The 72,089-nt window shown below is 36.5% G+C and overlaps 1 protein-coding gene across 1 annotated transcript; it reads left to right on the top strand.

Annotated features, from left to right (window-relative positions):
• The first annotated feature begins 52,048 nt into the window (after nt 1-52,048).
• LOC129239420 (uncharacterized) lies at nt 52,049-68,000 on the top strand. The gene is made up of 11 exons (XM_054874892.1): nt 52,049-53,116; nt 58,324-58,502; nt 60,408-60,679; nt 60,774-61,327; nt 61,396-61,475; nt 64,399-64,497; nt 64,867-65,123; nt 66,751-66,942; nt 67,012-67,181; nt 67,309-67,485; nt 67,561-68,000. Exons 1-11 carry the CDS (start codon nt 52,054-52,056, stop codon nt 67,866-67,868), a joined length of 3,351 nt encoding a protein of 1,116 aa, XP_054730867.1. The 5' UTR covers nt 52,049-52,053; the 3' UTR covers nt 67,869-68,000.
• The last annotated feature ends 4,089 nt before the right edge of the window (nt 68,001-72,089 follow it).

The raw sequence follows: 72,089 nt of genomic DNA, 5'->3' as shown, positions 1-72,089 counted from the left end.
CTGAGACAGTACGATAGGCTAAAGAAATTCTGAGTGCCGCTGTTCGTTACACAGCCTCCAGTGCTCTGCGCTTGGCTTTCCAGTTTAGCGCATCTCCTCATACTTCGCTGCCATACAGGAGAATTGAGTTTGTAGCCGCTATGATTAGCCTTCTTTTGCTCTGTGTAGGGGAATTAATGCTCCCTATTTTCATTTAATTATTCCACTTCTGAAAATTCACGCACCATAATTTTCTCGCACATGGAGAAATACTTTTAATAAATCTTCAATCTGCCTGCCAAATAGTTGTTGCTAACCTTTCAAGTCCCTCCATATTTCGAGCAATCATTTCTTGAGTTACAGCAGGCCTTCATGTGCCGAAGAGAACTCCTCGCCGCAGAAAAAAATGCCTGCAAAAAAGTAGTAAAGCAAAATATAAATAGAAATTTCAAAATTGAGTTGCCTAATACTCGTTTCACTCACCCGCCAACCGCGAGTACGTTGCGCTGTGACACATGTGTTGATAAGAGGCGTGCCACCATACGCCCATTTTTCTACACGAAAATAATTAATCGCAAACCTGTCAAACGCAATTCGTTAATGACTCAAGGATCGATCAAAGCCTCATACAATGCGCCGTCTCCAGTTGCTTTTGTTGCCTAACTAGCGCCACCATGCCTGTGCCACTTACTCAAGCACCACTAGTTACTTGTATATGTATGTGTGTATGTTTATATGTGTGCATGTATGTATGTATTTCTATACAATAGACTTTTCGCATATCAACGTCGCTTCTTAAATTCTTCAACCTCGATTGCTGTGCCTCGGGTCAATTTACCGATAACTGACTAACTAAGTAACATAAATATGTATGTATGTATGCGGCAACAAAGTCGGACAACAGCCAAGCAAGCAGGTAGCACCAGCCATATGAGCTTACCGCTTGGCAACTTGCAACATGAACTTGACTGGCAACAGTAACAGAAGCAGCAGAGGTGGTAGCAAGTGATATTTACATAATCCAATACATGCAACAGCAACAACAACAACACTATTAATATTTGTGTGGTGTGAACGCGCATGATGCCTTGGAGAATTTCAATTAAAATTTTAAATTTTTGCGCTGATTGTTTTATTATTTTTTCATTGCATATTTTCTCCAGCCAGCGCGCCCTGCTGGTGTAATGAATCCCTGCGGTGGCACCCTTTAGGGTATTCATGTAAACAAGCGCAATCATACACGAGTGCACCATCATCATACAAACAAAAATACATGCACATGTGTGTGTGCATGTGCCTGTTTATGCGTGGCATTGCGTGGCTGCCTGATATAAATGTAGTGTGGCGCTAGCGGCAGGCCAACCAAGCGGGAGTCGGTCGTTTGTGTCGTGCATGCAATTTATTGCGTCATTTGCCATGCGTAGCCATGTTCGCGTGGTAATTGCGAACAAGTTGAGGTGGGCTCGGTTGTAGAACAGCTGCAGGCGACGATTTACAATCAAAAATCTCGCAAATATCCGCAATAAAAAAATGAAATATTTTTCTAGAAGATCACGCCAGTTAGTTCATTAAGGATCTTAATGCCCAGAAGCTAAGCTTTTAGAAGCAATTACAGTTAAATTCGTTCAGGTAGTCGGGTTGGAAAATGGGTGGAACTGAGAGAAATGGAGGTAAAGAGAGCCAATTTCTAATGAAACTAGTATTTCTCAGTAATTTTCTTGTGCGTCTTCTTCTTTTTTGGCGCAATAACCGTTTACGCGATTTTGGCCGAGTTTAACAAAGTGCGCCAGTCGTTTCTCGTGGGCTAGGTAATATCGTCCGAATGGATACAAACGCTCCGGCTCTGAAAGTTATCGATGCGGTACCAACTGGTGGATGTAAAGAAAGAGGAAATCCTCCTTTGTGTTGGAAAGATCAGGTGGAGATGGATTTGGCTACACTTGGCACCGATTAGCACCGATTTTAAACCTGAAGAACAGGAACCAAGAATTTCCTTCTAATCCTACTACCTCAGGGGCTCAACCAACATCTTAAGCCTGTTGTGCTGGCTTGAACTGGAACCTCACTCACCTTAAAATGTCATCCACATTAAATTCGCTGAAAATTCTTTAAATTCCCCAAGAATCGTTTATCGATGTCGCTCTCAAATAAACAGCTAAAAAATAATTGCTTTTCACTCGCATCGTACGGAAATTTAGCTCGCTTTCGGTTGGCTTTCATGATTTTAGCCAACAATAAAAACCCGTCAGCGCAGTGCCACGCTATCCAACGCGCCCGGCAACTATGCAATGTGACGAAGTGTTGCAAGTAGTGTTACGGTATTTGAAATTAATAAATCGTAGGTGTTACCAACGACCTTGTTGAAATGCCTGCTTACCTGCTAACAGCAAGTTGACGTTGATTCTTATCAGCCCATGGCATGAACGCCATCAGTCACACGCAACATAGCGGCGCATCTGCAGATGGTTTGTTCGCCCGCTCATTCGCTTGTTCGTTCGTTCGTTTTGTTGTTTGGTGGTCGGCAGATTGTCATTTACGGTGACGAGCGGAACTCTGTAAAAAACAAAGGCAAAAGTACTTGGAGTAGGAGCTGTAAGTTGAAATAAAATCACTAATAAAATCTGTAGTGGTTAAAACAAAAATGTATACCTTTCATGAGCAGTTCATTTGAACCCAAGACGGTAGGTATGCACGGAAAAATGCACGGTATTTTACGGAAAGCAAGTCAGAAGAGAGAGCAAGTCGAATCGAAATTTACCATTTAACTAATCAAAATATTTTGCTCTATTTTTTGTTCCTAAAAGTGGCTTGAAATACTTCGAGCTTCGTGAAAGCCCAAGAGAACCTTGTTTCATCGAGTATACGTTTCATTGCCTACACCTAACTCTGTTCATCATAACCAAGCAAATTAGGGCACGAGAGACAAGAACTGAGACTCATTATTTCCTCTTAGAGGACAATGGATCCAAAATATCTTCCGAAATTCACAAACTTTTTTATGTTTGTAAAGCTAAGCTTTGTTAGGGCAAGTAAAATCCCACTTTCTTAGTTACTAAATATTCTATTATGGGGGTTCGAAGGGATGAATAATTTTTATCCACTTCTTAGCTCGCAAGGAGCTCATAGACTAAGTCGCTGTAGGAGGCTTACTCTAAGAGTTCACGTGGGAATTGAGCAAGATGAGCGGCCGGACAGAACCTCTCCACGAAGCTATAGTATCAAACGAAGGTAGGTGGTGTTAACAACGACAAATGGACTTCAAATTGGGTGTGGGACTCCAGTGATGGTATAGGAACTAAGAGTTAGGATGAGGCCTTTAGAAACAGTGCGCTCAGTTTTCATAAGGTCGCAACTTTTTTCAATTTGCCTTTCACTTATCCGTGTCACAGCTAGGTAGGTAGGTGAAATGGTTGAAATACCAGAATCTGGTACTCCCCAAGTATCACTAAAATGCCGTTTTAAGGCTGTTGATTTAATGGCGAAAGTGGGATTTAGGTTGGAGCAGTACCTCGGTCTATCGGAGAGAGGTGCATCCAGTGGCCTTAATCGTCTAGCCGCCAAACCTTGACATTTACTGAGAAAGTGCTCAACCTTCTTCTTCTCTGAAAGGTCCACACAGTTTCTGCAATGGGGGTTAAATGGTAAAGCCAGCTTTTCTGCGTGTGTGGCAATCGTCCAATGACCGGTAAACAAAGCTACTGGTTTGGAAATTGAATGACGTGGCGTCCCCAGGAATTTCTGCGTTGGTTGGTTGGTTGGTTAGAGTGGTGATTCATCCAGAATCCAACTAGCGCTTCCGCACCATTTTGTTGCCACATCCTTGTTACCAAATTGTTTAACAGTTATTTACAGCAGGACTATATCCAGTCTGTGCGGTTTAGGAACCTTATTAGGTTGTTGACGTCTAAGCCAGACAGCTGCTCGAGACTCTCGAACAGCGGTTTGCCCAGGGTTGACATTCTGTCCTTCCATAGAGCAGGGCATTCACAGAGAAAATGGAAGATTGTTTCTTTTTTCTCCGGATGTTTACAACTATGACAGTATGTGTTGTGAGGGATGCCCATTTTGGCGGCTTGTTCTCCGATAGACCAGAAGCCAGTTATGACTGCCGTAAGTCTGCAGGTGTCTCGTCGTTTCATGTTTATTAATGTCGACGATTGCTTGAGGTTGTAGGTGGGCCATAACGTTCTGCTGATTTTGCATTTCGTCTGGTCTCTCCATCTACACTCTGCAATTCGAAGGTATTTTAGGGAAATTGCATTCTTGACCGCACCTAGTGGAGTGAGTACTGGTACTGCAAGAGCGCTATTCGTGGCAGATCCCCCTCATGCCAGTTCATCAGCTTTTTCGTTACCTTCTATGTTCCGGTGTCCCGGGACCCAAATTAAGGTTACGCTATGGTTTTCACTCAAGTTGGTGAGGCTATTCCTACTTTGCTCCACCACTTTAGAGGTTGTTATAGTCGCATCCAGCGCCTGGATTGCAGCTTGGCTATCCGAAAGAATAGCGATATTGCCCTTAAAAGAGTAATCTGCGATTAGTAACCTACAGGCTTCTCCAATTGCTAGTACTTCCGCTTGGAAGACGCTACTGGTATTAGGGAGACGCACAGATTTTTCAATTCCAAGTCTCTGAGAATATATACCAGCTCCGACACCACAATCCATTTTAGAACCATCTGTATAGACTGTGGTATCGAAGTTGTTTAGAGAGAATCCCTTATTCCATTCTTTTTTAGATGGGAATAGTGTGGCAAAATTCCTATTGAACGTTACCATCGGGACGATGTAGTCAGTCCTCACCGAGGTTAACTGAGTTTGTCGCAATAATAGACTAGCGTGACCATAAGTTTTTTCTTTCCAGCGACCCGCTTCATTTAACCTAAATGCACTCATGGTTGCCGTCTTCTTTATATGTAGGTCTGTTGGAATAACGTGTGTCAGTGCATTGAGAGCCTCTCTAGGACATGATCTGATTGCATCGACCGTTATTGCACAGGCTGATCTTTGTATTCTGCCGAGTAATTTGATGTTGTAATCTCTCCCTAGAGCTTTCCACCAAACTACCGAACCATACGATAAAATTGGTCGTATAACCGCCGAATTTCTGCGTACTGTATCTATATATTATGCTGGGGCCAAAGGGCTATCGAAATAGCAAATGAAGGAATGGAGCTCCATCTGTTTTGCGCTTTCCTGAGAAATAAGTTGTGCGATTCCCCTCTAAGAACAATCAAGAGGCACCAGGTAGGAGACCTCTGAGACCGATTTCGTCGACGTCTTCCAAGCAACTCATAAGCAATTTAATTTGCCCGTATATTCCTAAGTCCTTAAACCCAGGTTAGAGAAATGTTACCTGCACACCCAAGACATTACAGCTGGTTAAGTGGCAGGAGCATCAGCAGATCCGGACTAAGATTAACAGCTTAAACTCTGCAAAAATTAGTAAATTTATTATATTATCATTGGGCCATAGTGTACTGCGATCTCTAATGTGATCTACGGTTCTTAATGTCGAGCTTATAATTGGCGACTTCTAACGAATTAAAGACTTTTTTCCCTAACACCAACGGATTTAGAGTTACATACTCAATTGATGTGCGAGCCTTCGACTTGGGAGAGCTACACATTCGGAGAGGATGTGCTCTAACTTGCCTTCATCCAACTCGAAAAACCGGTAAGCGCTTGTTTCTACTAGTTCTACATAGTTTCCTGAAATGATAACGACGACTAAAATGTCCCACACAGTACCCAGTGAGAGTATCTAAATACTCTTCATGCAGGCTTAGGAGTCCACTTGATGATCTTCCAGTATGAAGGATAACCTTTTTTGCCCACCTCTGTACTGGGCTGTTCATCTAGTGTGGCATGAATTCCGTATCTTTCTAATCTTCTTTTTTTTGGGCTTTGGTAGTGCCGCAAAAGTTTTCTGATGCATCGAATGTAACGTTTAATTTTGCTAGGTAGTTCGTTAGGCAGAGGTAAGTTCGCCGATCCGTTGCTGTCATAATCTTCGTCTTCTAGTACTCGTCTTCTGAACCCAGCAAGGCGGTGCTCCTTACACTCAGGAAATTGGGAAGGGTGAAACATTCCTCATTGACTTTGGATGTTATTTTGTGAGACTACAATGCACATAAGATTACTCTTCGATTTTATTCTCCGTCACAAATTGTTATGCCGCGAATCTTCCATGAAGCTTTAAAGACTGTGCCATTGATATCGATCTTTTAACGTTTCGCACATAGACATCCGCACCAGTCCTACTATCCGCAGGCTTTGATCCATCTTCATACCAGATTTTTAAGACAAATTCAATGCATGCATTACTTGTCTCCCAGAGCTCCCGATCTAAAGTAGGTAAGAAATTAACTTCAGAACTGCGGCTAATTCGAGCCCCTAGTTATATTCTACCTTAAAGGGTATAAATTTTAGCCCATTGGCACAACATAACGGTACGCTGTATGTGCTTTGCACGTAAAGTGTTGCATGCAACATTCACAGCGTAGGCAGTGTGACTGTTGACTGTGGACTGTGATGAAATGACGATGGCAATGCCAACATAGCGAGCTTTGGTACATTATCGCGCGAAACACTTTAACGGTGTCTAAGTAACGGCTGTTACTCTAATGATCCACATAACACGCTTCTCAGTCCAAACTAAACTAAACTAAAGTTCAAACCACACAGCTCCTCCCACTAACCACACTACCGTGCTGGAGTCCCTTTTTATGGCTTATTTTTTATTGTTTTTTTTTTTATTTTTTATTTTATTTCTTTAGAATGCCAGAGCAACTGTGCTGCGTGATCATTACTCCAGTTTGTTTCAGTGAAAGATGCAAATCGGCTATGCGACACCCACCCACTCTGCGGTTGAGTATGAAAAATTTTGTAGACAACACAAGGCATTACGGACATTAGGACAAATACAGAGGTAAGTGCAGATTTGCGAATATTTGCAACTGAAGATACACTCCCATGTTCTAATTTTTCATTATTATGTAAGCTGCGCTTTTCGAGTGGATATATGCTGCTCTGCGGGTGCTGTTTTGTAAACTATTTTCTTTTGCATGGCATACTGATTATCTAAGCCTTTGCCTTCACACCAAATTTATGCCGTTAAAGGGGAAGCAAGAATTTCGAAACCATATAAAAGCTTAGACCAGCACTGATGTCTGCAGATGCGATGCAAACTAATATTTTGTGGACTTGTGGCTCCTGTTTACGCCCCTGGGCATAGCTCAGCGAATAAAGATCCAGCGACTTCGTTAACTGGGTCATGCCATCCGAATGAATACAAACGCTTCAGCTCTGAAAGTATTCATTGCGGTACCAGCTGCTGACAAAAGAGGAAGAAGATGGCCTGTTGGAGAAGGACTTGGTTCCACTTGATGTGTCGAACTGGCGCTGGGAAACAAGAGCTCTTCTTTGGTTTTATTTGGATTTTTAGAAGTGGATAAGTTGGACAAAGAAACCGGTCTGTCTAAGAGGCTTAATGTGCGCATCGGAATGGGACGAGTCAAACCTACGCCATCATACGGATCTTAACTAGTTCCCTATCATACAAACCTCACGTTTCATATCTCCAGTTGTGTAGCGTGTTCGATACATTCAGGCATTATATGGTATGATACTCATATCCCGAAGAAATCAAATTTATAAAGAAGATTTCGTATAAGAGGCTTACATCCTTTGTTGGTTATTTGGCCGAGCTTCTCCTCCAATTTGTGGTGTGCGTCTTGATGTTTTTCCACAAATAGAGAGACCTACAGTTTTATGCCGTCTCCTAACGACAGATGGTTTATTATAAGAAGATTTTTCATGGCAGAAATACACGCGGAGATTTGACATCGCATGCCGAGCCGTGACCGTTATTAGAAAAAGATTTTTCTATCATTTGGTGTTTCATGAATTTGACCAGAATGGGACGTCGTGCGCTCAAAGGCGCTACTCAGTCCGTCAAAAAAAAACGTCTCTGTTGTTAGGTCTCTCTCGGCCGTCAGGCTCAAATATTGAACGTAACTCATTTCAATTATTGCAGAAGCTGCAGGAATGAGGAGGAGGAAGGTTCAGATATCTTCTTTGTCACTGTTTTGCGTGGCATACCACTAGATACTTTGGCTCATCGGTATTGCATGATACTGATGACCTTAGGGATATAAGTGCCAGACAGATCAATAGGTTTTCACTTATAACAAAATGTTTTAACGAAGAGTAGCGGGTAAAGTTTTACTGTAGTATAACAACAGCCAAGTCTACCTACCTGCCAATCAAACCTGGTGTTATCATCTCATCATTTTTTACTTTATTTCATTCGATCATAATTTGGAATTTTGAAAAAAAAAACTGAGAACCTGTTAAGAGTGGAGATTTGAGGATGTTCCCGACGAGTTGGTGGAGAAATCGTTGAGTCAATATTTGAATAAAGCTAGATGTCAAATTTGCGATAGAATAATACTATAGGACTGACTGATGACTGTATCGCTGCAACCTGGGCATCCCGAAGGAAAAAAAGAAAGCCAAGCCTTTGCCAAAGATCGCTTTTATCAAAGTTATGGTACGTGAGTAGAAGACAGAGTGATCGAGAACAGCTGGGAAATTCAGTATTTACGCCGAGCTAATACTAATAATCTGAGGCTGATCGCCTGCGACGGAACTTGAAGCGTCAGTTTCGCCTTTCGGCTCTCACTCATGCTCTACAAATCTATTAGGTTGGGGAGTAAGTTCATAGCGTTTGTATATATTCTTTTTTTTTACGATTTGTTTGCTGTTTGAGTTCGATAGAACTCTTTCTGCTCTACAACACTACGTTAATTGTACTTCTGAGTTATTTAATTTTTTATTAGCTTTGAGCCTTAGAAATGGAATAGCCAGGAGCCCGGGACATTTGCGACGCGCATGGAGAAGGTGTCGCAGGCGAGTCTACAGCACGGAAATCGTTCACAAAGTTCAAAAATGGCTTTGTTTAGGCTCAAGTTCAGGCCCTCTGAATTCGATAAAGAAAGTGTCAAATCTGTTTTGAAGGAGAACGGTCGCCAAACCAGGCGAGAATTGGCCGAAAAAAATGAGCTGCAATCATAAAACGATTCTCAATCACCTTCATTCAATGGGATTTACCGAAAAATGGGGAGCCTGGATGCTTCACGAGCTCAACGAAATAAACAAAGAAAGTCGCCTTCAAACTGCTTCTCAGCATCTCGCCCGCCATCGAGCAACACGCGGTCATAAATAACGCTTTTTGTACCCAATCGTCTCGGAAGATGAGAAATGGTAGAGTGGGTAGCTCCAGGAGATACGCCAAAGCCGAGAGTCGAACCGGAACTTCGTCTAAAAAAAAAAGATCAGGATATGTGTTTGATGGGACTGGGAGGGCAATTGCACTCTGGGAAATGCAATTAGAGCACATATGCGCCACTGTTAACAATAACTTCCAGCTGCAATGAGTTTAGAAAATACCCTGAATTTTCGGAACTTACTGGGCATTTTTCCAGCCACATATGGCGTGTGGTATGCGTTTATTTATAAAGCAAGTAGCAGTTCACTACCAATATTAACAAAGCCGCAGCCACCAAGGTAAATTGATATTTTAATTGAAGTGCATACATACATAGGACACCCCTTATATATTATATTTTGCTCAAAATTATTCAGAACCAACTCAGTAAGTTTACCTTTATTTATTCAAACAATTCATATAATGAAAAGTAATTAAAGCACCACTGTGCCCATAACAGTACCGTCACTGTTTAAGCATAAAAAGCGTCGCTAAAAGCGTTCACGAAAAAGCTTTCAGCGGGCTGAACTATTCGCCGCTAGATGGCGCACAGCGGTAACACCAGTGGAAAAATATTAAGAAGGTATTAATAAATAATTGAAAAGTATTTCCATGGATTAAATTTATTATAACAAAATATTCTTCTTCAGTGGTAAATTTTATTCAGCAATTAATAATGGAAATTGGTTTAATTTAACTTGACTTATGGTGGAAGCGCTACAATCGTGAACTCGAAAGAACTGTACCCACACCCGTCTGTAATAACCACAATTATGTGTTATGTTGTGCTATGCTGTGTTCTGTTTTGCTGTGCGACATTATGTTTTTATGCTATCTAATATTTTTTACAGTTTTACGTACGAATGCATATAATTTTGTTATGCAATGTTATGTTGTGTTATACTATGTTATGTAGTGTTATGCGTCTTATATTATTATTATTAATTTCATTCTCCTTCACATTTATTTGATTTTAATTTACTTTGTTTTCCTTGGTTTTCTGTAACTTAATTTTATTTTATACAAATTTTTTTCAGTATTGTTAAGATATAATTTTGTTACGTTATGTTTGTTATAATATACTTTGCTTTTTTGTGCTATGTTATGATTTCTTATGCTATTTTATTCTTTATTTCTATTCTATATGTTTTTGTCTGCTATCTTGTTATTGTATAATTTATTTTTCTTTTATAATACCACATAACTTTGTTATGCTGTGCTATGTTATGCTATATTCTGTTTTGCTGTGCGACGTTACGTTTTTTGTATGCTATCTCATTCTAAATTATTTTACTTTTATAATATCAAAAAAGTTTATAATTATGTTATGCTATGTTCTGTTTTGCTATGCAACGTTATGTTTTTTGCATGTTATCTTATTTTAATTTATTTTATTTTTATAATGTCACACAAGTAAATAATTTTGTTATACTATGTTGTGTTGTGTTATGTTGTGTTTTGCTATGCAATGTTATGTCTTTTTTATGCTATCTTATTTTAATGTATTTTACTTTTGTAATATCAAATAAGTTTATAATTTTGTTATGCTATGCTGTGTTATGTTATGTTTTCTGTTTTGCTATGCAACGTTATGTTTTTTGCATGTTATCTTATTTTAATATATTTAATTTTTATAATGTCACACAAGTAAATAATTTTGTTATACTAGGTTGTGTTGTGTTATGTTGTGTTTTGCTATGCAACGTTATGTTTTTTGTATGCTATCTTATTTCAATGTATTTCATTTCTAAAATGTCACACAAGTAAATAATTTTGTTATGCTATGCTGTGTTATGTTATGTTGTGTTTTGCTATGCAATGTTATGTCTTTTTTATGCTATCTTATTTTAATGTACAATATTTATTTATAAAATGAGAAACAACAATACAATTGTTATTGCACAGCAAAAAACGGAGCACTGGCTGCCAGGGCCTTCGGCTCACCGGTATGAATAAAGTATTTGTGAATATGAAACATTATAGTATATAAAAAAGTATAGGAAATTACAGAGTTGAGATAGCAGTTAAATTGCTAACAATACGTTACTTAGAGCTATAGCTACAGGGAGTTAAATTACTTTACGAAGATCCGTTAGGATTAGATATTTGGCAATTTTCTCAATGTCTTCGGGTGTAGTGGTTTTTAAGAGATCAATGGCGTTGTCGCAGTTGAATATGTTGCTTCTAAATGACGTGAACTGTGGACATTCGTTGAGCAGGTGTGTGATGGAGAGTGTTGACGCAGGACAATACTGACATGATGGGGGGCTGATACCAGATAGCCTATAGAATGTGTGGCTATGGTATGCCCTAAGCGTAGTCGAACGAAAGCTTTGATGTCGTTGTATCGGCATGCTGATGAGTACTTGGGTGCATTTCTATCACCATTAATTTGCGTGTAGTGGTGTCGGATGGATTTCCATTCAATCATTTGTTTTATTAAATTATGCAAGTCCCTCTTGTCGAGGAACTGAAAAGAGATTAAAGGTTCTTTTCCGGCGAGCTTGGCACGCAGATCTGCTAGTTCATTTCCTGCGATTCCTTTATGCCCTGGTACCCACATTATTTTAATTTTGTTATGGGTTGCAATTAACTTGTCACGGATACGCGATATGATGTGTTTTTATTGTTTATGTTTAGAATGGATGCTATAGACGACATACTTTCAGTGCAAATTAAGGTTTTTGATGAAGAGCTAAGTGCACAGTCAATTGCTTTCAATATCGCGATTGCTTCTGCTGTATAGACAGACGAAAATGGCAGTAAGTGTCCCGTTGACATGGTTTCACCATTAGATTTTACAACCGCGAATGATATGTAATCTTCTGATTTTGATCCGTCAGTGAAAATAAGGCTCCATTCTGGAGGTAAAGGTGCCAAGCATTCGCGGAATAGTTGTTGGTAAATTCTAGGGCAGGTGTTTTCCTTCGGATATTTACTGAGATCTAGAATAAAGGACGACTGTCGTAAAAACCACGGTGGGTGATTATCATTATGCCTGAGTGACGAACCATTAATTCCTAGTTCTTTAGCATATTCGATGCAAGACGCGATTACAGATTTTCGTCGCAGTGGTCGTTTTAGATTAATGGGGTCAATCACAGGAACAACTTTGGTATCAGCTTCTTGGTGTTTAGCTCAATTCTCTCCTCAATAGTAGGTAATCCAGCTTCCGCAAGTATAAATTTAGTTGGATATTTAGGAAACGCTCTGATGCTACGGCAGACAGCGGTGTGATAGGGAGCGTAGAGAAGTTTTATATGGCTCTTAGAACAATTACCATATACCGGAAGACCATAATCTATCTTTGACAATATAAACGATTTCGTTACATTAACTAAGGTTGAGATGTTAATTAAACAGTTTTTGAACTTAAGTATTTACAATAATAACATTAAGCCTGGCAGCCAATTGATTTCTAACATACAAACAGTGTTCCTTAAAAGTTAATCTTTTATCAAAGATAATACCCAAAAACTTAAGACTATTTGTATTTACAATACCAACATTATTATAGTCCAATTTTATGCCACCACATTTGTGTTTACGACAGATGTGAAGCAATTTGCATTTTATTGTGTTTATGTTAGCGCCAGAGCAATTAGACCAGCTCGAAATGGCAGAAATTACATGAAGGAAGTCTTTTTTAACAACGTTTAAATAATTTACTTTAGTGAAAATGAGAACATCGTCGGCGTAACAAATATGGGAGACATTTTTATAATTGGATATTATGTTGCTTATTTCGTTAAATACTATGACAAACAAAATTACTGAGAGCGGAGAACCTTGAGGTATACCGTTGTACAGATCGTAAATGTTAGAAAAGGTTGAATTTACTTTAGTTTTAAATTTGCGGATTGATAAAAAAATTTTTACAAAGTTGTACATGTTGCAACCTATATTACATTTTTCAATTTGATGTAGAACCACGTGTATACCAACACGGTCAAAGGCTTTTTCGAAGTACAGGCTTAAGGTTGAAACATGTCTTCCGTTTGATAGTGCGGAGGATACATAATTACCAAACACGAGCAAAGCATCCATGGTATCTTGACCTTGTTTATATGCGACTTGCTATGAATTTATTAAATTATGTTTCAGCGCATACCAAGATATACGTTTAGAAACAATTTTCTCGAGGAGTTTTCCTAGACAACAAAGCAGTGAAATCGGTCTGTAACCCAGTACTTCCGGTGATATACTATTCGTATTTGGTATAGGTAGAACAATAGCATTTTTCCAACAATGTATATATACTCCCTGCATCAAGATATTATTGTATAACCTTATTATTCTGAGTTTTAAAATAGAAGGCAGTTTTTTTTTTACCTGACATCGACGCAAGGGCTGATTCAAACTCAATGAGGTCAATTTCATTTTCAAAGACGACAGTGGAGGAGGTATGAATGCCGTTGGACTTCGCTAAAAATTCTTTTTTTGTAGAAATTAAAGTTGAGTGGAAGTTCGAGTCTTGCGAGTATTTAGACCAAACCATGGAAAAATGATCAGCTATTTCTTTAGGGCTAAGTATAGGACCATTCGGACCGTTCACCAGGGTTATATTTGTTTGTTTATAAGAGCTTGAGATCATTTTTATATCAGCCCAGGCCTTTTTTGTACTTGTTTTGTGATTAATTTTCTCGGAAAATTTATTTAAGCATTCTCTTTTCGCTTGCTTTGATTTCTTCCTAAACATATACATATTAGCATTGGCTTTTTTGTACGTACTAGGTTATCGTTTGACCTATTTGACCAGAAAAATGGTTTTACATTCCTTAGCTTGGAGAGTTCATTGTTCCAATAAGGCACACAGTTTTTATGCATTTTGCTGGACGTTTGAGGAATAGAGTGATGAGCTGCGTTGTGAATAATTTTCGTGATTAATGATGCCTCACGGTTAATGTTATTGGAGGTATCTAATTCATTGGAAAGTTGGGTAGCCTTACATCTAAAATTTTCCCAGTCCGCTTTGTCTATCAAGAATTTGGGGCATGCGGTAATGTTTTGAATAGTCCTTGCGTGCACAGTTGTTGCAATGGGGTAGTGATCGCTACCGCATAGCACATCTAAGGTATTGGTATTGTAAAATTTTCGGAAAAAATCCAATCTTCTACGATTTCACCTCTCTTATTGCAAATTTGGGATCCCCAAAGAGGACTCCAAGCATTAAAGTCACCAACAATTATTACTGGAGTTCGTATAGATCGGACTACATTGTTTAAATCTCTAAGAGTGAAGTTCTGTTGAGGTGGTAAATATAAATTTACAATTGTGAACTTAAAACTGAGTGTTATTTCTACTGCAAGAACACAAATATTAGACTGTATGTGGACGTATTTATGTGGGATATTTTTCTTAATCAACACGGCAATGCCTTGCTTACTTTGAGTGTTATGGGGGAGATTTAGGAAATAGCTTTGAAATTGCTTCGGAACGTATGTTGTTTTGTCGACAGCTAAATGAGTCTCTTGGAGAGCGATAACGCTTGGAGAGTGCTCTTTTATTAGAAGCTCTAGTTCAGTGTAGTTATTGTAAAAACCTTTCAGATTCCACTGTAAAACCTTAAACATTGAGAATGCTTTGTAGTTAAATTGATTAAAATGATTACATATGTATATTGAGGATCGCTGTGTGACATTGTCTGATCGTTGTCTGACATCGGTTGATCGTGGATGTTATTAGCGTCGAATTGAGTTTGCCTTAGTATTTTATTGATTGCTGAAGAGTTGGATGGCTGTGATGTGTGTGATTGTGGAACGTATGCAGTTGGTATACTTTGAGCTTGTGTGAGAATATGGGAGAGAGTGGAGTCTAAGAGAAGTGGTGTATGTGGTGAAAATTGAGGGTGAGAGTTGAAATTGAGTTCATTTGGTACAAACGACGGCATTGATTTGCTTACATGGTCGTTATTGTTTTCTGAGACAAGATTGCTTAAATCTGAGTTTATTTGGAATGAAGTACCAGAAGGAATACTGAGTGAATCAATAGACGATTGAGAGTTGCTTATTTGCAGGTTCTTGTTATTTTCTGTTGTGGTGTTGGATGAAGTTGAGTTCGGTTGTATTAAGGTGTCGGAGTGAGCATTGAGCGAAGCTGTGCTCGGTGATTTGCTTGATGGGCTAGGTGTTAAAGCATCAGGGGGTTTAGTTTTGCTTTGTTCGATCTTGATCAGATTTTGGGACTCGCTTACAACAGCAGCAAATGAGGCACTGAGTGTGGTCGGTGTCTGTTCCTTATAGAGTTTAAGTGCTTCGCGCATTGAGCATTTGTTTTGACATTTGATTTTCAATATTTCTTTAGATTGCATATATTTTGGGCATGATTTAGAAGAGGATGGATGATCGCCTGCACAATTTGCACAGTATATACGTGAACATAGTGGTGGGTATGGTGGGAAATTGCATGATTGACAGGAGGATGCATTATTGCAGCGTTTAGCTGTGTGCCCTAAAAGCTGACAGGTTTTACACCTCATGGGATTTGGGTAATAAGGTTTGACTTTTGCAATACGCCACGATACTTCGACTTTTTCTGGGAGCTTGAAGAGGTTGAATGTGAGAAATACGGTTCCTGTATATTGTGATACATTATTTTCCAGTTTTGAAAATTTATAAACGTCTGTGACACCTTGTGCGCTCATATTTTCAATAATCTCTTTTTCGTCCACATTGTTTAAGCATGGAGCGAAAATTGTACCTTTTGAGCTGTTCAGGTTTTCATAGTAGTTCACTACAATATCACATACACCAATTGGTTTTTAGTGGAAATGAATTTTTGTGCTATTTGGGAGTTTTTAACCAAAAGCAATAGGTTACCGTCACGTAGCTCAGATATTGAGATTATTTCCTTACTTATGGATTCTAGCGCTTTATGCACAGCAAAACACGAGTATTTGGAAATCGGTTTGTTTGCATCAGCAGCACGAATTGTGAGAAATTTAGGGTTTTCTTTTTTCAACTGCGGCAAGTCAGGGAAGTTTATTGGGGTATATGTTGGTTTTTTCCTTTTTGTCTGGGGGCCCGAGGCAAGCAACGCAAACCTGTTGTCCCCGAGATTTGGTGGCCCGGGGGCCATTCTTAATATTACTACACAATAACAATTGTATTGATATACTTTGATAAAAGTTAAGTTAATCCGTAAAGCGATGTGAAGAGGAACACGTGCGCGTTTGACACACCGAAAGAATAGTCACAACAAAAAATCGAGAGTAAGCAAATACGTCTGCTCAGAGCGAGAACCTGCCGAGAACTGTGTTAATGTATTTTACTTTTGTAATATCAAATAAGTATATAATTTTGTTATGCTATGCTGTGTTATGTTATGTTTTCTGTTTTGCTATGCAACGTTATGTTTTTTGTATGCTATCTTATTTCAATGTATTTTACTTTTAAAATGTCACAGAAGTAAATAATTTTGTTATGCTATGCTGTGTTATGTTATGTTGTGTTTTGCTATACAATGTTATGTCTTTTGTATGCTATCTTATTTTAATGTTTTTTACTTTTGTAATATCAAATAAGTATATAATTTTGTTATGCTATGTTATGCTATGCTGAGTTATGTTATGTTTTCTGTTTTGCTATGCAACGTTATGTTTTCTGTATGCTATCGCATTTTAATTTATTTTACTTTTATAATGTCACACAAGTAAATAATTTTGTTATGCTATGCTGTGTTATGTTATGTTGTGTTTTGCTATGCAACGTTATGTCGTTTGTATGCTATCTTATTTCAATGTATTTCATTTCTAAAATGTCACACAAGTAAATAATTTTGTTATGCTATGCTGTATTATGTTATGCTGTGTTTTGCTATGCTGAGTTATGGTATGTTCTATTTTACTCCTATATGTTATGTTTTGCAATGCTGCTTTATTTGATTTTATTTTATTTTATTTTCTTATATTTTTTCTTGTATTTATTTGTTTATATTTGACTTTATTTCCTTATTATTGCATAAGCTGTATTATGTTATGTTTTCTGTCTTGCTGTTATTTTATTTTCTCTGTTTCCATTTTCACCCTTCTCTGCCTCCTATTTTCGTGACCCCCCTAATTAATCGCGTTTCCTTTTCAATTTCCCTTTGTCAATGAGCAAACGTGTTAAGCTCCTCGCCGGCTGAGCGTCAGGTCTTGCTACCATTCAAGCCCTCATCTCTTATGCATGGAAAATCGAGATCCTTTGTGTAAATGTGTGTGTGCGTTTCTGTGCGGGCACAACATGCCTTTTAATACGTATTCCAATCTACTTTTTAAATTAAAATTTAATTATCCATTTGTACATTTCCCAAGCTTCGATGACTACCTGCTGCCGAGCTGGCACAGCATTGCTGGCAGGGAGCCTCGTCTGCATAAATTAAGGCGCACATCTACAAACATACGACAAGCGTTGCGATGAGGACAGCACTACCAAAAACAAATAAATAAAAAAAAAACAAATGTAAACGTGAATGCAAATACAACTGGGCTATCAGCCAGCGGCTGTGGTAAATCAAGTTTAGCAACACAATTGTGGTTGATACAGGGATTTGTTTGTCGGCCCAAGGAATCGAATTTGAATTTTAATGCGTAGAAAATGTAAAATCACAGCAAAGAGTGGACTCATAAATGTATAAGTAAGTGTGCTTGTGACGTTAGTTGCGGCATGTAGGCGTGCACCAGATTGAAATGTGCAAAGGAATGCAAATTAGCCACAGGCTTAAAGATCTTAACAGCATGACATCATGTTTTGTTTTTGTTTTTGTGATTTGCAAAACTTCATTCAATTAAACAACATGCGAATGTCACAAATTTATATGAAACCAACTGAAAATTTATTATTTCCCATAAATCACTTAAAATCGAAGCCTATGCGTAGGAGCTACTGGTTTTTTGTGGGCTCCAATCTGCTAAGTTAAAGAATTAGTAAAAACTAAAATTAGTGGTTCTTAGCGTATAATTTATAGAGCAAAATTTCCTCAATTACTTTGATTTCAAGAATATATGAAATGCTTGAGTTCAGCGAAGACGTGAAGTACTAAGTTTCAATTTTCATTATTTTTAGCAGTAAAATAACCTCTGATATCTTCGCATACCGCATGGTTTACTATTGCGTCACTTAGTTTTGGCTAAAAATATTTCCCAATATCTTTCTTTCCTCTTGCAGCCAACATTTTTGCACATTTCCATTGCGATTTGCAATCAACAATTCAATTAAGTCGTCAGCAAAATTTTCATAATTCAAAGCACGCGCAAGCACTGGACAAGCGCAATTCGCCGTTGCAGCCATTCAAAGGTACTCACCCATTCACACATACATAAAGACCACATGCGCTCGGGTATGTACCAACGCAAAGTATGCAGTGAGTGTCTGTCAGCCAAACTACCTTTCTGCGCATGCGCAACCGCTTTTAGCGCCAACCGAGCAATTGCGGCACTGCATTCACAGCAGTTAACGTCATCTATTGCCGCTTAATGCAATTTTCTTTCCATTTCCAAATAGTTTTTATTGTTCAAACAATTTTATTGTTTCACTTAAGTGCGTCTTATTTATTGCACGCAATGCTTTACTCAATATTAATTTCGGGCAGCGATTTATGTATGTCTGCGGATAATTTGTGGGAACATTTCGCTGACGTAATCAGAAAAAAAATTCTTTTATTTCAAGTGCTCCCAACGAGAGTTGAAATTTGACAGCGACCAAAGAAATAAACAAACTCTGTGGACCTACACTGAAGCTTTCAACATTTTTGTAAGGAAGCCCACCTTGTGATGAGTCTCTGTACGAAAATTCTGATAAAATAATCTCGCACTCACAAAACGAAATAATCAAATTAGGGAATCAAGGGAAATAAAGGAACCAAGTCCAATAAATATTAGCTTCGCGTGCTCGTAAAAAGAACCCACTGTGCTACATTGTCCACTCCAACCCATTTCGCTTTCCTATTCCTTTAAGCGTTTCTTCTCCTTCTTCTTAATTGAGGCGATTTTGGGCGCCAGTCGTATCTTCTCGTGCTAACCGGCACCAGTTGGACACACCAAGTGAAGCCAAGTCCTTCTCCACTTGATCTTTCCAACGCAAAAGAGGTATTCCTCTTCCTCTGCTATCACCAGCTGATACCGCATCGAATGCTCTCAGAACCGGAGCATTTGTATCGATTCGGAAAATATGACCCAGCCGCGGAGCCGCTGGATATTTACCCGCCGAACTATGTCTATGTCGTCGTAAGACTCATGCTGCTCATTCCATCCCCTGCGATACTCAACATCGCTAACATGCAAAGTTCCAAAAATCTTCCGCAGAGTCTTTCTTTCACACACTTCAAGAGACACCTCATCGGATGTTGTCATCATCCAAGCTTCTGCGCCATACGTTAGGGCGGGGCAATGATATCCTTATAGAGTGTCACTACTCAATTGCCTGCTTAGTCCAAAGTACCACTTGTGGGAAAGAGAGATTCTCCTTTGGACTTCAAGGCTGACATTGTTATCGGTGAAATCATATCTGGTGCTTAAAACAAACACAATCCCAATGCGCTTTTAGTGAGTGGTTAGTGGTTGGACTGTGCCTAAACTGTGCAAACTGTGTAAATTGATGGTCCAGAGGTCTGAAGCTCTAGAGCGCATTGTTCCAAATATCTGACATTTGCACAGGAAATATTGCAAAGATTCGGCATGTTCCCTATCTCTACAGCTCCTACTGTAACTATTATGTGTGATTCCGCGCTGGGACTTGTTGCCAATACTCTAGAGCCCACGCCACTACTCGTTTTCCACGTTTTTTTAGTGGAAATTGCTCTTGAGCAGTCAGGGCTAGGAACTAGGGGATATAAATGCCCTTTGAGTCTAATGTTCTTTGATTTCTGTGACACCAACCAACGCAACTCGATCCCAATTACATATATCTATAGTTGGGTCATTTCACAGCTAATTCTTTTTCTTATCTATTACCTTTTAACATCGCTATACTCATTTCGTAGAGGAAAATAATTCTTGTCAGCAGTTGTTCCTTTGGGCTCAATAGGCAATTGTGAAGTAGAGCTCTCGCTCGAAGGACCAAACTGACACTCTACAAAACAGAATCGTGGACGATGCCAACAGCAGATGAGAAAGTTTTGCGAGCTTTTGAGAGAAAAATTATTCGTAGGATTTTTAGTCGCCTCTGCGTTGATGAGGATTTTCGTGAAGGGTGGATCAGCGAGCTATATGAAATTTATTAGGGGATGGGTATAGTTAGGCGTGTAAACAAAATACAACGGCTACGCTGGCTTGACCATGTCACCCATATGAACGAAGACGCTCCAGCAAGGCAAAAGAAAGACGAAGGGGAAGACCACATCTTCGTTAGAAGGACCAAATGCTGCAGCACCTGTCAGTGCTTAGGGTTTCTAACTGGCACCAGCGAACAAAAAACCAACAAACGGTCATAGCGATACTTAAGTAAGTAAGTAAATAAGTATACTAATTTCCGTTTCTGGCTTTATAAAAGAAAATGTTCAGGAAGGCTTTGTTGATAAATCAAAAAAATATTTTCATGGAATCGTGCAGGCTATAAAAACTATTCCGAAACTCAGCGTCATTAGCTATAGGTAGATGCAGTGGAGCCCCAAAGTAATCAATAGGAAGTATAGCAACGCCTTTTTAACTCAACTCGTATAACTATCATACACATTTTTAAGAATAGTTTTAAAATTTCATGATGAACTAAAATTTTAAATTGTATATAATCGCATAAAATTCGATGATCAAAATTATTCATGCAAAATTTTACCAAAATAACGTATTTAGCCATACCAAACAGCCAATGAAGTATCGCAACTACTTCTTTTTTTCAAAGGCTACCCATTTGATTTTCAGCCAACTACTTTTATTGTTATTGTTATTGTGCACTGCTACTGTAAATTTATCTTTCTATTAACCTAATCTAAACCCGGATGAAAAGCAAGCTCCAATTGAAAATGAAAAACAAAGTAAAACTACAGCTGCGATACGAATTGAAGCATTCGCTGACCCAGTGCCCATACACTTCTACTAGCTTACATTACTATTGTTGTTGTTATTACTTTATTACACTTGTTTCATTACACTAGCCGTTATGAGCCATTGCACAACATTGTTCATGCAGCCGTCAGCAGGGCCACGAGAGGTCAGTTGTGCACCGGTCACTGTGGCGTATGAGCGATGCTGGCAGCGCTTTCGATTTTTTAGCGTTTTTTGTTGTTGTTGGTTTTTTTCTATACATTGTACATTACCTTTATGCTCTTTAGCGTATACTGCATTTCCTGCAATAAAGAAAGGCTCTTGAATGGTGCAAGTGCGTGGAAAAAATGGCAAAATTGTAGCATAGCTACAGGGGCTCAACCCGCAACGATGTTTATAACTTTGTCAATTTGATTGATATTTTGATGAAATTTACAGTGTAGTGGGTTTATGCTATGATGCATGCAATGAAGTAGTGGGCTTGTGGTGTGATGGCTTGAGAAAAAGATATTTGTGGGTTTTCTATGTAGGCAAATGGGGAAAAGTAGGTGAGGCAGTATATTTAAATATTTTTTATTTTTCTATTTTTTTTGTGTGTGTTTTTTTTTTAATTTTCCATATTTTTTCATGCATATATTGTACCTCACTTTTTTCTGTTTTTACTTTCAAAAGCTGCACACTACATATCCTGCTCGAAGTATCAATTGCGCTCAAACAACAAATAGCTGAAAGGCAAATGCCAAGAGAAAAGCGTTTAATTTTTTTCTCTTCTTTTGTAATCCAACCAATATCTGCATTTCTTTGCCATCACAGTGGCTTTAACATTCCCGCAGTCCTCCTATGCTCATATGCGCTCGTATGAATGGCCACTTAACTGTGCACACATACATACATACAAACATATCCTGCTGGTGACACGCAATCGAACGCTCGCGGCCACTCTGTGGTCATTCTGCCAGCCACTTAAAAGCACGCTTACATACATATTTATGTGCATACTGCATAAACCCACATTTCGACCATTCCGCGCATTTGCTCGATTTCTATAAGCCTTTGCATATGTATGCGTGTTTGCGTGTTTGCGTTGACATGCAAATACCGCCATTCATTCGTGTGCTTTGTAACCAAACCAATGAAAGGAAAAATATAAGCTCATGCACATACAAACACATGCATACAGCGGCGTGTGTTGCAATTGTCCATATTGCAGGAGGCTCTGCTTCCTCTGTGGAAGTGGCTGCGAATGTGTGTGCGATCCCTTGTCGTATGCTCTTTTGCCTCTTTGCTATTCCTTGCTTGGTTGGGGTCTTCATTCGAATCTCTACAATAGTATGTCCTTTCCTGTCACTTACCACTATTTGCACTATCTCCTCACTCCTCTCTATTCCCTTTCATTATATGCTGCTCTGTCCTGACTCAGTTGCTTCTTACTCGCTTCTTTTTTTGTACTTCCTAGACACATGTTTTCGTTTTTCCTTCTGCCTCCTGCTGTCAGCAGTTTTTGTTGTTTTTTTTCTTGTTTTTTCCTTTACACCCTATATTATGCGCTTTATTGCGTGTTGAAAGCATAATAAAATTGGATTATATCGATATATTGCATGAGTATTGTCGGCACTTGCTTGCCATCCTGCCTGCCAATCAGCTTGACTGCCAGCTCAGTGCCATTTGTAGTCAGCTTCCTTTTTACGAATCCCTCTTTACTTATGTATGCACATTTTTTTATGTCTGCATTTTACAGTTATTGCTTGCATCGATTTTTTGCAATGCAAATTCTTACTCGTACCGCTTCGATTGGCATAGTTTATTATTTAAAAAGGGAATGCATTAAAGTTCAAAGTTCATGCAGGCGTGAATGGGTATAACTGTAAATTCAGTTCATTGAATATGAGTTAATATCAAGAAAGAGCCTTTAGTCTTTGACACATAAAATCTTCTCAATTCACTATTGTGGAATATTTTTTGAAGTCTGTTATGTTTCGACTTTTCTAATAGTCGCCAATGCTTCACTTTTTCCGCGGACTAAATGGCACCTTCTCCTTGAACTAAGTTGAACTGTACTTTTCAAATTGTAAAAATCAGACTATGACGTGGAAAATTTCGAAATAAAGTTCGATACTTTATTATTGTATTTTAAATTATATATTTTATTTAAGTTTTTAATTCATTTCTAAATTTGCCTTAAAATAAGGTGTCAACCCACTAGAGTTAAATCTTCATTACATATCTGTCGTTTCGAACCAATTTTTTGCTTGGGGTTTCAAAGATTAAATTAAAAAGAAAATTAATATATATTAATAAATTTTATAAAAAAAGGTGGCAACTCTGCCCAAATATTTTTCTGGACTAAAGTACCAAGTGAATCCAAATGCAATTCGCTTGAAGTTCGCATTAAAATCTCTTACTTATTGAAAATTTATTTATATGCATGTGGCAACTCTATACCAAAAAAAGGTTTGAAAATAAAGCTTTCTTATCATATTATTATTTTTCTTTCTTATTCTTTCATATTGTAATATTTTAATTATCTGACAAGCGTATTAAATGCATTTCAAATTTTCTCATAAATGGCAACCCTATTTAAAATATTTGTAATGAATTAAAGTGTAAATATGTGTCATTAGTTTGATAACAAAATTGTTATTTAAAATATTAATATAAAAATATTTTAATTACTTTAGTTTCATTTTTAAATAACTGGCATCACTGTTCAAAAATGTATGCAGATTAAAAATTCCTTAAACAAGTATTGTTTCATACGCATATTGTAATATTTGAATTTTATTCGTAAAATAATAATTTTTTTAAGAAGGTGGCAACTCTACGCAAATATTTGTCAGTATAAAAATACCAATACATCCAAATGCAATTCGTTTGTAGTTCTCTTTAAAATATCTGACTTATTGAATAATTATTTGTATAAATGTGGCAACCGTATACGAAACAAGTTTTCAAAATAAAGCTTGCATTATGTAATATACTATTATTTGTGTTTGTTATTCTCTCATTTTGTAATATTTTAATTATCTTACATACGCATTTAATTTATTTGCATTTTCGCAAAGAGGTGGCAACCCAATTTAAAATATGTTTCATGAATTAAAGTGTTAATATGTACCCTTAGTTTTATAACCACATTGTTAATTTAAATATCAATATTAATCAATTTATATCAATATTAAAATATATTAATTACTTCAGTCTCGTTTATAGATAACTGACATCACTGTTCAAAAATTTATGTAGGTTAAAGATTCCTCGAACAAGTGTTGTTTTTATGCCTATATATGATATTTGAATTATATTCATATATACATACATATATTTCTCATTCCCTTTCGATAGGTGGCAGCCCTATTTAAAAAAATTTTCGACAAATCGTTCTAAAATATCTCTCGTTTGAAACCCCAAATAATGGATTTTTTGCTCCCAAAGCAAATATGTTGGTGAACTTACTTTTTTAATTTACTTTATTAAGCTAGACAGGTGGCAATCCTATTAAAAATATATCACTATCAAATTTTTAATTCATCCTTTCTCTTGATACTCATATTATAATTTCCTACTTCGTCGGAAAGTGTAAAATTTGGCATGAGTTCGATTTTCGAAATAATTCGCTTATTAAAATGCAACCTTGCGTCAAATTTGAACGTCAATTGGGTTTTGCGGCCACAGAACAGGCAGAATTTTCATATATAATATAAAATTTGCATCGGTAAATTCTTTCCATGAATATAAAGCCATTCAACTAATTTAAGCACTTGCTCCGGTTCCATATTTTAGACGGAACTATGAAGAAGTCCACCAACAAGTGCAGGTGGATGTGCCTTCATTCAGCGAGATCAGCATTTTGTTAACTCAAGTTATCCCAGTGTTCCATCAGCTAGTACTTAAAAACTTTAGAGGCAGTCCTGAGAACATAAAGGAAATAGAAAAGCCTGATGCAGTTCCCTGTAAGAGTTCGTAGATCTTTTCTCTCTAAATTCGGAGACTGTTCCATTTCCAATCCAGAGAGTGGGCCCACTTGGACGAAGAAATCAAGTTGACCCTTTGTGATACCGTTGCAAGGGAAATAAGGTGAAGGCAACCGATAGGACGAAAGTATATCAGCATGCGTAGAAAAGGAGTGAGAACCAAGATACCAATCTTAGTACCGCAAGAGTAAGGCAACTAAGGAAAGGGTGCTGAGATGATTCGAGCTCATCCTCCATACAGCTGACGCAAACAGGATTCGAAGTCATTCTAAGTCTCACGGTACCTCTTGGATAGTGACAACATCCACGAAGTTGAGATTATGTCAACCACAGAAGATCCCTCGAAAGCCCCCGATCCACTCATGACGCTGAGTTGGCGCGAAGCTCATCGTTCCAGGAGTAGAGCGCAGGTTCTCAAGGTGATTCCAATCCTCTCCTTTTACGGGTAAACTACCTCACAGGTCCCCTTCTATGACCAGGTACCCAGATAAGCCTTATGTCAGAGAATTTCTTCAGAAAAGGAAATATTAACTTGTGTGACCGCACCATCTCCAATACATTATTTGTCGAAGAGACCCTCACGGAAATGTCTTGTATAATTCGCAGTAAGAGGTCGTAGGTCCTTAATTAAGATAATTTTCTTGATGTGTAGATAAACAGTTTTGCCTTGCCTTTTCTCTGAGCGTTCTGCCCAATGAGGGGCTTTTGTGATACCCAACCTAAAGTAACCACGTTCTAGGCTATGTTTACTATCTCTTAATTTATTTTTCTATCTCCAAAACCTATTTACTCCATAAACATTAGGGAAGTCTTGTGAAGGATGGATGAGAGGATCGAGAGGATTTACTTTTTTCCTCTATGCTTCGGCTCGAATTTTAAAAGAAAAGAAGTGATGAATAGAATGAGAATGAGAGAGGACGTGACGTATTGGAATGCGATATCAAGCCTAATTTTGATGCGAAGTGATGGTATGGGTACATTAAGAAAAGTTTTGGCAGTTACATGTCATATTAGCACGAACTATGAGTCAACATGAAAAAGCACCACAAGGGGCTTGAAGAAGCGCAATTCATAGCGAAGTAGCTTAACTCGGCTTACAATAGAAAAGGTTAGTTTTGATGTATAACAATCAGAATAATAGTGGCTGATGCTCATTGTAGTTCATCAGAATATAAATCCGATATTTTAGTGTTCCTGAAGTCCCTTAAATATGCAATCACACTGCTCAGTCGGTACGATCTAAGATTATATACCAAAATCTCATCTCCTTCTCACTTATGGTACGACCTAAGATTATACAAAAAATCTCATCTCCTTCTTACTCATAGTCGTGACAACCGAATTTTTTGATGTTCACGAACTAGCCCTGACCATCAAAGAAGGTCGCAACAAAATGATTAGCCCAAAAAAGAGTAAAACCTAACTTTGAAAATTCGACAGCTCAAAGTCAAAGCGTCAAGGGTGCGCGTGAGAAGAACAAAAACAAAAAGTACAATCCCAAGCAACAGAGAAGATGCCATAGAGATGCCGAAGATCTCAAAATCAGTAGTCAAGCGACTAGCAATACAAAACTTGGCGCGAACGCCTACACCGCCAAACCACCAAATGCTAAAGAAACCGAACTGTCTAGAACCGCAGCGTGCAATAGAATTCATTCGCGCACACCATTCGTACAAAGGTTGCAATCAGCCGCCTGGTAATTACAACTGCAGTTGAGTATTGCAGTTTGTGCGCGTACTTTGTACAACGGCCACATGACTCCGTGGTAATCAACCTTCATTCGCCTGCTATGCGAGTTCAACAACCGTGACGGTTTCTTGAAATGGTTTTCTTGTTGCAACTTTTGTACTTTGGTACTTGGACACTGATTCGCAGCTAATACTGGTTTTCAAGTATTTATTATTTCAGATTTTCAGCTTCTTGTCGTTCTCTTGTTGGTGCAATCCATTTGCTAGCGATTGGAAAACAGAATGCAAGCGAGTACATACCAATGTAACCTTAAATATTCGTGTTATATATGTAAGTATGGGCAGGTATAAGCACACAGTCGCTTGGCTTTCGCTTTTTATTTATGCCAGCTCTGTGCGCTTTTTTGCAGTTATTTTTTAAGCCACTCACCAAATACGATTTATGAGTTGAAAATAGATATCAACAATTACAAATAAATGCTAAGGAACCAAGACCAAAAACTGCTAGAAAGAGTGGTCTTAGAAGGTCCCGCATGAATATGAAAATTCTTATCAAATAGGGCCAAATTTTAACTCAAGTCTAGGATGAGTTTGCGTTCGATCGGTATTGGCTTAGTACTCAACCTTTTGGAACAAATGAAGGTATGGAAATAAGACTCTTGCAGCATCCGCTTTCATAGAAATGGCACAATTGGTTGCTTAGTGGTAGCCTAAGCTGAGTAACTACGCCACAACATAAACAGAGCGTGAAGCACCAGTTTTATATACTTTCAACTGGAACCGCTGGTATCCTCTCTGCCACAATTCACTGCTGGAACCACTTTGACATGTCAATGAAGCTATTAATGTTAGTAAAGAGGCGCTAGGAAATCTGCATAAACTTCGCACAGTAGCCGCCTAACCGAGGCAGCAATGCGCGCCAGTCGTTTCTACTTCTTTGTGCTAACCGACGTCAATGAGAAAGACAAAATAAAGCTAGGCCTTATCCACTTGATCTTTCCAACACAGAGGGAAATTCATCTTTCGTTGGCCTCACCAGTAGCAACCGCTCCAGTATCGGATCCTTTCCATACTAGAGCTTTTATATGCGTTCGTACCGTTATGAGCTCAAACAGCTCAATATTCTTTTATTTGCGAAATTCACTATCACCAATGCGCAGAGATTCATAAATTTCCGCAGAATCTTTCTGTTGAACACTCCATGAGTTGCCTCATTGCATTTTGTTTCATCCAAACTTCTCGACAACACAAGAGTACGGGCATAGAGAGGAATTTCTAAAGAGTGATTTTGGTTCATAAAGAGTCGAGAAAGAACTTTATTCCTCAGTTTGTTAGCCAAAGTAGTACAGCTACAGACATTTTTCTCGGAACTTTTTCACAGTTCATATTCTGAATCAGTTTTTTCCAACTCTCATCAGAGTACTTTCAGAAGTAATCGTCTAATCTGCTGTGGCAGATAATGACGTGGCGTAACGTGAGGACGTGCATAGTGAGGCTCTTCATAAGTGTGGTTTTGATGCATGATGGAAAGAATAATAAGATGGCGCCTATCGTGGTCCCGTTACTTTGCGCTCAGCGAATTTGACAACTAGTTACGTGATTTTAGCTCCAGTATGGCCAGATTACCATTTTCGTAACTTGATTTAGCATTTTTTTTTTGTTATTTTTATTATTTTTTGTCTCGGAGTTTTAGTTCTTTCTTCATGATATTTTTCTAGTTGTTCTAATTAAAATGTCATGTTTATAATTATGTAAAATATACATTTTTTAATAATTATTTAAATAATTCACTCAGTTTTATTTAGCTTTACTTTTTTTTAACATCTGGTGGCATTGCCCGCGATTGCAGGTGTTGTTGGTGTTCTTCTGCTTTCGGCAGTCAAATCTCTCTCTCGCTACTGCAGAGTTGCCTAGCTTTGGATACAAAAACGCACTAAATGCCCATTTAAAGAAAATAAAACACGAAATTTTTATTGTGTTACTTAAAGAACTTTGTATGCGTGACAAATTGTCTGTAGAATGTGCGTCTTTTTTAAATAAATGTGTTATGCTTATGTACAATTTAATTTATGAGGGTTTTTTGTTAAGCGAGACTCTTTTTTGCTATATTTAAAGTTATGTAACTAGATAAGGTACTCTTTTTGTAAAAATGTCAGTTTGGTTTCTTTAGTATTTTCTGGTATTTTCTTGTTTATTTTATTTATTTGATGACCGGAAGAAACGATTACACCTCTATGGTTTTAATTCGCATTCAATAAATTCAAAGGCTTTTTAAAATGTCTAAAAAGGGTTTCAATCTTAAGAAGAGTTGTGAGAGGGGCATTTAATATTTTTGCATAACCTTAAATGGAGCCAAAAATTAAATTTGCACTTTCAAATTATCAAATTTTATAAGAGTAAAAACATTTTCATTAGCACTAAAATCTTCTCAGAGTGACCTTTTTTAACCTTTTTTTGTTTAATAATATAGTTTGTTTTTTAACTTAAAGTTTCGGTAGCTTTAAATTAAAAAAAAAGAAACAAACACGAAACTTTAAAATTTTCGCATTTTCGGTATAAAAAAGCACTAAATTTATTGCGAAGAGCAAATGGTTGGCAATACTGCACAACTCAGCAAACGTGACGTCACGTACGCTCTGATGGGCGCAATCTTCTTTCTATCATTCTTGGTTTTGATGGACTGCTCTGCTTGAATTTGTTACTCAATTGCTTCTTAGCAGGTCAGAAATTTCAGAGAGTCTCCGGCGGTCTCTGTCATAGTTCATGCACTGAGTCAGTTCAATGTCTTATTGATTTCTCAATCCCCATCTCTCGGTGGACTACTTCCAGATATAAAGACAATGGTCAAGGTCTTCTTGATTTCTCGGTCCCCCATCTCTCGGTAAACTACTTCCAGAGATAAGAACGAAAATTTTCATGTACAGAAACAAACCCGAACAGTCTTGACAGCAAACAGTAGAACGATATGTTTCCAGAGATGAAAATTTTCGTTCTATTGTTTACTGTCAAGTCGGTTCGGCAATATATCTATGAATTTGAAGGTATGAGGTCATGGCTTCTATACATTCGGCTTCGGAGCTGGCTTAGAAACGACTGCGCGTTAAATTGGTCCTTGTGATAGCTTTTCTACTACACTAGGAAAATTTTCTCGATTCTTAAATCGTGTTTTCCTCCTCAGAGTGTTACCAGACAAAACATCGGGCTCTATACCACCGTACAGCCTAGTTTACTGCCTTCAATCAGATTTATTCAGCAGTAAGATTTACCCTTTCTGTCCATTCCCTTCCCGCCTATCTGAGCCATCACATTTTAATGTTGGGTTTATTCAGGCGGCAGCCGTAGCCGAAGGAGTTGGCGCGTGACAACCATTCGATAGTGCGTAAGTTCGAATCTCCGCGCATGAAACAGCAAAATGATAGGAAAAGTTTTTTCGAATAGCGGTCGTCCCTCGGCAAGCAATGACAAACCGCCGAGTGTATTTGTGCCGTGAAAAAACTCCTCATTAAAACACCGTTCGGAGTCGGCTTAAAACTGTAGGAAACTGGAACAACATCGAGATGCACGCCACAGAAAGGAGGAGGAGCTGGGCCAAATACCTCACAAAAGTGTGCGCGCCAATTTTTTTTATTCAGCAATAGAATCTTCATTTTCTATTCAGTCTCAGTTTCTGTGCTCTTCTGAAGCCTCGAACTCTCTTTTTGGTTGACTTCAGCCTCTTCTGTTCTCATAATTTTTAACTTCTTCCAACCAGTACTATCCAATCTGTTGCTGCAAATAACTTCATTTCAGCCATTCTGCTCCACTTTAAGCATCCACCCAATTGCCCAAACTCTCTTCTCGTCTTACAAAATTTTGTGCCAACGCCTTCTTTGTTATTTCTCATAATAAACAAGTTCGTCTTTAATTTAATTTGTTTCTAATTTCAATGCAGATTTGTTTTTTGTCGCTTTTCCACTTGATGCTTGTTGTTGGCTTCGACTAATCCAGCCCGTTGGTAGCCAGACAATTGTGGCCAAAACGTATTGTTGCATGCGGTTGCAACACATGTCAACTGAGACAGCAAAAGCAAAGCCAACAAAAAAAGCTTTTTAACAGTTGTTGTGCGCTGTCATTTGTTGTTGGCAGCCAATTGTTATAATTGTGCCATATATTGTACGTGCGCTGAAATTGCATCCATTCGCTGGTACCCAAGGCAACTGCACAAAGTAATGAAAAGACGGTAATTTTTGAAAGGTTGGTGAATGGAGTACATGGACAAGTTTGGAACAGTTAAAATTGAGAACAATGGAGCGCATGAGGCTGCGTATTACATATCCATAAATAACATAGAGATAGAAAATAAAGGAATACGAGGAGGTGGTCATGTAACGGAAGATGAAACTGGAAGATAAAAAGCGATGCAACAGGAAGAATAAATAGATGATATGAAACAACGGCCTGAGAGATATTTAACTAGTCAGACGATGAAAGGCTTAACTAGAGAACGAAAAGGAAATATAGATGAGAAAATTGATGGACTAAAGTGAAGACATAGCATTCTCGCCTTCGGTTTTGACAGTGAAACGAATCGAAACCATCGAAGGTCTGAGAACCAAGTACCACAACCAATTACGAGTAAACATTTATCTTGACAGTTTTCGTGAACTGAAATTTTCTGGCAAATATTTTTGTAGAGTGTTTTAGCACTCAAATATACCATTTAAAAAGACTGCTTGACTTTTCTTAAAAACTTGGTCAAATTGACCCGTAAAAAGGGCTGTTAGAGGGTTAAAATGCTCCATAAAAATTATCCTTATGAAATTCTACTACAGAATAATAGCAATTATAATTCAATCGGAAATCAACTTCTCACCCTTTTTACACGTAATAAAAAGAGGTCTATGAACGAAAATTAGAAACACTGACGCACAGCAGCGCACTGTAGAAAAAAATTCAGAGAAAGTCGGAAACTTTTAGATGATTATGGATGATGAAATGGAAAATGCATCCAACCATAAATAGAGCAGATGTAGGATTTGTGGATGAGAACACAGTCTTGCTCAAGGCGCATTCATTAAAGGTGGTGGCACTAGACCAACAACAATATTTTGTACGTTTGATTATCTAAGCAAAGAATTGACAAAGAATGAATTTGACTCGTTTCATTCAGTGCTGACAGCCGCATGATCGCGGTTTTCTTTCGCCGCTGCTGATTTACCGATACCAGCTTTAATAGATTCGCCTTGGTCTTGCTATAAAAAAAAAAAGCTGAAACGGAAGAATGGCAGGAGAACCAATGAAACTTTTAAGCGATTTGAGAAAGGCAGATAATATTAGACAAATCGTGTGGAACAAAATAGACGTAACATAAATATATAGAGCAGATGGATCGGCCGCCGTAGCCGAATGGGTTGGTGCGTGACTACCATTCGGAATTCACAGAGAGAACGTAGGTTCGAATCTCGGTGAAACACCAAAATTAAGAAAAACATTTTTCTAATAGCGATCGCCCCTCGGCAGGCAATGGCAAACCTCCGAGTGTATTTCTGCCATGAAAAAGCTCCTCATAAAAATATCTGCCGTTCGGAGTCGGTTTGAAACTGTGGGTCCCTCCATTTGTGGAACAACATCAAGACGCACACCACAAATAGGAGGAGGTGCTCGGCCAAACACCCAAAAAGGGTGTACGCACCAACTATATATATATATAGATGGATTATTTGAGTGCAGAGAATTGAGCCTTGAACTTACGAAAGAAGAGTCTTACGAAAAGTGTATAGTCCCCAGTCCGGGTAGAGGATGATTGTTATACAGGGCCCGCCATCTATCGATACGGATTTGAACTAGGTATTATTTGAAGAATGGTAACATTTAGCTGTCATCTGATTTGACAGAAAATTAGTTTTATGCTTCCGCTGAACGAAAATGGTTGTGTATACGCTCAAAGAACGCTGGGAAATATTGCGACATTACTTTGAAAATCATGGTAATGTTGCAGAAAGTGCACGAAAATTACGTACGGCAATGGGAAGAAGAAAAGCACCGAATGAAGCGTATGTGCGTTACTTTGCGAAAAAGTAAGAGAACTGGGTTGCTTATTGACAAACCAACGCGTGACCGACCAAAAACCGTGCGAACACCCGAAAATATTGCTGCTGTGGCCGAGAGTGTTCGTGAATCACCAGGAACATCAGTTCACCGTCGTTCTCAACAATTGGACATTTCAGAGACATCATTGAAACGAATTTTGCGTAAAGACCTTGGTATGGTAGCCGAGGCAGCCATATGAATGAAGTTGTGTTCCATCATTAACCGGAAGGATTGTACTTCAAAATAAAAAAAAAACAGTTTGGAAAAATATTGAGTAGTTTCTTTTTTATAGCATTTTTAATTCCGTAAAGTTATATGGCGGACCCTATAGAATCAGGTACAACGAGGAACTGCTGCGAATTTGGAAAATGTCGTTTAGTTCGTGAAATCGCAACGACTGCAATGATTAGTTCATGTCATGCGTATGAGTAAGGAATGTCCCCAAAAATCTTTCTTAAATTACAACGCACCGGCCACCAGATGTAAAGGAAGGAGGGAAGAAACGCTGGTTCGATAAAGTCCGCGAAGATCTAAGAAGAACCTGAAAATACATAACTGGAGGTCTGCTGCCTTGAATCGTGTAACTTGAAGAAGGCTAGTTGATAAAGCTTGATGGTAATATTAAATGATAGAATGGAAGGAGGAAAGAAATCTAAAGCTTCGAACCATAAACAGAGTAAATGAAATTGAGCTCAGCCTTGGTGAAAAGAATTAAACCAGAGAGATGATCTATGAGGAATTAAGGATTTACAGGCTAAGAATTTAATTGAGGAAATAACCGATGGACTATACTGTAAATGCAGAACTAGATTCAAAATGTGTCCACAATAGTCGGATCTATATTGCTGGAACCAACTGGATTAATGTACGGACAAAGGCTGTCACACTACTTACCAGAGTCTAGTGGCTCCATGGCTCAAACCACCTCCCGATGAAATACTTAACGACAGTATCGGGAGGATCAGTACTTTGACGGTAGGAAGTTTCATATTCTTTATGAAGTTTGCATTTCGACCGCATGGTCTTTTGTAGGAGGTTTAGTCAGGGTTAAAGAGCCACACTCACAGGGTGAGGCTTTTGATGCTTCCTTCTCTAAAACTAGAAGTAAAAAAACTCTACTTACCAATCCAAGCGCGCTCAAACCCATCTAAACTATCCTCTTACTGTCTTTCGGGAAGAAATCGTTTGGTTATTACAACAGCAACAAAGAGAACCAAAAGGAGTAGAGCAAATAAAGGATCTGAAGGCAATGAGGGAAGGCAAGCAAGCCAGCCTTATAAGTCATTGTCATAAGGCAACTCATCAACCAGAAGACGCACAGGAGAAAGAAGCAAAAAAGCGAACAATATTACAACTAAAAATAAGTGGAAAAACAAAGTGCGACCAGGTGGTTGAAGAAACAGTTGGCCGATACCGGGTACCAACTATTGAAAGCGAGCAACTAAGAAAATTCAATAAAATTGAAAATTGCACCAATGCAAAAGCGGCCACGACAGGAAGAAGGCGGTATTGCGGGTCGTCCGGTTGTCCAATTGCCAAACAACGTTAGACTGGCCAAACAGCAGCTACCAAACGAACGAGCCTACAACTGATCGACCGACTTGGCGTGTGCTGCACCACTGGTGTTTTTCTACTTTTGTTTTGGTTTGCCAAGTCAAGAGGCAACATAGCGCTGGAGCCAGCACTCAAGCGCTGACTGCAAATTGGCAAAAACAACAAGATTCGCAAGCGTCAACCGCTTTGTTGGTTTGCGAGCTGTTGCTCGATCGTTGCACGTCGCTGCCGTTTTCAGTTGCGAATTTTACTTTCATCCGAGCGGTTGATTTGACTTAACAGTGAGGCGGTGGTTAGCCAACTTTCAAATCCAAAGAAAAAGCAAAAAAAAACAATTTCAAAACGGGAGTGCAACAATAAAATATTTGTGTATTGTTATGTAAAATTGGAAATGATTAAAAGTGTGAAAACAAAATGGAGTTTAAGAGTTTGCTGTTATTATGAAAATGTCATGAATTTGAGAAAAAAAAATTAATATATTAGTATTACGACGCCCAGGGGGATTAAAAAACATAAAATCTAACCCATATTTAATAGAAAATTTAAACTTGTGAGAATAATAACCAAGCCAATATTAAAAAAAATACAAATAAAGACAATTAAAAAGCGATTAAAAAACAAACCAGTATTTAATGGCAAATTAAAAAAAAACCACACCTTTTGGGAATAATAATTAGACCAATATTAAAAAAAAAATTAAATAAATAAAAAAAAATTTTATTAAAAAATATATAAATAAAATATAAAAACTGTTTTTATAAAGCAAAACCCGTTTCGAGCAAAGTTGGATTAAAAAATAATTGCTCAAAAAATAATAAATATAGAAAAATACTTTAAAATTAAATAATTTTTATTTAAAACAAAATTTTCGGAAAAAAAAAAAACAAAAACCAATTTTTATGAAAAAATAAATTTATGAAAATATAAAAAAATACACAACATTACGAAAACATCACTTATTGCGTGCCTCGTTCGTTGTTATAAAATTATTAGTCAACAGAAATAATTTTTACGCATCAAAAGTTATAAAAAAATGTATTTTCAAAAATAACTTCCTTATAAGAAGGTTATATTATATGAAAAGATAAATTGGTGCGAAAGCAAATCGTCGGTTGTTGAAAAAAATAGTGAGAAATTTTGGAAAAGTGCCCGATAAAAAAAAAAAAATTGTGCTACTGCAAATTTTAAATTTGGGTAAAAAAACATTTGTACGAAAATAAATTATAAAAAATTATTAGAAAATTATCACAAACGTATTTCAAATCAGAAAATAAAAAAAAATGTAAAAAATAATTTTTACGAAAATTATAATTCCTTACATCAGAAATATATTTCAAATCGGCAAATTTTTTAAATAAAAATATTAAATAAAAAAAATTCTAAAAATTTAGCTAAATATTAGCGTTACTAAAAAGGGAAAACTGGATTTTACATTTGCATGGGAGCTTGAAAAAAAATTTTACAAAAATTAATTTTGAACAAATTTTTTTTTTTGTTACTGAAAATTTAATTACAATATATACTACCGCTACTGAAAGGGAATATATTTTTTTGCGTTTGCTTGGGAACTTATGTATAAAATAATCTTATGAAAATTAAATTTTTACCAAAAAAATTTTTTTTTGCTCAAAATTTAAATTAAATTTTTCCCAAAATGTTTTTTTTTTTAATTAAATTTTTGCCAAAAAGAATTTCTTTTAAATAAAATTTTTATCAAAAAACATTTTTTTGCTGCAAATATAAACTAACTGTTTACCGCAAAAAATTTTTTTTTGCTGAAAATATAAACTAAATTTTTACCAAAACAAATTTTTTTTGCTGAAAATTTAAATTAAATTCTTATTAAATATTTGCTACACTGAAAAGGAAAACATGAGGGGTATTCTGTTGCTGGGCTATTTATGTATATAATAATGTTAAGAAAAAAATGTTATAAAGTTTTAATTTTTACCAAAAAAAAATTTTTTTTGCTGCGAAATTTCAATTTTCTTAAGAGGAAAAATATTAAAAAAAAATTAATTTTTTTTTGTTGCCCTAAAATTAATTTCCTTTGAGAATTTACCTTTAAAACATTAAACATTAAAAAAGTTGTTTGCCAAAATAAAATTCGTTGAAGAAAGAAATTGCATAAGAGTGTTTTGAAAAAATGCGAGAATACTTTTCTTAACAAACGAAATTCGCATGCAAAAAATAATTCATACCAATTTTTCATCTTATAAAAGATTCTAAGAAAATTTAACTAGTGCTTTGTAAACAAAAATATCTTTTTGAAAGAAAATCATTTGAATTTTGGAAACATGCGAAACTAAAAAAATTTTTTCGAAGAGAAAAAACTTGAAAACATAATGTGAGTATTGTTTTTTACTCAAAACTACAAAAAGTGTAAACAAACGCTGAAATATTTTAATTATACAAAAGAATTTTTTTGTAAAAATTAAAAAAAAAAATTTGGACATTTTTTTACAAAAACAAGTAACAAAATCAATAACAATTCCCACAGCACCAAATCAACAAATTTTAGAAATAAAATTTTATTTATCTACATATTTTTTTAATAATTTTTTTTTTCTTAACTATAAAAATGGAAAATAAATCCTAATTTTTTTTTTCAATTAATAAACTAAAGATTTTTTTTCGTTACCAAAAAGATTTTTAGCAGAAAACATTAAAAACAATTAGAAAAATTTCTAATTTTCCAATATTCCAAATTTTAAAAATAAATTTTTATTTATCTACATATTCTTTTAATTAAAATTTCTTTTCTCAGCTATACAATTTTTTTTTTAATTAATAAACTTGAGATTTTTTTCGATGCCAAAAAGATTTCTAACAGAAAACATTAAGTTTGTGAGTATTTTTTTTTTACTAAAATTTATTAAAATTTTTTTTCTTAACTATAAAGAATGGAACACAAATCCTAAATTTCTTTTTAAATTAATATTGTAGATTAAGCACTTTTTTCGAAGGCAAAAAGTTTTTTAGCAGAAAAAATTAAGTTTGTGAGTATTTATCTTACTAAAAACTACAAAAAGTGAAAGCAAACGCTGAAATATTTTTATTATGTAAAAAATGGATTTTCTTAGTTGTGTAGGTGTGCATGAATTCCCTCCAAACAAGCCGCATTTCTATACACAAACATACGTCAAATAAAATTTGTCAAATAGGAACAAAAAGTTATTAAAAATGAATTCCACTTTCACAAAAATACCAAAACAGTTTTAGCAAAATACATTTTTTTCATTTTTTTAATATTTTTTTTTTGATTTTTTAGATTTTTTTTTTTAATCTTTTAATTTTTTTGCATCTTTTTGCATTTTTTTTGCATTTTTTTTTTAATTTTATATTGTTTTTATTACCAAAAATTCAATTTCCGTTACGTAAAATGCCAGTTGCGGTACAAACACTTGTTAAACAGGAGTCAATTGCATAATAGCCAAATGTAGTGAACGCCTCGTAAATGAAAACATTCAACAACAACGTAGCCAAGAAACATGTTTTTGTGGATGCGTTCGGTTTAAGTCTTCATTTTTATTTTGCCATTTGGTGGTAATGCGTTGCGAATTTGCTTCAGATTAAATAAACAAAACAAAATTTCATTATTTTGAATGTTGTTTCCCTCGATTTAAAGAAGTTGAATTAAAAAAACTTGTTAAGAATTAAGAATGATGAATATTGATTTCTTAATATAAAGATCAGTTTTATCTCATTTAATTACTCCTTTAATCTTCTCATTAATTTTGGCATTGTTTCTTGCTTTACTAGATCCGGTTTGTGGTTGTGCTTCATCTGCTTTTTTTCCATACTGCCTAGTTTTGATTTTTTGCACTTTTTGCTTCTTCATCCTTTTTCTATCTTTTCTTATTCGTCATCCTTCTCACTCATTTTTTGTTGCTTGTCCTTCCTCCAACTATTTTCTTATTTATACTTTACCCATCTTTTTTCATCATTCTTCTCACTCTTGCGCTTACTGCCTAACTTTTCTATTTATCAAATTTTTGTTTATATTTTTATTGTTAACTCGATTTCTTTTTACTCACATAGAGAGTGCATTCTTTAAGTGAGATAATAATTAGTAATGTTAAATCCATTTAAATTTGAAATGCTTCTTCTTCTTATGTGGCTCTACAACCGTTTCTCGGTTTGAGCCTAGACCAAAAAACTTCGTCAGTTGCCCATCGCCTAACATCATTATTCCTGACATCATTGCGAAGCTCTCGAACTCATCGCTCATCTTCTTTGATGCACATCGCTCTAGTGGACAGTGCCTTATACTTCGACTAGAAAAACTATTTCGAAACCTCTTACAGCCTTCTCATCTTTGTTCGACATTCGTTTATACAACCGCGCTACACTCCACGCTAGACTCTCAATTATAGTACGAATTCAGAGCGACAGGTGCATCTAACTTGAGAACAGCTTAGCTGTCTGAGTAGAAATAAATCTATTCATATTTATTCTGACTACAGCTAGTCCTAAGCCGTTAAATGTAGCCTTGACGTTAGCTCAACCTAAACAGCACTACAATGATCCGCAAGGTGGAATTCCTTGTTTTTTCAGAGTGAACTTTCGCGCCACTTCTATTCTCCAACTTAGATCCCTCAGTGTAAAGACATATGAAGTCAATGAATCTTGGAGTTTCTTCGAGCCATGATTTTTTACTGGCCTTCTTCTTACTGCCTAAAACCTCTTGCTGAAGGTAAGTACTGGCTCTCAAAAGTCCTCTGTGTTTGGAAGGGTTTGCTTTTGAAGCTACTTGCGATCTACTTTCTAGCTTTTTACGGCACATAGCTTAGACATAAGCTCTAAGTGCTGGATAGCCAGAATCACGCTCATTGCCGCAGAGCGAGTGTTTTGTACCCAACTCATTCTTTTATTAAGCATCAAACGTGGACTTTGTTAACACAGGTGGTTTTAACGTGGCCTTTGTGAACACAGGTGTTCTTAGAGAAGGAAACTTGTACCTTCTTGTGAAAGTACAAGATCTATTTAACTCCTAACTAACTCCTAACTTTAGTTCTCATTGGTTCACCGCTCCCGATTGTCCTCAAATTTCTCGGGATTATAGTCTATAGCAGCCACGGAATGTAACGTTCGGGTATAGTACTTCCGCTTCATATTATTTGTTTCTAAAACTTAAGAAAGGGCTTTATGGGTAAAAATGTATAATGATCAAATAAATTCAGCTATTTCTGTCTATTTTTAGGACCTACAGAAAATATTTTGAATGGCATAAATAAACTCTATGAAATATAATATCTTACAAATATATTAGGCTTAAGGGTGAAGAACTTAAACTTATTTGTTCGCATTTTTTTTTATCAAAAGTGGCGCAAAATTAATAACTTTATTCCTAAATAAGAAAAAGCAAAATATTTTGAGTGACGGAAATCTTTATTGTGGCCTCTATGCTTGACTTGTCTGCGGCTGTCCAGTTCACGAGTGTCAAATATATGATTGACGTGAGACGCCATTTACTACTGGACCAATCATTTTGAAATTTCGCATAGTACTTCTTCACATCATTCACCTGGTATCCCTGAGAACTTTTTCTTTATTAGTAAATTTTTTAACAAATAATTAAAATTAAAAAATTAATTTAAAAATATTCGAGAAACATCTCCTTTAAGAAATCCATTTAAATTCTGATAAACCATTTCAGTGTCATATCCTGGCCACCCAGATCGCCCGACCTAACCCCTATGGACTTATTTCTGTGGGGGGCGGCCGCCGTAGCCGAATGGGTTGGTGCGTGACTACCATTCGGAATTCACAGAGAGAACGTAGGTTCGAATCTCGGTGAAACACCAAAATTAAGAAAAACATTTTTCTAATAGCGGTCGCCCCTCGGCAGGCAATGGCAAACCTCCGAGTGTATTTCTGCTCCTCATAAAAATATCTGCCGTTGGGAGTCGGCTTGTAACTGTAGGTCCCTCCATTTGTGGAACAACATCAAGACGCACACCGCAAATAGGAGGAGGAGCTCGGCCAAATACCCAAAAAGGGTGTACGCGCCAATTATATTTATGTATATATATATCTCATAAGTAAAGTCCCTAAAATATACGCAGCGTCCATCTCAGCACTAAAGGAAAATATCGTTCGCAAAGTTAATGGCATCCCGACATCACTTCTCCAGCGTGTGACACGTAGGACGCAAGCCAGATGCCCAACATAAGGAACAAGATGTCAGGAAAACATTTAGAGGAAAAATGAATGCGCACTTGCCTTCTATGTCATAGTTATTGAAATAATTTTTTATCATAGAATTCTATGCTCCAAGCCATACACAAAAGACAAAGAAAAAAATAATCCTTCCGCTTTCGAGGCATTTTTTTTTCATTGTTAACTCTGCTCGGAGGAATAGCGCCTCGACAAGACTCTTCCATCGTAAACAGTATTGAGCTGTTGTGTGCTTTGTGTGTTGTGGCGCTTTGTGCCATCCAATGGGATGTCGGGATCTGCTAGCTTTCGCAGCATCAACATTCTGCAAATTTTCTTTGACTGACCGCGACCGCGACCTCTGCTCCCTTGCGCGTTCCAGTCCAGTGCCATTCTCGTGATGCTGTCTGGTGGTTTTCTAAGCGTGTGACCTATACATCGCCATTTTCTGCATTTGATTTGCATTTGATAAGTTCTTCATTCGTTCACATTTCTGCAGAGCGCGTCGTTGCTGATTGTGTTCGGCCAAAATATTCCACAGTTGATGCGGAGGCATTGGTAGATTGTTAAGATTGTAGCCTCTGCGTAATGGTATTAGAGACCAACTATGCTGCACTTCCTTACAACAATACTGGTTGCACACATGAGCGGAATACTCTTAGTTTAGAGCGGGTGGAGATTTATGAACTCGCCCAAACTACAAGCACTCAACTCTACGCCGCCCTTGCTTTGTTTAGCCTGCAGTTGACATCTTCATCTGCTCCACCATTTGCCGTGATAGTGCAGCTGAGGTAGCAGAAGCTTTCGACAAATTCCAGCGAGCACCGGTCAACCATTATATGCCTTGCTTTATTGTGTTTAACTCTCACAGCTTTGGTCTTGGCGATGTTGAGCTCCAGCCCGCCTTGGCTCACATGTCAGTGAGCTTGTGAGAGAGAAGGCAGATGTCATCAGCGAAGTGCAGGTCCTCAAGATGTCTGCTGAAACTCCACACGATGCCTCTTTTGTGCAGAACCAATTGGCTCATAACATCGTCTCAGACGATGGCGAAAAGAAGGCGCGGCAGGCGAAAATCTTGTCTTACGCGCCCTTCGTTGGTGGTTAATGGGTCGCTGGTATTACCATGTGAAGCACTGCCAGTTCGGAGTACTCATAAAGGGGCTTAAGGTTAATTAAAAGATTGGAGGCGGGAATTGTACGGAGGGATGAGAATGGAGAATTTTAGATTTTAGAATTTAGAGATTTAGTGCATAATTCTGCCACCGGATATCCTGTTTCTGGCTTGGTTCATGAATGGCACTTGCTTCTAGCTCTTTAGAGTTTTAAAGATTTTTTTTTCAATTAAATTTAAAAATCAAAAATAGTCACAGCTAATATTGGGTAGTCGAAAAAGTCTTTTCGTCTCTCTAATCAAACTTCAACTCATTTTTTTTTATATTTATAATGAACTTTATTAAACCAAATATGTACTATTTTGGTCGACCACCTTTTGCCATTTTTCTTCTAGAGACATTATTCCATCAGCGTTAAACTTTTGTGGTTTCTCGGCGAAAAACTGCGACAAATAATTTTCACAGGATTCTCTTAAAGCCAACTTTACTCCATTAGGGGAGTTCTGCATTGACCGAAACAAATGGTAGTCCGATGGTGCAAGGTCAGGGCTATATGGTAAATGCATCAAAACTTCCCAGCCATGCTCTCCCAGTTTTTGCCGAGTCATCAAAGATGTGTGTGGCCTAGCGTTGTCCTGATGGAAGACGACGCCCTTTCTGCTGATCAGTTCTAGCCGTTTTTTTCGATTGCTTGCTTCAATCTCATCAGTTGTTGACAGTAAAGTGTAGAATCAATCGTTCGAGCAGGCTGGAGCAGCTCATAGTGGATGATTCCTTTCCAATCCCACCAAACACACAGCATAACCTTTCGAGGCGTCAATCCTGGCTTTGCGACCATTTGTTGAGCTTCACCGCCCTTGCACCATTATTTTTTTTTTCGCACATTATTGTCGTATTTGATCCACTTTTCGTCTCCTGTTACCATTCGCTTCAGAAACGGTTCGATTTCATTTCGTTTCAGCAAAGAATCGCAGATGTTAATTCGGTCTATTAAATTTTTCACAGACAATTCATGTAGTACCCAAACAACGAGCTTCTTTTTGTAACCAGCCTTTTTTAAATGGTTCAAAACTGTTTGATGATGAATGTTTAGTGGCTTGGCGAAGTCATGGCAGCTTATGTGACGGTCCTGGTCAATCTTTTCCATAATCTCATCGACTTTTTCAACGATAGATCGACCGGAGCGAGGTGCATCTTTCGCATCGAAATTTCCAGAACGGAAGCGAGCGAACCATTGTTGTGCTACACGAACTGATACAGCATCGTCTCCGTAAACTTCACAAATTTCATTGGTGGCTTGCGTGGTATTCTTCCCTTTTTTATACAAAAATTTCAAAATATAGCGAATTTCTTCATTATTTTCACTCATTTTTGAACAGCTATAACTTTTTTTCGACTTCTCCGAATTTAATTTTTTTTCTTAAAAGAAGCTTAAAATGTCACCTTTCTAACACCCTATGATATGGCACAATGTGATTGGTAGCACTGGAGATAGATGACTCCAACGACATCTATTGACAAAATACGAAAAGACTTTTTCGACTACCCAATATTATTAGGCCAATTCACTTTAAATGCCAATACGAAAATTCGCTATCCCCTCATTTTGCAACTGGTTGCGACGCTAATCAATGAAACTGTACGAAAAAACAGAAAAACAACTGTATATAAAATACCAAAAATTGCATAATTTTGTAATAAAAAGGAATATGGAGGGAGAAGAAGAAGAAAATCAGCAATAAAATAGACACAAATAAAAACAAACATACACAAACACTTTCAAGCAACTGGCGCTGACAGCTTTAGCGACGATATAATTTTGTTTAGTTTATTATTAGTTGTTTCGCCTCCTTCTTCTTCCTCGCCTTCTCCTCCTCCTTCGTCTGCGAGATTATGTCATACACTTTTGGTCTGCTTTTGGTCAACACTCTTATCATGGTCGGTGCATTAGCAGCAACAACAACTAATCAAGTGGCAACCAGCAGAACAACAGCTTTTAAAGCCACCACAAGCAAAACAGCTCGAACAGCTAGTAATGCGTCACTGTGATTGCAACAGCAACAATGCTGCAGCTGCAGTGTGGCAGTTACATCCATAAGTATACCGGTATGTGTACTCATACAACAACACCCGTTGAGGTGGCAGCCATCAACTGCAATAAGCAGCTAAGCTGAAAGTTAGTAATAGCAGCCACAACAACAACAACAACTGCAGCAGCCGGTTTACAATTTGTTTTTTATGTTATTGCGTTTGTTTTGTTTTTGTTTGCGCTGCCACTAAACCAGGAAAATTGTCTGGTTTTCGCTACGTTTGGTGGTTAATAAAAATACGCTTCGAATGCAACCAGAAATCTGTAGCGTGAAAATTAGGAAAGTGTTTTGGGTAAAGAAAATAAGAAATTGAAAAAAGCTTGAAAGCGAGAAAAATGTGTAAAATATGCGGGGTAATGATGAAATAGAGATAGGAGAGAAAATTCATGAATTATTATAGAATGAGAGGTGTAGCAACATTAGCTTTTATTAAGTAGCAGCGAAATAATTGAAAAATGCTGCAAACATAAATATACAGGGTTGTCAATTTTTTTTTTTGTTCACTCAGCTCGGTAGTATAGAGCCTCGACAAGACTCTTTCCACTCGTACACGGTTTTAGGCTGTTGTCTTTGCGACATTCCATGTGATGTCGGCATCTGCCAGCTCGCGCAACATCGATCTTCTCTAAGTATTTCTTGGCAGACCGCGACCACTGCTCCCATGCAAGTTGCAATCCACTGCCATTCTGGTGATGCTTTTTGGTGGTTTTCTTTCTGCGTTTGATTTGTCATGGGATTGGTTTCTCATTCGTTCACATTCCTCCAGCGTGTCATTGCTGATGATGTTCGGTCAGAACATTCTGCAGATGATGCGGAGGCATTTGTTGACGAAAGATTGTAGCCTCTGTGTGATGGTGTTAGAGACCAGCCATGTTTCACTTTCGTACAACAATAGCTGAATACTCACACACTTTAAAGTGCCTGGAGACTTGCGAACTCGCAAAGCTTGCTCGTCTCTTAAGCAGCGTTCGATACATTGGCGTCTGGTATGATCGTGGCCAGAAATTTGTAGATGGCGTTGAACAGGATTATTCCGCAGTCACGTAAATCAACTTTCTTGGACGACGTTAGGACGATGCCTTTTGTACCGAGCAGAAGCAGCACTTCCTTGTCTTCATTGGCAATGAAGTGGCGATAAAGTACAGGGTGGCTGATGAATTTTGCTACATTAAGAAACTCAAATAACTTTTTTTTAGTGTATGGAATTCATTTATTTTTTTTTTTCAAGTTGAAGGTCATTAAATTTTATTAAATGTAGCTTAACTAGTTTTAAAAATAATTGAATTTAAATGCCCCCCATGCTCGTTGACACAAGTGCGGCATTTTAGTAAAAAGTTGTTCATTGCTGCTTTGAGAGTTGCGACAGGAATAGCCGCGATTGTTGCCCGAACGGATTGTTTTAGTTCATCCAAATTTGTTGGGTATCATATGAGAGTAGCTATGAATAGAACACCTGATAGTTTGGCCAGAAAACTTTCTTTCGTCCGCAAGAGTATGAGTGAATATCGAGTGTCTGCCGGTATATTAACCTCATGTTGTTCACATTGTCAGAAGATCTGGCTAGGTATGATGGGGCGCGAAAGTGCATACCTGACAACCCCATTCTATGTGTTTCTCGGTCTGAGCTTGGACTTGGTATGCGACTTTTGGAACGGATCTGTTAAAAGTTTAAATTTTCTGATGGCCAAAAACCAGCTCCGATTTATTGGGTATGGGAATAAGTTTCCGTCCTTTCTTAGCCAAAGTTACGAATTATTTAAACAATTAAAAAATTATTTGAAGTATGTTCCATTGGAAGCTACAACTTTACTCCATCTTTCAGGCAGCATACGGATTTCTCTTCCGAAAAATTCGAGTTCTTTTGATTTGATCCATTAATTGAGCCAGTTTGTGATGCTCTCGTAAGAAGTGAACCACTCTCCAATAAGGGCTAACTATATTGATCGGAACAGATGGTAATCTGAAGGTGCAATGTCTTAGGAATACGGCGGGTGGGGCAAGATTTCCCAATTCAGTCCCTCTAAATACTTCTAGACCGATTTTTCAACGTGTGGTCCGGCGTTGTATTGAACGCAAAATCAGTTTGACATGTCTTTTCTTTCAGAGCTAAATTCAAACGCCTTAGTTGCAGTCGGTAACGATCGCCAGTGATGGTTTCAGATGATTTAAGGAGTTCATAATAAATGACACCCTTGCATGAATATTATTTTTCGATGTCGATTGACCTGGTTCACCTGGCAGGCTTCAACATTTTCGACGTTTAAGATTATCATAATAGATGTATTTTTTATTGCCAGTGACGATGTGATGCAGAAAACCTTTTCTTTTCTGCCATTCAAAAAGCATCTCACACGTCAACAAACGTCTCTCCATATCCTTCAATGGATGTGGCACCCAGTTACCTGCTTTATGGACCATTCCCATCGCGGGCAAACGGTTTACGGTTTATCTGTCAACATTCAACTCTTTAGACATATCATCAAGGGTTCGACATTCGTCTTCGAATTTTTTCGATACACAAAGATACACAAAAATAGTATCAGCAGCGAAACCTCTTTTACGAGGGCGGGAACTTATTCCCATACCTAATATTTGTATGTAAGTCTGGCGGCTGCCGTAGCCAAATGGATTGGTGAGTGACTACCATCGGGAAGTGCACGCATTCGAAACCTCGGGCACGGAAGATCAAATGACACAAAAAGGTTTTTTAAAAGCGGTCGCCCCTCGGTGGCAATGGCAAATCTGCGAGGGTATTTCTGTCAAAAAAAATCTCCTTAAAAACATGTACTTGTTCCACCACAAATAGGAGGAGGAGTTCGGCTAAACATCCTCTCTAAACATATCTCTATTCAGTACAGATTAAAAAGAAGGCACACGAAAGCCGCACAGTGGTCGATTTGTAGTCTGCGTGCTGCTTTTTGCTTGTGTTTTTTGTGTAGTTCTGCAAACAAAGAAGGCCTCAATGCAATTTCCTAACTTTTAGCGCACTACTTTGCCTATAATTAAATAGAAATATAAGCTCTTGCAACATCTTCATATTTCAAAGCAAAAAAACCACAGTTTCTTCATTTAGCCCAGTTTGAAAAAAAAGTATGAAAATTCAATTAACTCTATCGAAAAAGACATGCATAGCCTTTCAGTAAGCCGTTTTACGTAATGCACTTAAGCTGCAAATCGCACAAAAAGTTCGCGTAATCACACGTGCAACTGGTATCCGAATGTGTAAAACACAAAACACGTAAAAAAACAACAAACATCAAACATAAAAAACTTAATGCACCGTTGCAGTTGGAAGTGTGCCGTGCTGATAAACGAAAAAAAAGAGATTAATGAAGTGGCACAAAAAAAAACACTACACAACTTGCAGTCAGCTGACGAAACAGGTTGAGCGTGTGCCGTTGCAATTTATACGTTTTTTTTTCATTTTTATTTATTTATTTATTATTTCTTGCGGTTTGTTGTTTTTTGCGCCTTCATTTTTCAGTCTCCTTCGCGTTTTTCGCAACTTACGCCGAGCTGTCTGCATGGCATGGCACGCCGGCCGCTCTCTCGCGCTTCATCGCGCTCCATCGTGGCATGTCGACCGGCTGCGCTTAAATGCCTGGCACGTTTGCCCATCTCAGCTGACTTGCCAGCACTTTTGCTTTCTTTTCAACATCATTTCACACTTTGTCACTTCCATTTTAGTTTTCATCATTTCGTTTCGCATTGCTTCTATTTTTATTTTTACTCTTTTTATGCACAGACGTGCTTTTGCTGCTGCTGCTTTTTTCCTCTTGTGCCACTAAAATTGCATCGAAAGTGTATAGCGCAGCAAAAATGGTAAGACATGAAATTCCCGCTTTTATGGCCATTTCTCTTGCCATTTCCTGCCTACTGGCGTCGCACCATTTAATGCCAGTTGTGGTTGCGTTATTTGAATGGAGCAAAAATTATGCGATGAAGTCATCAAAACAGACGCAAACCCGTCATTTCATTCATAACTTACCAGCAACGCTGCGGAAAAGATGATTAAAAGATTACAGAAATAAAGTAATGATGGACAATGAGAAATGGGGAGCGAAAGAGGGAGACAGTTAGAGAGAGAAAGAGGGAGACAGATAGTGGAAATTGGAGTCAGAAAACTGTATTACGTACAACATAAACATTAAGTTTAAAAATACTTAGCAAAAGTTGCATACATAAAAATTAAAGCCTATCCCAAGGCGCAGCTTTGCATTTTTTGATCATATATTTTCGCACTTTTGTAATATCAAAATGAAATGTCTTGTTAACTTGAGTAATCGTATAATAGCGATATTTCCAAGAAATCTGCTCTTTTCCACTGTTGCATCAAAAATGTATTTTCTTTTGCCAAACCAATGTTGAAGTCGCCTAGCTTTATTTTGTAAATGGTGAAGTCAGCAGTCACATGATTCCTCCAGAAGTTCTAAGAATTGTTTTTAATTTTTTTAGCCTAATTCTCCTTTTGCAGGCCAGACGCTGTCGAATTTTTATTGATATTTGAAATTTTTATGACTCTTTGGTAAGCAAAAGAGGAAAATCTGAGTACGAGAGGTCCAGATTTTTTAACAATTACGAGCTACCCATCAATTTTTGAGCCATATGATGGCAGCTGTGATGATAATACATGTGGCATAGTTCTTACGGTGGTTTCTTTTTTGGATTACAATGTGTTCTTCTGGCTACAAATTTTAATCAAAATGCTGCTTAATGTCTGATTGAGCAGATCCTATCTCAATCGAATGCAAAACACAAACAAAAATTCTGGCCCTTTTCCAATTGTATGGCAATTCATCATCATCATCATGGCAAACACAGCTCGGAGTGAGCCAGTGCTTCCTTTACGATAACTCTCCATACGTCTCGGTTCGTAGCATCGCTCCTTCTAGCATTTATGAACCATAGTTCTTCTTGCATATCACCAATCCATCTTCTTGGGGGTCGTCCGGGTTTTGTACTTTACATCATATAAGAAGTGAAAGCCTTTTTGGTTATCCTGTGTTCGTCCACTCTGAGTAGATGCCTAAACCAGCTTAGCCTCTGCACCTTAGCAAAGCGTACAAGGTTTTGGCACGTTTTTAGTTGTTCGATTTTGTTATTATATGTATATATATATATAATTGGCGCGTACACCCTTTTTGGGTGTTTGGCCGAGCTCCTCCTCCTATTTGTGGTGTGCATCTTGATGTTGTTCCACATAAGGTTTGTTACTATACCTTACTTTATAAGACCCATCAGCTTCCTTAAATGGACTAAATATTCTCGAAGCGTAGGAGATAGTTCTCCATGGTGGTAGTCATAAGTTGAGCCATGAGTGCAGTTTGTTTTTGAGCAGCTTAAGATGAGAAAAGTAACTTATATTGCTTATACAGATTAGGGAGTCTTTTATGCTGCTAAGGTTTATACCCAAGTATTCGAATGTTTCCATTTTTTGAAAGTTTCGGTATCAGGTTGCTGTGTCGAGTGGTATTGCTTGACCTTACAAGGTATTTTGTTTTATCGAAGTTAACCTTCACACCCACGGGCTTTGCTTTATTAATGAGTTTTGACACGCTGTCGGCAAATGCGCATGGATTTCTTGTCAGCATAGCCAAAGATCTGAATGCTCTTTGTGAAGATAGTTGCACCAGGGTCGATTTCACAGGTGACAAAGTTTGAAACCAAATTAAAAATTATAGTAGATAGCGTATCTCCTTCCATGACACTAATGTTAAGATCGAAAGAATCCGTTTTTTTTCCTTGTATCATTACTTTAAGGACGTAGTCTGGTCAAATACTAATTTTTTATAGATATTTTTTAGGATTTTTTTTTTTAAGGGGGGGGTAAGGGATAAAATTTTAAGTCAATCCGAGCAAAACTTTTTAAGTTATAGAGCATAAAGCCGAGCCGCCTCAAACATCTGCCGAGACGCAGCAGTTGCGCGCGTAGTCCGTGCGGAAACTTTAAACGCGGTTTTCTCGAACCTTTTTTTTTAAGTGCGTAGTCATTGGCATTTGAAAACTACTCAACCGATCCTTTTGAAATTTTGCACACATATTTTACATATAAAAAACCTCCCCCCAACGTTTTTTTTCGCCATTTTTTTTTAGATTAAGCTGGTTTTACACCTACAAAATGGCGGCATTTTTTCGTCAAAAATCACTTTTTACTTCAAACGATACCAAATGGCTGAAAATGAAAATAAATCGTCAAAATAAACGTTGGGGGGAAGTTTAACTCATACTTTAACTAAATTATTCGATTTTTTTGATTTCAGATGATTCTGCGCTGAGATATGCTGACTACTGCAAAATGTATTTTTGAAAAGACGTCTACGTAAATGTGCTCTCATTCGCTCATTTTGCAATATTTTTACATGAAAATTTTATCAAATATTCTTGAAATGTTATTTTATAATATGCAACAACTTTTAATAAACTGACTTGAACCGTTTCGCTACAATAGGTGTAAAACCACCTTAATATAAAAAAAAAATGGCGAAAAAAAAACGTTGGGGGGGAGGTTTTTTATATGTAAAATATGTGTGCAAAATTTCAAAAGGATCGGTTGAGTTGTTTTCAAATGCCAATGACTACGCACTTTAAAAGAAAAGGTTCGAGAAAACCGCGTTTAAAGTTTTAAGTTATGAAAACGTCAAGAAAATACTTTTTTCTCTCTACTTACACGGAGTCGTCGATTCCAGCACCATAGAGTAGTTTCCACTAGCTTTGTCATTGTCTTCAGCATCTTTTTTAGCAAGTCTACGAGCTATCCTGCCCTCCTTAGTCTGTTGGTGGCATTTTTGGTCAGATCTTTCGATGCGAATTTGGTCCACTCTTCTCGCATATTCGTGAGCGCTTGGCCCAATGCTAATCCCCATGTCATACATAAACTGCAGCAAAGCACCTGTGCCTTCATTAAAGGTGCATGCAGCTACCAGAGCTGCCAGTTGAACGATACTTGTACTGTCAGAGAGTTTTTTCGGAGCAATCGTCCATATAAGCTGATTTAAACTCTCGTTAGTGTTTTGAGTAAAACCACCCAGGCATCTCTCTAAAAGCGGATTTTCATCTGTTGATTGCTGATGGTAGTAAGTGGCCCAGATTGTGTATTCTTAAAAGTTGCACGTTTTTCTTCTTGAGCTGCAAAATAAAGGAACTGTGCAGCAGTGGTTTTTACGCTGTCACAAATTTTTTGCATAGCTTCCAAGTAACTTGGTTTGGATAAAAAATTGCATGTTAGATCCATAAGACCACAGAACTTATTACATCCAGCTTGTCCGATACCTAATGATCGCATAACGAAAATAAATCGACTATTTATCTCGTATGATCGTCCAATTTTTTCGCACGAGGGCACATAGCGTGGCGAACACGAATCACACTTCAATTGGATTTCAAAACCAAGTCCTTCTTTCTTACAACGCTTGAAAGAGAGATCTTTGCCGCACTGTTTACACTGAACTAGCGTAGATAATGTATTAAATACCAACAAAAAACCTATGATTCGGTAATGTTTTTCAGTGTCTTCCGGTACGCTATTAATTGTGTTAACTTTGATTTTTTTCGCCGACGCACCGCTAGTGTCTAAGTCACCCTCCTGTTTTTTATTCGGATTCGGTCGTTTTTTTGGTCTGTCTAAACGAATTCCTTTACGTTGATCTTTTCTACTTACTTTAGATAATCTCGGCATTTTAATAAAACTATTTACAAAAATCTACAATACTAAAGAAAAGTAACAGCGTCACAACCGTTCAAGTCAGCGTCGCACGACAAACTGATGCTTCTCTCTGCTCCCTTTGAGATTTACAGTTGTTATATAGGTATAATACATAGTTTAAAGCATCATCAGCTGTTATTGAATACAAAAGAATGTACTAGAAATATTTTTGGAGCAATAGACAGATACAAAAGTATACCTGAGTCCGCACGCAGGTATACGTTTGTAACGGACTACGCGCGCAACTGCTGCGTCTCGGCAGATGTTGGAGGCGGCTCGGCTTTATGCTCTATAACTTAAAAAGTTTTGCTCGGATTGACTTAAAATTTTAACACGGTATTTTTAAAATGTTTTACTACAATAACATGAAAAAAAAATCGATTTTTATCCCTTAAAAAGTACTTCAAATAACAGTGCAATGACAAGAAAATTACGTTAACGTAAAATCAAACTAAATTTTAAAAAATAACAAAAAAATATATATATTTACCCAAATAAAAATGCTCAACGCGACTCCCGCAGTCCATCGGAAATCTTCCATGCCGAAAATTCTGCTGCCGTTCACACAACTAATCCTGCTACTGCTACTGCTATTGCTTTCGCAATCCCTCCAACATGCAGTCACAGACCACAACAATGCCAGTGCTACCAACACAACAGCGCCTACAGATGCCGCCAGTTCCGCTAGTCACTTTGTGCCTCATCGTTTCTCGAGTAGCAACAATATTACGATACTGCACGAGGTGCATGAGATCCCCACGCACACAGATCGTCCACTCGTCTTGAACACACACGAAGTGCTGCCAGTGAAACCGCTCAAAAAGAAACCCTATACGCTGCTTGATAAAACAATCTTTCCCGAGTACGAGAAGCCGCGTCTACTCAAAGAATACGAACTACATCCCGTCACATTCGATTTCAATCTGAGCGACTTGGAGGACTTAGAGCATGAGACGGTGAAGAAAGGTGATTTGAGCGCTGAGGAGAAACATTTGCTGCGCAATGCCGATGACGCGGGACTCAGCTACATTGAGCGTGTGCCCTATGTGGGCATCGAGGGCGATGTAGCGCTGGAAGGTTTCGGTACGACAGATCTAACCGTGAATGTGTACACCACCACCGAGAGTAGTTTAAAAACGACTAATGCAGCGCCCACACCGACCGTAACGACCACAACGTCCACAACGAGCACAACAGCGGCACCCATTGTCACCACTCCAAATGTAGTGGCTACTATAAGTCCACATATTTTTAAAGTGCATAAAAATAAAACTCTGAAGAAGGGACGTGAGCTGTTGAAGCAAGAAGAGGAAACGCCGAAGGCAGCTGGCAATAATTTTAATAGCATAAGTCATTATTTCGGTGCGGATACGATTGTGGACGAAGTGAATGCCACGACGGCTAGTTTGCAGACTGCGAATTTCTTTCAAATTATTACAAATTTGTATGATCACTTCTATTGGCAAGCCTCGGAAATACGTACCAAAGTGACGACCGCATGCGGGCTGGAAATGCAAGCGTATTTGACGGGATTACATGGGAATTTCAATTGGGCGCAAAGAGGTGAGTTGATTCAAAAAATTTAAGGAACTTTTTCGTTAAACTATTAGAACTTTGCTTAATTCCCGAAAACCCAATTTTTCAATTACGCTGGAAGTTGTTGTACGCAAAACGCAGTGCATCGGTCTCCGTTCGGTTTTCTGAAGCGCTTCAGCTACTGATAGTTCAGTCAACTGGGGCGTGAAGATCAGTTTTGGTTGCACTTCTCGTAGATAATACTAACATTTTACCATGGTCTAATTAGTGATCCCAATCTTTATAAATTTACTTAGCGCACCTGATATAAATCCCGATAATTCTGCAATTCCAATAAACCTCTCAAGCATCCTATGTCTTATGGATGCAAATTCGGGACATTCGCACAGGAAATGCTGATTAGTTGCCGCGCTATCGTTCAGCCGACAACTTTAGCAGATCCTATGTAGGGAAGCTTCTCTGCGTTACGAGCTTCTGAGTAAATGAAATTTTTCGAAACTTGTCGACTTCCTTTCCACTGAAAATTCTCTCTTTGAGAGGTACTCAGTCTGCAGTCAGAAGAGATTGGAAGTGATAGGTGGGAGGCATCATGTTGTAGCATCACTTCCCTTTTTGGGACCTGAAGACGACATACGAAAGATTAAAATCTCACAACATAGAGCGAAAGTGGACTGTCGATAAGAATGGAGGTGTATTGTAGAGGATGCAATGGTTCACCCCGGGCTCTAGTGCCAGGATGATGCTTATATCCTTTTCAAGATGTTTTGCTGAGCACTTCTCTAATTTGTAGCTTGCGTCTTAATCTTGAAGTACAAATCAAGTGACCTAGAGAAATGCAGTCAAAGGATTATTACATTAGAAAGCAAATAGACACGGTCATAGATATAGATAAGTTTAGCAATGCCACAATGGACGGAAAACTATTTAGAAACGTTACGGAGTATTTTGGATGAAAGGAAGAACAAGAGAAAACTTTCAGATTGTACGCACGCAGATTACGCTCGAACAACAGAAAAACAGAAGATCGCAGGTAGCCATATCAGGTGAACTAGATGTCTGTTGAATGATAACCGTTTCGTTCTTGGTCAAAATCCACGAGTCGTTATTTCACCAATCCTTTTTTTTTGCGAATTGCTTCACGTAAGCGCCTCGTAACGCCCAAATAATAGTCCTTTCTTTGCCTGGGTTTTTTAGTTTATTCGTGCATTCGGAGCTCTGCACTCGCTCGCCTGATGTTGGAGCTCTCTGATGGTTAATTTGAATTTATTGATCAACTTTTCTTTCACTTTATTGATGTTTTCATCAGTTTTTAATGTCGACGGCCGTTCGTTACGCGTCTTCGGAAACGTTCATGGCACTACTAAACGGCTGTTTTCTTTGGAGTATCATTACCAAAATACCGAAACAGTTTCCCAATATTTCTAAGGTTTTCACACCATTGAATCCATTTTTAACGCAAAATTTAATACAAACTCGTTTTCAAAACTGTAAAAAATCGAAAACACGTCCAGAGGTAGATTTTCTCAGTACGTCGTAACTTTTAAAAATGTCACTGTCGATAAAATTTTGGTAGCCCAGATGTGCAAACCTAACAAAAGAAAAACTGAACTCAAATCAGTTGGCTTAGAGCGTGACCTGACGGTTGTTTCGGAAACTTTTTGATCAAGTGGATATACTTCCCATATTTCTTTTGTACAGACCTTCACAATAGATCTTCCTATGGGGGTAGAGAGACCGAGAGACCGGGAACCTAACTCCTATGAAAAAACGCATTGCTGTTAACTTCGAATTTCCTTTTTCATTCTCCCCTGGTTTGTTCATTAAATGGCATACTTTAGTTTTTCCAAAAGTACAGCTTAGTATTCTCTCATAATGTTGACACCTTTCTTCTTTATAATCGATCAATAAAATGTCAACTGAATGGCAAATAAATTTTAGCTTCCTTTTTGCACTCTATTGTGATACCTTTAACTTTTTGGGCGGTGCTGAAACATTTTTGTACTATTTATAGACTTCTGCTGTCGCACAAGTTCCTGGAGATGAAACTTGGGTTCTTTAGTGAGATTCTCGGTCATAAATTCATGCTCGTCTTAGTTACACAGACTAAAAAACTCACCCAATTGGTGCTGAAGTAGTGTGAGCACTCTGCTGTCACTCCAGTTGCTGTTGAACTCAAGTTTCGTCTCGAGTTACATTCTGGTTCATAACTTCATACCTGTTCTCGCTACACAGACTAAAAACCCCACATGAATACTTGACGCTGGCCTTAGGCAACCCCAAAATGACCATGGAAAGTGTCCGACATGTCACTTTAAATATTTCTCTGTTTCTCTTCTTTTTCAAATTGACCCATGTTCGAATTTCTCAAAAAATTTTTCGACTTTCAACTGACTCCCTATCTTGCTTGAATAAAATATGATGCTTATGAGTCATTGCTTTTCCTGGGCGAGAGTGCTTTCCCTTGCTTAGTGAGAAACTGATAACGGTGATAAACCGATTTCTAATCAAAAAAGAACCTCAATCTTACCACTCCTCGACTTTTGTGAGCTTCCCTCGTATATTCATAGTATTAGATGGCTTTAGCCTTCGAACGGGCCAATCATTAAATGCCCATCAATCATGTGCCAATGATTAGCATCGCTCAATTTGCAAATTACATGGTAAAATGTGGGCCGCACGCATTGCTCCCTATTTTGAAAATCGCTTTTCATACGCGTAAATCATGGCTTGCCATTTATTTTTGAAAATACGCTCACTGTTTATTTGCCTTGCTTACTTAGCTTGATTGAAAATCAAACTGGCGCCAGCTGCCCACTATGCAAGCGCTGACCTAGGCGCCGAGGCTAAGCACGAGTACTCTCTATAGAAGAGTGCAGGTCATGTGCCACCTTCTAAATAATTTATTTTTTGTAATTTTTTGTTGTTGTTGTTTTATGTATTCACTCGTGAATAATTACCAGCATGCAATGCACGAATTTTCGATTCGATTGACTGGAAATTCATTTGTCAATACTGATTTAGAGTGGGTGAGTTCACAAAGTGGGTGGTTCTGTTCTTTTTCTTTATGGATGTTGCGTGTGTTGTAGTGAGGGTCAGCAAAAAAAGGACAATAGAAGGAATTGTAAAAGAATGCATTCAAGCGGCTTTGACAAATGATAAATGTTATGAGGCATTAATGTGACAGCAACAACAAAATGCTTTTATGCGATTTTGAGTTTCACCAACCAGCAGAACTCCGTCAGGTGCTCGAAGAGGATTCCTAAATTTGAGTTTTATAGTTATAAAATTTTGGAAATTATGTAAGTCTTATTTTGAGTTAGCAGTACAACGACCTACCAACACTGCATAATTTCGTTTCATTGAATAAGTGATTTAATTTTAATTTTCATGTAAATGTAATTTTCTAGCTGGTAAATGCAATCTTTAGGCATAGAACACAGCAAAATGTTCAGCATTTCCAGAGGAATTGATAAATATATGTAACACCTGATCAAAAAGTTCCCGGACTAACCGCTAGGCGACGCTCTAAGTCAACTGATTTGAGTTCTGTTTTTTCTTTGTTGGCTTGCCACATCTGCGATTAACATTCCTAACAAAATTTTATAACCATTTCCTGATATGTGTTTGTAAAAGTTACGCCGTCTTGAGAAAATGTACCCTGCACGAGTTTTTATAGGTTCAAAAATGTACGTGAATTTGCAATAACGAGTTTGTATTAAATTTTGCATTAAGAATGGATTAAATGATGGGAAAACCGTAGAAATATTATGAAACTGTTTCGGTAATGATACTCTAAAGAAAACAGCCGCTTACGACTGACATGAACGCTTCTAAAGTGATCGTGAGTAGTGGAGGTCCGTCGACATCGAAAACTGGTGAAAACATCAGTAAATTGAACCAAAATTTTACCAAAAAACGCAAGTTAACCATCAGAAAGTTAGCAAAGGTCTTCAACATTGCTTATGGATTCGTTCAGGACCTTCATTGATTTCATTAATGAGTTAATGATTGGATTGCCGCAAAGTTGGTCCCAAAGAATCTGAATTTCATGCAAAAAAGGGTCTGCGTTGATGCGCCAAAGACATGATTTCCAAGGCTGAATCCGACCCAACATTCATCAAACGCATCAACGTCGGTGACGAGACATGGGTTTTTATGTATGAGACGCAATTAAGGCATCAGAGCTCCGAATGAATCCAGCCCAAAAACAAAACTCGTCGTTTTCAGTTAAAAAGGGAAGCGATTCTCTCAGATTTTATGGATTACGATTTTTGTCAGAAAATTAGACAGTTAATAAGAACTATTATTCGGGGGTTATGAGACGTTTATGTGAAGCAATTCGCCAAAAAAGAAAGGATTTGTGGGAAAACAACTCGTGGATTTTTGGTTTCGAGAGCTGAATCAAACGCAAGTATAAGTGCGTTGCTATTGATGGGGAGTACTCTGGGGGCAATAATATCACTTTTAAGGAATAAACTTGTATTTTGAATTTGCAAAAAAAAGGGTCCATAAAAAAAAGAAAAACAAAAAAATATACTACTCCTATGACTATTTTTCATAGTCCAAACAACTGAAAAGTCAAATCTTCAGAATTGAAATATTTAAAGCTCACATTGAGCTACTCGAAAAAAATTTAAAACCTTTACGAAACGCAACGAAATGCACCTTCACCTTCACACTCAGTCCGTCTTCTCTCAGCTTCCACCAAAATTCGCTGCCAACCCTCAACCTACGTCCGCTAGCGCTTACAATTTAACAATCAATTTAGCGTTTTACAATGGCAACAACACCAAAATTAACTCTAGTCCATTTCACTCACAACACTCGTGTGTACGCTGCTGGTAATAAAACCGCACTTGGCAGTGTGAAATCGGAAATTCCAGCAACCATACTTTGTTGCCGCCGCTAGGGCTTCTACTTCACCAAGCATCAGGTGTGTGAATTTCATTAGCAAGCGCGCAAAATTGAGCGATAAAAGTACGCTAAAGGCGAGAAGAAAATACAAGTAGAGAAGAAGAGATGCGAGTATCATAACTCTTTAAACTGACTGAAATATTTTTTGTAATTTTTTTTTTTGTTCAGTTTCTCCCACAACCCTTTGCAATGCAGGAAGCTTTTTATTCATGCTTGAATATTTACAATTTTAAAGTCCTTCGATTTTTTCATTTCATTTTCTTTATTTTTTATGATTTTTTTCATTTAATTACTTTTTTATTTAAACTGCTCTTTTACAGCTTACGATGCATCCGGTCGTTATCGCGGACAATTATTTTTCGGCAATGACAAATGGCTGGGTCAAAAGATTTTTTGCTACGAACTAAATCGCCAATTGAATCCGGAAGTGCGTAAACATTTCGAATTTGAATTTTATGCAGCTGTAGTCGCGCTCCGTCTTTGGATGCCACAACAATTGGTGAGTACGTGGGTAGAGTTTGAATTTGATACCGTTAGTTGAACGGAAAGTAAGCAAGTCAGTATTAAAAAGTGTGCTTTTCAAAGCTTCTGAAATGAATTGCTGAGCGTGTCCATATGTGCCCATGTTTGGTGAAAGTCAGTTGACAGAAGTTGGTAGGAGTTAATCAGGCTGAATGTACTCTTTAGCGACCCTATTGCGATCCAACATTCAATCCAATATTCACTAAATACGTTCACTTAAATTGATAATTTACTCACAATTTCTATTTTTTTTCTATCGTCATGAATAGCATCCAACTATATTTTCTTAAAAACTTACCGCATACCACCTACAATAAAACTTTAAATTTTCCAGAAATTTCCCATAGTGGGAAATTTTTTCAACACATCAAACTTTTCTAAAAGGCCACTATAAGAGTTGTTTTATAACATTCTGAAATAAATATAAGAAATTTTTTAAAATTTCCCATTAGGGATATTTTCCAAAAACTCAATATTTTTCTAAGCCATTACTATAGAAATACTTTGCAAAAAATATTTATACTTGCTCATAGGTTTATAAGGAAATGTGTGAAAAAAACAAATTTCACAATGGAAAACCATCTTACGAAACTCGGAGCTAATTTTAGTAAGTTTATATTAAATAATAATGAATAAAATTTTAAACTTTGTAAAACTTTCCCATCGTGGGAAATTTTCTTAACACATGAATTTTTTCTACAAGGCCACTACAAACGTTTTTTTATAACTTTCTTGCATAAATATAGCACATTTTTTAAAATTTCCCATTATTATGGTCCAACAAAATGTTCGATTATACTATACCCATTATCACCTTGGAATAGATCCAAGAATTCACTCCAGTACTGCCAAGTGATCATCCTTTCTTTATGCAAATGAGCTCATAAGAATTTTTGTCCTCGTGTAAAAAAAAAAAAAAAACAAGGTACTCTCTCCAACTAGTATTAGCATCTTTGCCTTCTTCGTGGCAAAACAGGACATTTCTTTGTTTATGGCTTAGTTCCTTGTGTTTATATTAAGAACGCCAAAATTAAGCCTAATTGTTGACACCGGAATTTTGGGATACTTTTCATTTATTTTTGGGATCTCAGAATAAGTTCCGGTGCAAGACTTTCTTTAACTTTCAACGCAACCCAAACTTGAAAAGCCCAATATAACGGGGTTTCGGGATCTCAAGAGCGATTATCTTAGTTATAATGTTTGAGGGTCTCATCAACGTTGGAGACTTGAGATTTTCCAAGCACTTCTTTTCGTGATCGTAATGCTTGACCTATCGAGTTACCTGACAAGTAGGCTTCGTGGCTGTTAGCTGACCTGATTCAGAGCTTGTTTGGAAATATTGGGATAGCCGCATACTGAACAGCGTTGACTGATTTAAGAAAAGTTCTCTTCCTTGACGGCTCGTCTGCGATATAATTTGCAGCAGCGTCTCTGTGCCCAGGGACCAAGACAATGTTCGTAGTGTAACGCTGAACCAGCTCATTAAGACTATTTCTCATTCAATGGCTACTTTGGAAGAAATATTATTGCACTTTAGAAATTTTATAGCAGCTTGACTGTCAGAGTAGAGACGGATCCGTTGTTTTACAATGGCGAGTCCCTGACCCACAATATCTATTTTATCGCTGTTTTTTTATGAGTGCCAAGTAGCGAAACTAAGAGGATAGAGACAGGCAAGCAGCATAGGCTTATATGAAAAACATGTATCAGTTTTTCATTGGATTAAATCGCAGACTTAGTGGGTTGGCAACCTTTTAAAAGATTTGAAATGACTGGATGAATGATAGAATGACACTAATAATTGGCTCTACCTCATCGATATTTCCATAATTTGTTCACTCTCTATCTCTCTCTTTCTCACTTTCACCCTCTTCTCCTCTAGAACATCGACCTTCAATTGGGCGAATGCCTACCACGCACTTGCAATGCTCACGATGTGCATGCCATCCTCTCGCTGGATCCACATGCTCAGATGCTGGTCACACTGAATGCCGCGTCCACTACCCATACGCAGCTTAACCAAAGCCTCAGTCACAGCAACAGCAACAACAACAGCGGTAATAGCAGCAATCACACGATAATAAAAGTGTTGCATGTGCGTGTAGTACCTGGTACTTTTAGCTATTGGCGTGAGCTGAAATTCCAAATATTTCTGTAAGTTCTACATAAAATTGCAATATTACCAAATATTCACTGCACTCAAACCAAGAATTTCAACTAAAAATTCCCTGCTTGCAATATTTTTCAGAAGTTTCCTGTTCACACTTTTGTTGCTCGTCATCACCGCCACCTGGTATCAGGCCAAATTAAATCAACTACATCTCACCTCACCGCACATACCAGCTATTAGTGCGAAAATTGATGCTGTCATGGCTGCCGCAGCCGCAGGTGGTATTGTTACGGTTGATGTCGGTGTTGCTGGCACCTACACCAACAATGCCAACCGCGGTAGTGTTAAATCAACGACAGCGTCACCAGCCTTCGAGCTGTACCAAATGAGCACATTGAACGAGAACAACAATGTGCTTGACATTGAGGCGGATATGAATGCCAATAAAACGGTGAACAACGGCAACAGTGCGAACTATGCTGGACATGCCAATCGGCATAGCAATGGCGCAGCAGCAACTTCAAATGGTGGTGGTGGCGGCGGAAGCACTAGCAGCAGCAACAGTAGCGCGCGCCGCATACATGGCGAATTGTCTGCGACGGATGTCGAAAAGTCACATATGGCCGATTATCGACTGGAAACGGGCAGTAGTGCGGGCGCAACGAGCACATATGAGGCGAAGAAGCAATTGGGTGTGTATGCGTAGAATTTTCAATGAAGATAAAGTTTGCAATCAAAACATTTTGATTATGCTCTGCAGGTTTGCATGAACAGTTTTTACTCTGTTTTGCATTTCAAACGAATGCCGGCACCATACTCAATATGACAGAGAACAAAGAGGTATGTGAGTTTTTCTATTTCACATTTCATGTCCTGTGAAGTTTACAAAACTTTGAAATGCAAATTGTGGCAGAGTAGACAAAAGTGAGATGTGCTCCAAGCTAGTAAGGGGTATAGCTTTTATTGACTTAGCTTACAGCGGAAATTAAATAAAAAGGGTTGAGAGTTGAGTGGGAGTTAAAACTATGAATAAAATTTACAAATTTTCGGACTAGAAATGCTGTTATGATATGAGTCTTGCCGCTTAATACCAATATGAATAATTGAAACTGAATTTGAACAGTGTCTAAGTAAATATGTTCACATAAATTGATAATTTACTCACAATTTCTATCGTCATTAATAGCATCCAACTATATTTTCTTAAAAACTTACCGCATACTACCTACAAAAAAATTTTAAATTTTCCAGAAATTTCCCATAATGAGAAATTTTGTTAACACATGATATTTTCTAAAAAACACTACAAAAGTTGTTTTATAACATTCTTACATAAGTATAAGAAATTTTAAAAAATTCCCATTAGGGAAATTTTCCAAACACTCAATATTTTTCTAAGCCATTACTATAGAAATACTTTACGAAAAATATTTATACTTGCTTATAAGTTTAACAGGAAATGTGTGAAAAAAAAAACAAATTTCACAATGAAAAATCATCTTACGAAACTCGGAACAAATTTTAATAAGTTTATATCAAATAATAATAAATAAAATTTTAAATTTTCCATTCCAATTTTCTTAACGCATGAATTTTCTTTACAAAGCCATTACAAAAGTTGTTTTATAACTTTCTTACATAAATATAAGGCATTTTTTTAAATTTCCCATTAGGGAAATTTCTCAAAAATTCAATATATTTCTAAACCATTTTATAGAAATACTTTTCGCAAAATATTTGTATTGAAAAAAGAGTGTTGGAAAAGTACAAAAAAAAAAGATTGTATGATATTTGAAGTTACACAGACTTTGAAGGAAATTTTCTACATACAAAATAATTTTTAAAATTATAACGCCAAAGTGTAGTATTTATGTATATATACACTTGCTAGGCAATCTGTTTTATATAATTCAGAAGGAAATTTTTAAATTAGAAATGTTTTCCAAAAACTTATTGAAAAACGCATATTGCATTTATTAAACAATTACCTTAATTGTCCGCTTTTGGTACATTGAGTTAAATTTCCTATATAAACGGATTTTCCACAAACCGTTAATTTTGAAAACCACTATCTGGAGAAATTTTTTCAAGAAAAGCATTATTTTTCCATCAAATAATTAAGTCCCTTGCTAAATATTTGTTGTGGAAAGTTTTTAAATTAGGGAAATCCTTGCAAAAACACATTGGTACGTTATTTCATTCGTTTTGCTTCTGTTTGTTTGCTGATTAACATTTTCTAAGCAGAAATTTCCTTCATGAAAAGGCAATTTTAAGGAGGGATATTTTGCTTAAAACCATTATTTTCGGTTAAAATCTCTCCCGAAGTTATTATAAATCTTTCAAACTAGTACGAAATGAGTTTTAAAAATTTCCCTCGATGGAATTTTTTTGGCAAGCCCTACTTTATAGATTATTTTTATATTATGAAGAAGTTGATTCCTGAGAGAATAAATTAATTACTTTAGCCAAATATTCCTACATATATGTTGTGGAAAATGTTTATATTATGGAATTTTTTTCAAAAAACGCATTGGAAGGTTATTTCATTCATTTTACTCTGGGTATGTTGATTAAAATTTCCTATGCAGAAATTTCCTTCACGAAAAGGCAATTTCGAGAAAATTCCCCTGGAGGGATACGTCATTACGTCTACAGTTACCCCCAGAACTATTAAAAGTTTTTGAAAGTATAAAGTATGAAATGAGTTTTAAAAATTTCCGCCAATGAAAATTTTTTTGGTAAGCCCTACTTTAGATAGTAACTTTTTATTTTATGATTCCTGAGAGATTAAATTATTTAGTTTAGCCAAATATTGTTAAATACTTGTTGTCGAAAATTTTTAAATAAGGGAAATTTTAGAAAATACGCATTGGAAGGTTATCTCAATCATTTTGCTTTCCATATGTTGATTAAAATTTACTATGCAGAAATTTCCTTCACGAAACGGCAATTTCTAGGAAATTTCCCTGGAGGGATATTTTGCTTAAAACCACTCTTTATGTGTACAGTTTCCCCCGAAGCTATTATAAAAATTTTAAACTAGTACACGAAGAGTTTTAAAAATTTCCCTCTCTGAAAATTTTTTTGGAAAGCGCTAACTTTACAGATTATTTTTATGTTATGAAATAGTCGATTCATTAAAGATTAAATGAGCTACTTAAGCCAAATATTTATTAAGGGAAATTTTTTACAGAAGGGAAAATTTCGTAAAAATGCAACATCCATGCATTTACATTACTTACATGCAAGCAAGTAGGACAATTCAAATATAAATACATTTCGTGCGACTTTTATATTGTAAAGGAATTTGGTACCAAAGTAAATTCTAGCTTGCGGAAGATCTCCTAGAGTCTTGAAAAAAAGTATACCAAATATTCATTAAAGAAATTTTTTCAAGGAGGGGCATTTTTTTGCAAATATTCCTCTTAATATACTTTTTCCGCTTCTCTTCCGCAAAAGCAAGTAAAGTTGCCTAGTAAAATGGTTGCCTAGAAACAACGCACCTAAGAGCCGAAAATTCAATAATGTAGATATTAAAAAAGTTAAAACGAAAATATATACATACATAGTTAAAATGAAAAAAATGTTGATGGCTAAGAAATTTACCATACTTATGAACTGTGAAGCCATTAGGGTGAGGCTTCATTAGCTCGCCCATGAATTTGCTTATCGACTTGAGCTTCCCACATAGCGCAGTTACTCCATTACTTATCTGCTGTACATTAAATTTTTATTATTTGTTATCACATTTTCCTTTTTCCAGCAACAAACTTCGTGTGTGCACGGCTTGCGTGTCTTCTCCGTGCTGTGGACGATAATGGTGCATACATATTTGCAAATGTTTACCATCGGTGAAAATCGAGTAAATATTCTCGTTTCAAGCACTTAAAATATTACATTAACAACACAACTCATGCTAACAAACACACTTACACGTTACATACGCATACACACACAACTTTCTTTCATTTCTCCAACACACTTTACTACTCATTTGCAGCTCCCGCGCTCACCTTTCATACGTCGCATCCTCCTAAGACGGCAAATGTGACTTGAGAGCCGCACACACTTCTTAGGATTTGCTGACTTACCTTTTTAAATTCTAACCAACTGAATTTGCTACACTACTTTCACCTTCCTTCATGCCCTTTCAAGCATTACTTATATTTTATTTTATATTTCTTTTAAATTTCTCAATTTTTTCTTTTTTTTTAACTTTCATTTTCCTCAGTTCCAGCGCAATATTGTCGAGCGCTCCATTTGGTATCAGTTCATTGGCAATGCCACCTTTTCGGTGGATACGTTTTTCTTCATCAGCGGCTTTCTTGTGACACTAATCTTTCTCAAACAGGATAAAAAGTACCCCGACGATACAGGACAATTTCTGCGTCGCAGCATGAAAGACACTGGATTTCTATTGATTTATCGCTACATACGCCTGACGCCAGCGTACTTGTTTGTGATATTCTTCAACGATTTTGCATTGCGGTGAGTAGGCGAGAGTTTTAGTGTGAAGAAGAATGCCTTTGACGTGTATTGTGCGGCCAAATATTGCTTCACTTTTCAATTTTTTACATTTTGTTTGCAAGAATAAATAAAATTTTAATAATATTAATATTTATTACAACAAAAGTATGCTTCGAAATGTTGGCAAAGCTCGCCACTTTTATTTTGAAATATTTAAGGCATATTTTTTAAAACACATTTCTTTGCCTCCTTATTTTCTAAAAATAAGCTGCAGACTCGACAACTATTTTCTGATATTTTATTTACTTTACAATGAATTAGAAAATAACAAACTCGGCATTCTTTGCAATGTTTGGTATATTTTTGATATTTGGCAGCTTGAAAGAATGCTACGTGAAATCCTAATTCCCATTTTATAGGCAAATTTGACTTTCATTTTCAACAGAAGAAGCACTTTTGCGTGTTAGAAAAATTATGTGACTGGCATCCAAAAGTATGCCACACAAAAAATCTTTTGCCTCTAGATTTACTTGAAACACATTAATTTTAAAATGACAAAATAGTGCTTTTATACAAGTTGCCGTTATGTGTAACCTATAAGTATGCTACATAAAATTAAATTTGTTGCCTCTAGATTTTGATATGTAGTAGCTTTAAAATAGCAAAATTGTGATTTTATACAAGTTACCTTTATATCGCAGCCTATGAGTATGCTACATAAAATTAATTAAATTAAATTTTATAGAGAAATTATGACGTTCATCTTCAATAAAAAGAAAAAAAAAATTTTTTACTGGCATCCTAAAAGTACGCTACACGAAAAATGTTTGCGTCTAGCTTTACTTGATATGTATAAATTGTGAAATCAATCACATAGAAGCGTATTCGAACATATTTCTAGGTTATCAGTCTCAAATCATGCTCTGCTTACTTGCAACATTCTCATAGCAAAGGTTTGTCTTTTTAAACGATTAGTGTAGGCATGCTACTTCTAATTAGTTCTTAAGGAAATTTCAAAACTTTTCATATTTCCAACTAACCCCAAAAGTATACAACATTATGCTGATAAAGTATTTAGCAGTAATGGCCAACCGGCTCCAAGGAACCATACATTTTATAAACTCTGCAATCCAACTATTTTTCCCTCAGCCTAAAAGTAGGCTTAATAAAATTCAAATATTCTTCATATTTTACCTGGCTTCCACCCACCTTAGGTATTTCTCATGATGGAAATTCAGCAATTTAATTATTGAATTGCTGCAATCAATTGAAAAAGCTTGTGCCACAAGTTTGTGCACCGTTGTGATTAAGCGCCTTGCGGTATGCAATACCAATAAGCAATTACGTTAATTTCAATTATTGTGGCCAACCATATACATACATTCTCAGCAAATTCTTGCTAGTTGCTATGCGTTCGTGACCATGCACCCTAAAGCATGCAATATGCATAATGTATAATTAAAAAGCTTTTACTTTGGGCTATGCTGAAACAAACAAATTAAGGCTTTGAAAAAATATAACTATTTTTAGGAAAATATTATTAATTATTAAGAACAAAATGTATTTTAGCTCTAAATATGTAAAACTGTTGCATACTTTAAGGCACTTACTTTTACTTCTCTTCTTAATTTCTTTTTACCTCTTTCAGTCAAACTTTCGACAACTCTGTCTTCCAGCCAAACGTTGCCGCCGACACTTGTAGCCGCTTTTGGTGGCGCAACATATTTTATATCAACAATTTCTATCCGCTCAGTGAGATTTGCATGATTTGGAGCTGGTACATGGCCAATGATATGCAATTTTTCGTAATGGCTTCACTGCTGCTAGTGCTTTCCACCAGGTAAATGGAAAGAAAAGCAGATTTTAATTGAAATATCAAAAATTTATAACAACTATTGCATACTTTTAGGTATTTCAAAACCGCTGCACTCTTCGTCTGCTCGTTTTTGCTCAGCTCTTGGGGCATTTCAGGCATAATTTCACTGCATTACCGTTACACACATAAAGTGGCCAATCCCTTCGAGTCCTTCGATTTTCTCTACGATAAGCCATGGCAGCGTGTGGGCACGTACATTATGGGTATGTAATGCATACTTTTAGAAGTTAACTTTACATTTCTTGCTTAACATTTTTCTCTTAAATTTTGACCTTTAAATTTTGAGCTGTGAACTATAATTATTACTGTAAAATATTTCGCAATCCACAGGTATGCTAACAGGTCTCATTATTCACAAAGTCAAAAAGCCGCCGCCACTAAGCAGCCGCACAAATTATCTACTCTGGCTGGGTAGCTGGTCTCTATTGGCGCTCATCATTTTTGGCGTGTGGAATGGCGAGCTAAGTCGCCTGACGACAGCATTCTATGTGAGCGTCGGCCATACAGGTGAGTTGAGCCGTTGAGGAATTGAGGCGAGTAGCAAAAGAAGAAGGCGCTGATTAATCATTCATTTCATTACAGCCTTTGGCGTCGGCCTCATCTGGATCGTCTTGTCTTGCTGTTGGGGCATTGCGCCCACAGCCAATCGCATACTTTCCTATCGTGGACTCTGGCCACTCTCACGCCTCACTTACTGCACTTACCTCATCCATCCGGTCATAATGCTAATCACCTCGTTTCGCATGAGTGGCATCGTTCATCTCAATAATCTCTTCGTGATGACTATTTTCCTGGGAAATGCGGTCGCTTCCTTTGGTGTGGCCTTCTTCATTTCAGTTTTGTTCGAGGCGCCAGTCATACGGATATTGAAGATTTTTTACAGGAAATAGTGAATGTGTAGTAGTATTTAGTATTTATATATATTTAGTTGTAGTTGTATGTGTATGTAAGTCGTTGGAAGGAGAGGGTGAAGGTGAAAAGGAGAAAGAAAATGTGGGAAGCGAGCTAAAGCACGGTTAGAGAATAAGAGAGGAATTTTTAAAGATTTTATTTGTATTCCAAAAATATGTGGGTACACGTATAAGCTACTTTACCAAAAAAAATTTAATTTCTTGAAGAAAAAAATTTAATTTCTTGAAGATAAAAATTTCGAAGAAAAAATTTTTTGCAGATATTTTGAAAAAATTGTGAAGAAATAATTTTCAAGAAAACTTGGTTACGCATGTCAGATGTTTCTTAAAGACAAAATTTTAATTATTTAGAAAAATGTAAAAATGCAAAATTCACAGAAAACAATTTTCAAAAATTAAAAAAAAATTACAAAAAACTATTTTTAAGAACGAATATTTGAATATAAAAATTCGGTGCTTACGAAACTGTTTTTAAAGAAATTTCATGAAGAAAAAAAAATCTTAAAGAAAAAATTGTTTAAGCTTTTTAAAAACGAAATTGTGAAAAATAATTTTTCCAAGAAAATATTTTCAAGAAAAAAAAAATGTTTTCAAGAAAAATTTTTGAATGCAGTTCTCGTTGGAAAATATTATTCTCTTAAAGAAAATTTTTAATTTGTTGAAGAAAAATTATGAAACAAAATTAAAAAAAAATTTTTTTTGAAGTTTTTTAAAAAAATTATGTAAAATTTTTTTAAGTTTTTAAAAAAGTGTGAAGAAGTATTTTTCCAAGAAAAGTTTGTTAGATGCAAATGTAGTTGAGAAAAAATTTAAAAAAATGTTATGGTAACGTATGAAACAATTTACAATTACTAAGGAGAAATTATGAAAAAAAAATTTCAAAAAAACAATATTTGGAATATTGAAAAAAAGAATAAAAAAATTGTTTGAGCTTTTTAAAAAATTGTGAAAAAGAACTTTTCCAAGAAAAATTGATGGACACAAACAGAATATTTTTTAAGAAATATGTTCGATTGCACTTATCAACTGTTTTTATCAACTGTTTCTTAAAGAAAAAATTTTAATTTATATTTCTAAGACAAATTTTGAAAAAAACTAAAAAAAAACATTTTTTAGAAATTTTTTTTAAATTATAAAAACCAGAAAAATGTTTAAATATGTATATAAATACGTTTTTCTTAAAAAAAAACATCTAAATTTCTTGTATTAATTTTTTTTAGTTCCAAAGAAAACTATTTTTAAAAAACCAAAATTTTAAGTTTTAAAATGAAATTGTGAAAAATGTCGTTGAGATAATACTTTTTCCAGAAATATTGTTTGTATTGTATTGGTTGCGCATATCAGCTGTTTCTTAAAGAAAAACATTACAATTTTGGAAGAAAAACTATAGAAAAATATTCAGAGAACATTTTTTAGAATTTAAAAAATAAATTATGAAAATATTTTCCAGAAATAAAACTATAAATATACATCAGTTTATCTTAAAAAAGTCTAAATTCGTATATTACATTTTTATTTATTTTAAAGTTTTCGAAGCAAAGAAATAAGAAAAAATATTTTCTGTGAAAGAAGAAAATTTGAGCAAATTGAGCAAATAGGAAAATACTTTTCGATAATTTTGGAAAAAAAATTTAAAACTTATTTTTTTTAACTTAAAAATTTTGATATAAATACATTTCAGTTGTCTTTCAAAAATAGTTTTCATTAATCCAATAGGATTTTTTTCATTGTAAAGTTCTGGAAAAAATAAACAAATTTTATATTTAATATAAAAATGTGTATTGGGTGCACACATAAGCAGTTTTAAACATTTAAAAAACGTGAGGAAAAAAATTCCAAAGAAAAAACTTTGCAGCTATTGAAAAAACAAAATTATGAAAAAATTATTTCTCGACATAAATTCTTAGAATGCAAATGTCGTTGAGAAAAATTTGTTTTTTTTTCTAGAAAAATTTTGTTCTAGAAAATGTTTTTGGTTGCACATATTAGCTGTTCCTCAAAGAAAAAATTAAGTCTACAAGAAAAACAAATTTCAAAAAAAAAACTTTTTAAGCGTTTAAAACTGTAAGGTTATATTACCTTTATATATCCGGAAAAAGGAAACGCACGTGCAAATGCTACGGTTGCTTTATTTCAACTAACTGTACATATGAAAACTAAGAATAACGATTGAACAAAATGTACATGGCTTGCTATGATTCTTACAATCATGGGTTGCTATGATTCCTACAAAAACAAAGTGCGAAAATATATTTTTTTCAAGAACAATGTTTTGATTGCACGTTCAGCTGTTCCTTTAAGAAAAAAAATAATTTTTTGGAGAAAAACAATAAAAAAATTTCAAGAAACCATTTTTTTGAAATTTAAAGAAAAAATAAAGAAAATTTATATACATATATATATATATATATATATACACATTTTTATATAATTGTTTTTTTTTTGTTTTTAATTCTAAAGAAAAATATTTTCTCGGCAAAAAGGAAAATTTGAGCAACACAGCTTTAACCGTGTTTGTAGACGCTCGCTCATATTTTGTAGTTGTTATTAAGTGTTGATGTAATTCTAGTGACAATTTTATTTGTTTTTGTTTTTTTATTTGTAGCATATTACTTAATTTTCAAAATATTGGTGTATGGTGTATTAAAGGCGATTTTTCTTCAACACTTCTTAGTATTAAGAAACTACTTTATTTAACTAGCAAATTTATACATAAAAATAATAAAAAAATTAAAAATATTTTATTCACTTCTTGGTGAATGAGGATTTTCTTATTATTTATTTAATAAAAAAGTACTGTACAAATTTTAAAATTTTTATATTTCAAATTTTTTACAAGCACATGTAATATTTTTTTTAACAAAAATTTAAGAAAACGTTCTAAATTTAAATGGTTTACAAATCAAACAAAAACAAAAAAAAAATATAACTAGAAACCAACTTATTTCAAAATATTTAAAGGGGAATACTCAATTTTAAAAATAATTCTTTTCATAAAAAAATTGAAAAAAATTTAATTACTAATTTGAAAAAATTTAAAAAAATTTGTTTTTGAAAATATTTCAAATTAAAAAAATTTTTTTTTTTTAATTTAATTATTTTTTTTAAAAAACTTTCTTTATAAAAAAAATTGTTGACGCAATTTCCGTTTTATTTTTTTAATTTTGTTATTGACTCAGAACCTAATATTTGTACAAGTAAGGCTTATAAACTGAACAGACTAATATATAAGAAATAAAATATTATATATAGAATTAATTTTATTTAAAATATGTAAATAGACCAAGAACAGTTTATTTTAAATTTAAAAATATAAGAAAAGTAATAAAAAAAATTTTTCGTAAATTTATTTGGTATATATTCCCCATGAAACTCGCTCTGCAATGATCATTTCGAAAGACTTGGAGGAGACCTGAAAAATTACTTCGATTTTCCAAGCTGTCCTGCATAGTTGACATGTGAAGCCTCAATAGAAGATAAAGAACAGAGAATACCCGTGTGCGATCCATAAAGCATTGACTATTTTCCAAACCTACTTTCTTACTTAAAAATCAACAACAATCGACGGGCTACCTAAGACTAAGAGGGGCAATCTAAGACTGCGTGGAGAAGATCGTTACAAAACTCTGAAACTCTGCAGCTTTAGCTCAAAGAGGCGGTTTCTAATATACGAAGAAGGTGGCTCAGCTTTCAGCAGCTTACGGGGAAGTTGGTTTTTGGTTTGATATCAGAAAACATATTGTGACCATCGTAAGTTCGAGTTTGGTCAAGTCTTAATTTCGGTAATTGCATCCTACTGGGTATCAAATTGGAGCTGTGTAGTTCAAAGCGACCGATCAGTCACTTTGTACTTTCCCCACAACGCTTTTTCGTCTTTGTGGTAGAGCAAAGTTGTAGCTTTTGTACTTTAGCTAAAATTGCGGCTGCATGCGATGAGAAGGAGAGCAAACTGTTGAAGAATTTCCGACTTATTTACATCCCGTATTGGTGTATTGTCGATCTGTATACCAACTTGACCTCCTTCGTACATGCCGTAAGCTAAGTAAAACAGATTTTGTAAGCAGAAATATTCCAGGTCATAAATTAATATTACCCATAAGTTAATATTAATTGCAATCGAAATGAAGTAAACATTGCAAGTAGTAGCTTAAAAGCTCTTGAAATTTACGATTGCATACTTTTTGGCTCGCAATATGAAAT

This window comes from Anastrepha obliqua, chromosome 2 (assembly GCF_027943255.1).
Source record: "Anastrepha obliqua isolate idAnaObli1 chromosome 2, idAnaObli1_1.0, whole genome shotgun sequence".
Lineage (NCBI taxonomy): Eukaryota > Metazoa > Arthropoda > Insecta > Diptera > Tephritidae > Anastrepha > Anastrepha obliqua.
Note: the sequence above shows the minus strand (reverse complement) of the source record. Positions and strands in the feature narration are given on the sequence as shown.

What these genes read in the sequence shown, in the direction of transcription:
- LOC129239420 (XM_054874892.1), top strand. Translation starts at nt 52,054, where the DNA reads ATGCTCAACGCGACTCCCGCAGTCCATCGGAAATCTTCCATGCCGAAA. An exon ending in TTTGGATGCCACAACAATTG is followed by an intron (nt 58,503 to 60,407) that starts GTGAGTACGTGG and finishes CTTCTCCTCTAG; the next exon opens with AACATCGACCTTCAATTGGG. An exon ending in ATATGACAGAGAACAAAGAG is followed by an intron (nt 61,476 to 64,398) that starts GTATGTGAGTTT and finishes TCCTTTTTCCAG; the next exon opens with CAACAAACTTCGTGTGTGCA.